At 41.3% G+C, this 72,089-nt stretch overlaps 4 protein-coding genes across 5 annotated transcripts in view; 1 reads left to right on the top strand and 3 right to left on the bottom strand.

Annotated features, from left to right (window-relative positions):
• inpp5f (inositol polyphosphate-5-phosphatase F) overlaps nucleotides 1–14,412 on the bottom strand; it is a 26,491-nt gene extending 12,079 nt beyond the window's left edge. For both annotated transcript variants that reach the window (XR_013791007.1, XM_079512678.1), the window contains exons 1-13: nucleotides 13,881–14,412; nucleotides 11,401–11,481; nucleotides 10,151–10,287; nucleotides 8,206–8,334; nucleotides 7,473–7,658; nucleotides 7,287–7,343; nucleotides 6,517–6,715; nucleotides 5,587–5,766; nucleotides 5,041–5,108; nucleotides 2,413–2,537; nucleotides 2,243–2,320; nucleotides 1,666–1,786; nucleotides 190–318 (exon numbers count right to left, since the gene is read on the bottom strand). Coding sequence is in view for 1 of the 2 variants with exons in the window: in XM_079512678.1 (XP_079368804.1) it covers nucleotides 190–318; nucleotides 1,666–1,786; nucleotides 2,243–2,320; nucleotides 2,413–2,537; nucleotides 5,041–5,108; nucleotides 5,587–5,766; nucleotides 6,517–6,715; nucleotides 7,287–7,343; nucleotides 7,473–7,658; nucleotides 8,206–8,334; nucleotides 10,151–10,287; nucleotides 11,401–11,481; nucleotides 13,881–13,977 (1,587 nt within the window). In the remaining variant the exon portion in view is untranslated. The remainder of the gene's footprint in view (nucleotides 1–189; nucleotides 319–1,665; nucleotides 1,787–2,242; nucleotides 2,321–2,412; nucleotides 2,538–5,040; nucleotides 5,109–5,586; nucleotides 5,767–6,516; nucleotides 6,716–7,286; nucleotides 7,344–7,472; nucleotides 7,659–8,205; nucleotides 8,335–10,150; nucleotides 10,288–11,400; nucleotides 11,482–13,880) is intronic.
• Nucleotides 14,413–16,541: 2,129 nt separating this feature from the next.
• On the bottom strand, nucleotides 16,542–24,067 carry bag3 (BCL2 associated athanogene 3; the record flags this gene model as incomplete). The annotated part of the gene is made up of 4 exons (XM_079512127.1): nucleotides 16,542–18,930; nucleotides 19,217–19,555; nucleotides 20,630–20,980; nucleotides 23,867–24,067. 4 exons carry the CDS (start codon nucleotides 24,065–24,067, stop codon nucleotides 17,770–17,772), a joined length of 2,052 nt encoding a protein of 683 aa, XP_079368253.1. The 3' UTR covers nucleotides 16,542–17,769.
• Nucleotides 24,068–26,583: 2,516 nt separating this feature from the next.
• Nucleotides 26,584–38,553, top strand: tial1 (TIA1 cytotoxic granule-associated RNA binding protein-like 1). The gene is made up of 12 exons (XM_079511611.1): nucleotides 26,584–27,081; nucleotides 27,500–27,596; nucleotides 28,303–28,401; nucleotides 29,176–29,230; nucleotides 29,329–29,416; nucleotides 30,921–30,996; nucleotides 31,281–31,389; nucleotides 34,116–34,211; nucleotides 34,708–34,792; nucleotides 35,394–35,517; nucleotides 35,609–35,799; nucleotides 35,924–38,553. Exons 1-12 carry the CDS (start codon nucleotides 27,053–27,055, stop codon nucleotides 36,045–36,047), a joined length of 1,173 nt encoding a protein of 390 aa, XP_079367737.1. The 5' UTR covers nucleotides 26,584–27,052; the 3' UTR covers nucleotides 36,048–38,553.
• Nucleotides 38,554–39,430: 877 nt separating this feature from the next.
• On the bottom strand, nucleotides 39,431–50,216 carry pkd2l1 (polycystic kidney disease 2-like 1; the record flags this gene model as incomplete). Its single annotated transcript, XM_079512938.1, has 15 exons — nucleotides 39,431–39,547; nucleotides 40,043–40,187; nucleotides 40,637–40,770; nucleotides 43,219–43,336; nucleotides 43,440–43,558; nucleotides 43,713–43,811; nucleotides 43,933–44,053; nucleotides 44,159–44,340; nucleotides 44,426–44,596; nucleotides 44,691–44,919; nucleotides 45,439–45,663; nucleotides 46,893–47,146; nucleotides 47,744–47,871; nucleotides 49,256–49,369; nucleotides 49,934–50,216. 15 exons carry the CDS (start codon nucleotides 50,214–50,216, stop codon nucleotides 39,431–39,433), a joined length of 2,439 nt encoding a protein of 812 aa, XP_079369064.1.
• Between the last annotated feature and the right edge of the window lie 21,873 nt (nucleotides 50,217–72,089).

The raw sequence follows: 72,089 nt of genomic DNA, 5'->3' as shown, positions 1-72,089 counted from the left end.
TCAGAACCCAGGACGAGCCATAACATATGCACTGTCTGCTGCACTGCACAATGAGGACTCTTGCAAGTGAGACAGAAACAATATGACTTTGTCTAAAATGAATAGCCTCAAACTATCGAGGACGATGACAAAACTGAAATGACCCCTGACACAGAGACGAGTTAGTTTGCATGAGAAATAATGAGATACCTTGAGGGCAGCTGTGCCGGCATACTGTCTGCTAATGGTGTCTCCATTGTTGGCCCACATGACCTGATAGATCCTATAGCACTTAGGAGGAAGGGGCTGCTCTGGAGGCATCACACCCAGCTTCTTCAGCTGCACCACGACGAGGTAGACACAAAGAGAGAGGCATTAGTCACCACAGTCACCCTTTGTCACTACTGTGAGTGACATCACAGTCCATCCGTTCCACATTGGAAGTCTTATCCTGACTCAATTTCCTATTTCGTTGCTGTTGGGAGGAAACCACCTAATTAAATTTGTTTCCCTTTTTTCTAAATCAATGCTATTAAAAAATATTGAACCAATGAAAAGTATTAAAAAGTGCTTCGGACAAAACCTCTTAACTCCATTGGACCCTCAACATGTCTGCTAAAGCAGCTAACTCCACAACCTCTCCCCCTCTCATGCAAGTAATTGACGATATATAAAGTCACAACAACAACTGAAAAGGCTGTTTGAACTTTGATGCATGGAGATCTCAACTCATTTCTATGCTGAATATTGTCCATCCTGTATGTACTTGTCTTCAAGCCAGCAAAGCAGCTAAGTAATGTTAGGCTCAGATTTGAAATATTGCTTGTCCAGCTAGAGATTAATTCAAACAAGCAGCCCCAAAGATTATGGTGCCAGTCCTCATGAATCATAGCTCCTCATGGTCACATGACTAATGTGTGAAAAATGTTCTATTCTAAAGGCATGGACCCAGCGGGTCCCTGGTGTCTCAACCAGTTTGTGCACGGACCACATGCTCCTTATGAGTCGCGAATCCAACTCCTATAACCGGCATAGGAGTTGGATAGAAGCCCCCCTCCTCCCCTGTGGTCTGCGAAAATACAATACAATAAATGGTGCAATAAAAGGTTGCCCAAAAATGTTAGAAAAAAAAGCAACCAGGTACTTTTTACTTGAGTAGGTTTCTCAAATGGTAATTTTGACTTTTACCCTGGGTAATTTGTTATAGGAGGAATTGTACTTTGAGTAGATTTCTATACTTCTCCTGCTCACATGTCTCCCTCCTCTCTGACCTTAGGTTCCAGTCGCTCTACACTCTAATCCAGGGGTGGGCAACTGGCGGCCCGGGGGCCACATGCGGCCCCCACCTTCACTTAATGCGGCCCTCAGGTTAATGTCAGAATACTGATATAATATTGGTTTCAGCTGTTACAATTCCACAACACATTGCAAACATGACCCGCTTTAATTACTTCAGTCTAAATTAGTAGCTCATTGCTCAACACAAGTATAATTAAAGGCATTTGAAATTACATAAAAATGTTAATTTTCAGGATTCCAATTCAAAAATAGCAAAATAGCAAAAATATAGTGGCCCTCTCCATCGTCAAAGTTGCCCACCCCTGCTCTAATCTAATAAAGCAGAAATAAAAGGAATGGGATGGACAGTTGGACACAGGCTAGAGGGGGTAATACAAATAATCTCACCTGATGTTCCATCACTGCTCGAGCAATAGCTGCTTGGACCACGTTGGTCCGGTCAAGACAGTCCATGCAGTTGACCCGGAATATGCCTTCCTGCCGGGATATGACTCCTGCTTGATCAACCCTAACAGAGGACGATACAACTCATCTAGCATTCATGGAATGTTGCATTCATTTCAGATGTTTTAATCCCAATAACAAGGGAGGAATCCCAACATGCATTACAGCCTGCTTAACCCATTTAGGCCTGACGTCGAAATTTAAAAAGTCTTCTGAAAGAATATATATTCAAAGATTTGTGCCGCATTTTCACGATTTAAAAAAAATAGCAGACCTACAAGCTCGTAGCGCGCCACTCGGTGGCGCACTATGAGCTTGTAGATCTGCTATTTTTCAATAGCTAAAGTATAACATAATGCTTAGTTAAAACATCAAAAGGGGTTCCCGTCTAGAATAAGTTAAAGTTAACCCGTCTTATTTTCCATATAGTACACTACAATCATGCTACTATCAAAGAATAATGAGAGAAAGTTCTCAGCATGGTTTCAAAGTATCATGAAACCGCGTCAGTGACACTCACCAGCCCCATTTCATGTCAATGATGATGTCAGAGATGGCATCGGTGAGCGTTTGCACGTTCTCAAACTTCATACCTCGGCTGAGGAACGGGAAAAAGAACAGGGGAAGTAAATACACTAGAGAATCGTTAAGAAGGGGTAAAACGTCTACTTTCCGTAACGCATCTCTTACCAGTGTTCGTGGAAGTCAAACGAGACGTATGTGAGGTTTGGATTGTTGTATAGGAGGACTTGTTTGAGATATGAATCACCAATCAGCTTCTCTCGTCCACCTTGGTCCACTAAGTTAATGATGACCTAATTCATGATGAGAACAAACAATTATTATTGATCTATTTAATTAGCCCTCTACTTTTAGCCCGGTACAATATCGCCCCATCTGTTCAATGATCTAATGCAGTCATGCCTTATACACAAAACATAGACATTGGCTTAAATTAAGAAAGAAAGATGCTACATAGAGACATGACAGTGACAGCTGTTGGCACCTCAAGTACTCCTGTGTACACTTAGATCAGCTAACACAGGACGTTCCTTCCCTACGACAGCCTAAGCCAGGACGTGCCTTCCCTTCCAAGCGTCCTAGACACAAACACACGTTTCCTAGCCGATACCACACACAACTGGTAGGAGGTAGTAGGGGGGCCCGTGGGGCGGGGCATTCTCACGCTCTAATACAGCCAGAAAAACCCCTTCTGGCAGCCAGCGTGCTTTACTAATCATTAGACTCTCAATCCACACCTCCCGGGATCGAATCCTACTACTATTCCAATAACGACCGTTTTGTCCGATAAAGTATAGTTTAAGACCGCGACGGAGGGGAGGGGCGCCGTCTCAAGCGAACTTGAGCCACGAGAGACACCAAGTTACCGCGCCGAGCGTTGCGGAGTTCGCTAAAGCTGACTCAGCCCCGTCCGAGTTGCAATGCCAACAACACAGAGCAACATTTCCCACCACGGAGCAAAGCCGGGGCAGTGCTGTCCTCCTGACCTGCAATGTGACACATGACAGGAGGGGCACAGAAGGAGACGTCGCCAATTGTGTGTGATATCGGGTAGGAAAAGTCTGGTCCCAAGCTGTGGAATGACCCCCCCCCCTCAGTCAGGAATGCAGACTCACTCCCCATGTTCCACTGCAGTGTGAAAACTCACCTCTTCAGGCTATAGCTCACTCCCTAGGACTTTCTTGATAGATGCTTGTTATACTAACTAAGCATTTGTGTATTTTACATTATTTATAGACATACTGTTAGCTTGAGCACAAATGCTTAGTAAGAATGTTATTAGACAGTTGCTAGGTTTGATTTACCTGGTATCCTAGTTATGTTGTATAATTTTATTTTATTTAATGTTGACTATGGTTCATGCCATTTACTCTTAACCCATTTAGACCTGAGGACGATTCTACAAATGTCTTCTAAATCCTGACAGTTTTCTGAAAATCCTATGTTTCTAGTATCAGTGGTTCTCAAACTATTTCACGTCAAGGAGCCCCAGAATTATATGTATTTGGCCGCCGACCCCCATCTGAAAATATGTTGTTCCAGGGACCCCCCCCAGAAGCAAATATATCAGCTAAAAACGTTCGCTCTGAAAGAATATATATTCAAAGATTTGCACCACATTTTCACGATTTAAAAAAAATAGCAGATCTGCAAGCTCGTAGCGCGGCACTCGGCGCCACGCTATGAGCTTGTAGACCTGCTATTTTTCAATAGCTAAAGTATAACATAATCATTAAAACACCAAAAGGGGTTCCCGTTCTGAAAGGGTTTTAGTCACTTTGGATAATAGCACCTGCTAGATGCCTAAATTGTAAATTGGTCTACCAATATCAGCACTTGCCTATAGATCACAGCTATTCGGGCACTACCAACTCTGCATAGCACAGTTTGGGTAACTACTAGTTTGTTGTACTGGGAGCAGACTGTAGGTGTGGCGTAGCACCTCAGCAATCCATCTCCCAGGGGTCTAGTGCATTGTAAAGGGGATAAACGCTCTTGTTGCAAGCCATCACAACCTAATTATTACAACATAGACACTACCGGCGGTATTCATAATAAACATAGGCAGTTATGTTGAATAGAGGAAGGGAGCGCTGCCGTGGTCCTTTGTTTGTTGAACTGAATACAGGCGTTGGCGAGGTTTAATCATGAAAATAAAGAAGAGGATCCAAGGCACTCTGTTCCAGTGAGGTGAAAAAAGCCTTTATTGTAAGTTTAAGGCATGGCAAAGATCATTACAAAATGGGAGGACCAACGCGTTTCGGCAATCAGCCTTCATCAGGGTCCCATGGCAGTTAAATGTAAATGTGACTGATCAGAGAAATGGCAACAAATTCATCCACTCACTCACATGGAAACACATGGTGAGACTAAATTACATTGGGTTTAGCAATTTCTTGCTAATAGTTTGGTTGATACACATACTAAAGGGCCTGTCAAACGGGAAGTGAGGAACGCACACGTTGTTGCCTGGATCAACGAGAGCTCTGCTACAGGTCTTCTCAAGAGGGGTGCAACAACGCAAGCGTAAAAAAAAGCTAAACAGAATCCAGGTCTGGTGAGTCGCGGGCGTGTGCGCGAAACGAGCACACACGCAACAAATTCACGGGGCCGCGCTCATGTAAATACGCTTGCGTTGTCGCACCGCGACTGCTCCGGGCAAAAAACGCAGGTCTCAAAATGAACTATAGGCACGTTATATCGCTTCCCGTTTGAAAGGCTCTTAAGACAACGGAATACATACAAAACCCTTCACATCTTTACCAAGCACAGATGCATACTGGTCGGGAATCTCACCTGCTTTGTGTAGAGCCTCAGCTGTTCGTCAAAGTGGGCAGCAAAGTAAGGAATGGTCTCTTTCTCCCCTGAAACGCCAGAAAAGTACACTTGTTGATCATTCTTTAAGCCGGAATAGCGCTACAGGCAAACCATTCTGTGAGATGGTTTAGATCTTTGTGAGGTGCTATATATTTATTATTATTATTTAGAGTAGACAATTATATTTACTCCCCTTTTTCTCCCCAATGTAGTCATTATGCCAAACCTCCCCACACACATTCCTGTGTTGTCACTGCTGTTGTATCCTTCTGACTCACATGCCAGTGAGGAGCCCCCAACAGGAGGACAACACTCCCCGCTGACAGGTGCCGCGACCACAGCCCGTAGGAGTATGTGCAATGACACTTATCTCACCATCTCTGCCCGGCTTCCCTCCCCAATTGTGCCCACCACAAAGCAGGTGGTGGGCACAGACTGTACCAGCGCACCACCGAGGTGGCAATATTTGTACAGCTCCGTGAGGCCATGGGAATAGTTCTGAATATTGTGGCAGAGCACACTGACCTTTCTCCACACGAGGCCGGGGGTTGTATCGGTAGCCCGCCTGGCTCCAAAAGACGGGCACTGAGCCGCGGCTCTGCACAAAGGACAGCGTGTGGCTGTGCACGTGAATCAGCTGCTCCGTCTCCACGTAGTTGGCCACGTGGCCGTCCGTGTCCACTCCTCTGCGTTTGTACCGCATCCCTTTGGTGAGAAAGGAATGTTTATTTTATTAACGTACCCATAATGTATCCTTCACGTTAGTGTTACTGCATATTAGGCAATAATACAAAATTACAAATCATATTTTGTTGAGGAACAGAAATGTGTCCAAACTACATAGGGCATGTGTGCTCTTTCCAGTCTTAACTTTGCTCTAGCTTAGAGGTTCTTAACGTTTTTGGCTGGGGAAATACTTTGGCCATGCCTCACGGGTAAATATTGTGAAGATAGCAGATCTACAAGCTCACAGCCTGAAATTGTCACTTCACTGACAAATATCTATCTCTACAAATATCGATCTCTATTTTTTCAAAGATAGGAAATATTAGAACTAAATGCACCTAATTCCATTAAAATAGCTGTATCTATTTCTCTATTGTTTTTTTTTCTTTCTTCAAAGATAGATGGAACCTACTGTGTAGGTAATATTAGATCCCCCCCAATGTTACAGCACAACATGCACAAATGCGCTCTGTGCATCAATTACAAAATGATGAATGAGGATTTTTCTAAACGCGAGCGTCGTGTTATTTTCATTCCATTCATTCATATTCTTCTCTGTTGCCCGTGCATGTTCATTGACGTGTGCGGAGTCTGCAGGGTGTGTGTGTGTGTGTGTTGACTGGGCAGAAGAGCGGGGAGGCGGAGGGGCGGGGGGTGCTGCCTGGTCTAGTGTAGAAACGACTGCTTGGTGGTTGAGAGAGACACTGCTCTAGCTGTGCGTTGTTGTACCTGCGCGGTGTCTGCTGCGGCGGGAGATGATGGCCACGGTGAAGCGGGGGTGGATGTCGTCCACGCAGGTGGGCTGACCTGGCGGGGTCTCTGGGCTGCTCCTCTCCTCATCAGAGGTCTCGTTGTAGTTTACCACCAGCTCCTCTATCTGGACGAACCCCTGGATGATTGGCAGGACCCAGCAGTCCACTTCCGGGACCTGGAGCATATATATATATATATGCTTGATTTCATTTTCCGCGTAAAGTTTATAAAGTCATCATTCGTTCACATTGACAGAGAAGCATGGTGGTGCGGTGAAAAAACAGGGCGTGGACTGCGTGTGTGTGTGTGTGTGTGTGTGTGCGTGCGTGCGCTGCTTCTGCTGGTTGCATCGGCTCTGTTTTCGTCAGCTCGTCATCATACTGTAGCTGTTATTTTGCATGGCTGTGTTGTGAACACAAAGTTGCACGACTCAGTGGACTCATCCACCCCAGGTGATGGCAATACTAATCACTGTATGCATTGCATGAAAACTTCTGTTGAACTTTGGTCGTTAAAGTTGATAACCGTTTCAACTTTCTCCCTCGTATTTCTAATAATGTCCTGCACATTTGTCCAGTGCATAGCCTACTGCAGGCTTTGTTGACTAGATTTAGAAGACATTTTTTCATATAATTAAAACTAGGCGTTTGTGTAATAATTGTGACAGGCCTATAGATTCCATGGCTGTCTGTGCTTTGCCTTTTACAGAAAATACATAATTAACGATGAAACATTGAGTCCTTTACCTGAAGGTCAATAAGCTCCTGGATCATGTGTTTATTCCAGAAAAACCTGTCATCCACCTGACAAAACAAAATGAAGAACTTGTTGTTAGATAGATGCAAGAGCACATTGAGCACATGTTAATTACAAAAACCAACACCTTCCACACATGTCTGTGCATGTGCTCAGTAATAACAACAGTGTCTAACCTGTTTCCATAGGGGCAGGCTGGACCTGTCACAGTCTCCCTGGCGCTGCACGGTGTTCGTGAGGTCGTACGTCAGGCTGTAGTAGAAGGAGTCAAAATCCATGAAGACCTTGTAGAGTTCGTCGAGTAACCTCCTTTCTAGGCGCTCCTTCTCCTTGTTCTCCTTGACCTGGAAGGCAGGGGTATACTAGATCGGGTGGATAGAGACAAAAGAGTAGAGAGAGACAGCAATAAGTTGACAGAGAAGAAGGAGTCAGTTCCAGGAGAATATTTTCACCTTTTAACCCCATTTAGACCTGAGGCCACATCGGTGTCACCTTACAGCGTTTAAACCACTTTAACCGTTATTTTCAACTTTAGCTATTTTTTTTTGAGAAATTGTAAAAATGTGGCGCAAATCTTTGAATATATATTCTTTCAGAGTGAATGTTTTTAACTCAAATCTTTGCTTCTGGGAGGTCCCTGGAACTAAATAATTTGAGATGGGGTCCACAACCAAATACACATAATTTTGGAGGTCCTTGACATGAAAAAGTATAAGAACTGATATAGAAATATACGTTTTAACAAGAATTGACAGGATTTAGAAGACATTTTATAGAATCTGTCTCAGGCCTTAATGGCTTAACAATAACAAAGACACTGAGGATTTCACTGTGCAGGAAAAGGCGTATGGGGAAAAAACCCAAAAATCATAATTTTACAAACACGTAGAGGGAAAAAACAGAGCGTACCTTTTTCTTGATGGGACCGCCCACATTGGATTTGATCTGACTGAAGGTTTTCATAAACTTGGACTCATCTGGAGACTGGGTGGTCAGTTTTTCTGGTCTGTCGATTCCAAAGTGATGCTTCTTGCACAGCTGAAAAAAAGTTTTATGGTTGGACGAGTTTTGTAATGCCATAATAATTTTGGATTTATAAAAGGTTTAATTTATTCACAAGGGTATGGCAGCCAGTCTTGGATGCTGTAAACAACTCCAGACTGAGCTTCAATGTACGTTATTGAACATTATCTGTGGAAAAACTAAAATGGCGGTGTACTTGTAGGCCTATGTCTTTTTTCTGTTTGTTTAATGTAATGTCTGTATATTGTGGTACCTGCTATTTTTCTATGTTATGTAAAGAAAAAATGAAATTGGTGCTTATACTGGAACAGCCGCCAGCTGCTTCTTTTCACGTGACATTGGAGGAGTTTCACCAGAAGGGGCGGAATACGTGCAGAGGAAAAATATGCTGTCCTGCACAGTTACACTACCTGCTGAACAGGCACCACGACCTCACCTTCTCTGCCGGCCTAATACCTGCAAACATGCACACATCTACAAAGCTCATAGCGCACCACCGAGTGGCGCGCTACAAGCTTGTAGGTCTGCTATTTTTGAAAAATCGTGAAAATGCGGCACAAATCTTTAAATATATATTCTTTCAGAGCGAACGTTTTTTTATTTCGATGTCAGGCCTAAATGCGTTATTATGGTCAATCGGGTTCGGCTCAGATTCTATTGCTCCTGAAGAGCTTGCATGCTCAGAATTTGTATTAATGGAATGGCTTCAACTCACAGCGGTCACTCAAATCACTCAAAACTGAAGCGCTATGGATCAAAGCTATGGTGGGCAAATTGGGATTTACAACCAGAATAGTGTTCAAACTAGGATTAGAGCAGATCTACGACGATAGCAAAAATGACAGTATTCCAGATAATCACACTTAAAACAAACCTATAACTACTAATAAGCTACAGGGATCTCTAGCGGGAGAGGGATCCTCAGTCTGCAGTATGGGGAGGGTGTATTTCAGGCAGGCGTCTAAAAACACATCTAAGAATGACTATCCAACTGCAATATTACTCACTTGAAAGAACTCCTCCTCATCATCCATGAAGCTTCCCTGAAAGACTGAAATCTTAGCAATATACCGATTCCTCCGAGATCTCTTTGCATTCATTTAAATTTAAATAGATTTAATTACATTTATTTTGCAGCCAATTTCTCTTTGTAGCAGTGGCAGCCCAAGAGATGAACCATACTATGGTACACTGAAGAAGAATATGTGTATCAACAGTCCGCTTCATATACCAAAAAAAATGGCCAAGCTACAAACTCACAACGCGATGTGACATCATGTGAGCTTGTAGATTCACGTTCTATTTTTTGGCATTAAGCAATAATATCTCTAACTTATATAGCGCTTATAGCCGAGTACCCAAAGATGCTTTACGCGGGGGGCAAGAGGAAGTAACAGCATTGTGTGAGGATTGTATGCCAAAGTATAAAAAGCTTCAGAGCTGAAGAAAAATACAATCCCAAGCAGTGGTGGACAAAGTATATACTGACAAGTAAATACTTAAGTATTCAAAACTGCAAATTACAAAGCACATTTTCTTTTAAATATCAGCGCATTGATGTTTTGAAAACTAGAACCAACTTATTTTTCAAAACATTTGCATTTTTTTCAAAATTACTACTTCACTACTTGAAATAGGGCTTACGTGGTTAATTCATTTTACTAGAGCGGTGCCCGTGGGGCCTCTACAGCGGTGCCCGTTGGGCGCTGGCCTACTTGGAACGATGCAAGTTGGAAATGCATGCCCCACCCCTTTCATGCCCATATATGGACTTCTGTGTCAGGCATGCCCAAATATGGAGTCTCTGCAGACATCAGAATAGCTAGCACACCTCCAGCTCAAGCTCCAGGGGCTCCTCTTCAGACAGTGGAATGACAGCTATCTTGGTGATCTTGTAGACCTTGTGGTCCCCCGGCATCTGGCCGATCAGCGCTTTCTGGCGGATTAATACGAGACCGAGAGGAAGATCTGTCAACAGGAAAGGGGGGGGGGGAGACAGGCGGGCGGATGCATCATCATGAGCACACACACACACACACACACACTCCCCAATGATCAACTTCCTACACCATCGTGTACAGTGCATAATTGTGTTGTCGTGATCATCCTAAAAAAGCTTTTGTCTATTAAGGTGGTGACTGGTCATTCAGCTGAATTACTCATCTGTAAGCGAGCTTGGAGAACAAGATGACAACAAGGCATGTTATGTGACTGGAAGATGGAATAGATAGAAAACATGATATTCTAACAAGCAGATGACATTTGTATTTCAAGTTAACAGGGACATCCTGTACAATACATTATGGTAGAAATACGTTTACTATCTATTTATTATGCTTGTTGCTTACACTGGGATAGGAATAGGAGGAATAGATGATTAGAAATAATCTGATTATTTGGTACTGCAGGTTCTTGATTAACAGTATGTGATGTGATTGATGGTGCGTATCATCATTATTCATTAGGTCAGGTTGCAGTGAAATAAAGCTTAACAGTTTCATAAACAGCATAATCACCATTAACTACTTGAACCCTAGCATCCTATTTTGGTGGGCATGTCATAACAGGCGAACAGCAGATCTAGAAGCTCATAGCACATTGCAATGTGCCTCGTTGTGAGCTACTGAGCTTGTAAATCAGCTATTTGAGAGAGTTGGTGGAGGGAAAAAGGGAGTGGAGTGACCACTCACCTCAATTAATGAAGTATGTATGGTTTAAGTGGTTAACAACACACTATTCTTTGGGGTTCATACTTAGTTTAGACTAGTCATTGGTTAGACATGGGTTAAGGTTAGGTTTAGGTGTGCTGCCCCGTGGGAGGTTAGGGTGAGGGTTTGTAGTTGTAGGACTAATGACTGGTCTAACCAATGACTAGTCTAAACCAAAAACTGTCTAAACTAAGTACTGCACCCGCTGATGCAACCATTTCACACCCTTCCATAAGTGACAAATGCATTGTAGTTGACTTAATTATCCCATTCACGTCAACAGAGGAAATATGTTATGCATGTATGTTATGTCTCTCAGTTACGCAAAGCAGAGAAAACAACTGAGGGTGATGTGCTCAAATAACTCACTTACCTGTGTGAAGTTGTATTTTTCCAATGACGCCCTCTACAATACCCAAGCATACTGGGTTCCAAGCTAACAACAGGTCTGTTGCTGAAATGAAACATTGAAAATGGAAATCAAACTTCAGTTCTCAGGTGAAGAGCAGATATAGCAGAGCTACAGTACAGGGTAGGCCAGCCGCCAGATACAAGCTGGCTGTAAAGATGTAAACTAGGCCTGGGCCATGGCTCAATGGTCCAGGCACCTTGGCTGGTAATCCAGTCTGGCAGTGTGCCGCGGGTTCGACTCCCGATCCCGACGGCCTTTACTGCATGTCTTCCCCCCATCGCTCTCCTCATTTCCTGTCTGTCCCTCCATAAAATATATAAAATAAAGGCGAAAGCCACAAAAAAACATTAAAAAAAAACCGAATAAACTAATCGAGAATTCAGAAACCTTACGCAAAACTTTGTGTACTGAATTATCAAACAGGGAGGTTTACCTTGTATAAATAAACAAGCAAAGAAATAACTTTTGATGTTGAGTATGTTATTTATTGAAACTATTGGATATATTAGCTGCTGCTGCTGCCTGCAACACATTTTTCCCATACCATGCTTCCAATGTGTTGTGATACAGTCACTCAAGAGTACTCCCCAAGCAACTTGTCAGAGTTCATGTGCGACATGTGATGTCATGCTATGAGCAGAAGGCCTTTACTAAGTCTGTTACAGGGCTTGGATACTTGCCATGTTCCAAGAACAGATTCTTCGTTTCAACTCTTCAATTGGATAAACAGTTTGACTACAGCTTACAGCAATTACAGTTTACAGCAATTCAAACATAGCCTGGTTTAGACTGTTCAAAGATGAAGAATCTAACTGTTTACTGTTAGATTCATTGAATAAGTTGGACCACAATGGAAACAAGTCCCCATGACATTATCGTGTTATACTTTTACCCTTAATGTTTTGACTGTACCTTGTGCTGTTTACATTTCAGACTAATTAAGTATTTAATCAATGAGCAATGGCAATCAGACTAATAAAGTATTTAATCAATGAGCAATGGCAATCAGGAACAAGTCTTACTTCATTTACTAGTCTTTTCAAGCATCTAGCAAAGCATGGCCATGGAAATGCTTGACCTGAATTCCAGTTTAAGTCTTAATGGCATGCCAGGAATACTGGCCAGGTCAGGAGTCACTCAGGGTTGATGGAGAATTGAGTCATATAGTGCAGAAATTTAGAAAAATGGCAAGGGTGTGTCCAAAGACAGTAAGGAACTGAAGCCAAGAGCTGGCAGCAAAGTGTGGGTGGGGAGAATGTTTTGTAGGCTGCCCAAGACAATGACTCTTCCTGTTATATGAGCCAGAGAACTCTATGTACAGGGGAATTGTCCATGTGGGCCCACCAGTGGGGAAGGTCTAGAATAGATGTATGTGTTAAAAAACACAGCCTGGTTCAGAATGTGTAATATCATGGAAATTCCACCACGGCACTAGCGTTAGCAGGGCACATGAGGAGTGGAAACCCTTTTCCAATTAAATAATGGAAGAGTGGTGCAACCCAAACCTGTTCAGGCTGGCTGCACACACCCATATGACTTCAGCCAATAAGGAGCGCAACATTCACAGCCTTTTAGTATCTCTGATGACACTTTTCTGTAAATTTGGGGCTGTTGGCCTAAAAGGGGAATACTAATACAACTCAGGTTTTTTTGTTTAGTTTATATACTCCCATTGCCCAAGAGGGCTAGCCTGGCACAGCCGCTCTAATATGTGATGTTGTGTGAACTGCTCCACTAACAATGAATGACACATTAACTTTACTATCATTACATGTGTGGGTTTCTACTTTAACTTTGTTCATTTCAAAGTTAAGGTTGAAACCGACAGATGATGAGTATCTATTGTGGTGTATAAGCTAAACAATCACCTGAAGTGCTGTAAATCAGTTACTGTACTCCTGTACATAGATACTGTTACTTTACTGTAACATTTTCTGATTGTAATTTATGAGACGACCAAACCTAAAGGGGCCTCTTAAACTGTTCACATAACTGAACTGTGCAGGTTCAAATACACCATATCGTAACTCGATAAGAAAAGGTGACACTTCTGTCTGTACTACGATCAGGGTAGTAGCCCTTTCAGTCTGTGTAACATTAGAAGCAAAACAGCAGAACTTTTTAGTCCATGTGTACTGTGCTGTGCGGTGTACTGTCAACTTGGCAAGTAGCACAATGCAATTTAAATGATGGTGTTGACCAATGTAGTATTGTAAAGCACGATTCCGAACTAGGTTATAGAAACAGCAACTAGGGTGACATTAAAATAGAGACATGCCGGACATTATCCTTAAATGTAATGCTCTGGGCTTGATGACTTTAGTCTTTAGTGTCAAGGCTAACAATCCAGCTTTTGTAGCAATAGATTATTAGAACAAGTTGACAACTAAATGTGCGGGTTGTCTTGTTGTCTAGCAGACCAGTATTGTATGTATACCTACCAGGTCTAACGCTCATGGTCCCATCTTGTCGGCTACACCAGAGAGCACGGTCTCCGCTCTGCAGAATGTAGTGGTCCTTGGCTTGAAACAGCTCCATGATGTCTCCCCCGGCAATGTGGTATATATACAGTGTACAGTCAGTGGATCAGAAAGGTGTTGCGTTCGGTCGGCTTTTAATTAACGTTAGATTAATTAATGTCCTGGTTAGAGCCACAGCAGGCAGCTTTACCTACCCTACCCTACCCTACCCAGCTACCGCGTAGCTGTGCTTAGCTCGCCCAGATCGGTTCCCACCACAGGCGGAGCTGAGCTAGCTGGCTAGCATGCTAGCAGCAGCAGCTGGATGGATGGATGCTTGTTGTCGGATCTGTTATAATTCGACTGATCTGATGTGTTTGTACACATTAATGGTGATATAAATGACCCTTTCCATGAACAAGGCGTTCCGTCCCGTGGACATGTTGATGCTCGCATTCTATACATCCAGTGGGTGTGAAAGTGTTCCAGACGATGTTTTTCATTTTCATTTTTTTTCTTCTTCCATTCAGGACGCATTAACGCCAACTGTCGGTTTCCTGCTCTAAACAAATGTCACGTGACGTGTACCTGACTCGTCATAAACAGCAGGTGCTGTTTTTGTTGCTACAATATTCTTCTGTATTTATTATAATATTATTATAGACTAGAATGTTTTTTTCCGGTGCACCACCACTGTAATAACACTTGAATAATAATAACAAGGGACTAAATTCTTTTCGCTCCTATGCCACCAAAATGTGGAACGCCCTACCAACAGTCATTAAGAAACAAGTGTAATGCTTAATTGGGTCGTCCACTCACAGTTAACAGCCTTTGTATTGAGTTTGTGCTTGAAATGTACTGTAATTCTGCAAACTGTTAATAAATTCTTCAATCAATCAATCAATCAAGACATGCGAATCCCTTGACTCCTTCAAAACCGCTCTCAAAGGGCACCTACGATGGCTGCAATTCGAAACTGGCCCCCGTAAAATCTGAATACCCCCCCACCGCCCCCCCCCCCCCCTTTTCCCTCACTGTATATATTTATTTTCCCTTTTTACCTCCATTATGATGAATTCCTGATCTGTTCTTTGTCTATATAGAAGTGTCTATTTGTACGTCTCTAAATGTTTGATTGATTGATTGAAAATTTTATTAACAGTTTGCAGAATTACAGTACATTTCAATTCATGTTTTGATGAATTGAACATGGTGGACCCTCTTGTAAACAAGTGTAATGCTTAATTGGGTCGTCCACTCACAGTTAACAGCCTTTGTATTGAGTTTGTGCTTGAAATGTACTGTAATTCTGCAAACTGTTAATAAATATTTCAATCAATCAATCAATGATTTAATATTTTAACATTTGTATCAGATTTCACATTCTACTTTTAGAAACAAATGTAATTTATGTATTACAATTTATGTATATGTTTATTTTTAAATGGGGGGGGGGGGGGGTGAGCAATTTGTGACTGAAATAAATACAGACAGTGTGTCTAATATTAGTATTTCCATACGATCTCACCTGTACTTTACACGGTGAAATAATAAAGATTAGACAGTTGTTATTCTTCTTACCTTTGAGACTACTTAATAAGTGGAAACTTTAGGCAGAGCAGTAATACAGTGAAAACCACAGAAACTGATATAAATTAATTCAATTCAGTTACATTGGTATTATGGCCCCACAGCTTCTTCTATGCAATGTACGAGTCCTTTTCTCCAGTGAATGCTGGACTCTGAAGCCAACCCTGCAGAAGTCTCTAGATGGGTAAAGTAAAGTAGCCTTGTAGTCTTTGGTATGACCCGGCCGGGGATTGAACCCCGACCTCCCAGTCTCAGGGCGGACACTCTAACCACAAGGCCACTGAGCTGGTGACTAGATGGGTGCTACACCAATATGCTGTGTGCAGTAGGCCTACTTAAGAGTACACATTACCACTAAGAATCTGCATGATGGAATGCCAAGGGTGGGCCAGAAGAATGAGACTAGCAGGACACTGCCAAAGAAGACACCAAGAGCTGCCAGCCAGCAAAATAGTGCTGTGGGAAGAACCAACTCATGGACCCCGGTCACGAGGACGTCCCACATTAACATATGTGGATTGTACTCAAGAAAGACACAGGAGCGTAAAGTATCAACGAACTGGTCAGATGTATGGAGAACCGGGATGACTGGAAGCGATGATGGAGGACTTGTCTGAGGACGACCTAGAGACACACCTGACCTAAGACACTAATAATTATAGCTACTGTACAGAAGCCAAAGGAAAAAATAGACTTGGATTTTATTGGCCTACTATCTAATCTACAGTACCATATCTTTATGTGCTACTGTGGGTTTTGTAAAAACTCACGTGTCAACATTTGCTCAATATGCCACACTCGTGGCAAGAATGACAACACAAGAGGAAAAAATAGAGTCCGCAACACTGATCCCTTAGGATCTTAAGATCCTAAGGGATCGAAACGTTGATTCAAATAAACCAGTGGAGCTGAGTTTTCATACCAGTGTTGCGGACTCTATTTTTTCCTCTTGTACTGCCTTTTGTCCAGCACCTGGGCTAGAGTGGAGGTGCATGCTCTATTATCTTTGTAAGAATGACAACACAAACATTGTTCAAAATCAATGTCAAATATAGTTTTATTTGCAACCGTACCAATGTGACTTGGCTTCAACACTTTACCCACCTGCTACAGCTGTGACAAGCATTACGCCATAATTTGTAAATCTGTTTTTTAAGTTAAAATAGATACCAAGGCAAGAAACTCCTTGTAGGAGAGCTACAAACAACTTACAGTTTGGTTTATTATAGCAACACCCCATAATATCAGTGCATACAAACAGAGTGTAAGTATACATTTTTATGCTGTTTATACATGGGTCATTCTACCCAGATCCCTGAATTTGAGAATTTGTTTGCTTGATAAATGCCATTTTGCTGTATGTCCTTTTACAGATTGTGGCTTTGACAGCTATATAAACACTCTTAAACTGTAATTCATCATTAGCAGCTGTGCTGATTGTCTCACATCTCAAGTAAGATATACAGCTCACATCCATTTCTGTCGTATGTACCAAAAAACACAAATCATAACTTATATGACTTACTTACTAAATTGTTTCAATTACAATATTATATTGATATAATGTGTTGAAGTAAACCATTACACATATAAACACACAAACAATACACCAACCAAAACTTGTGTATCTGAAATATTCCAAATGAAATGCAAAGGCTGTTGAGCTGCATGTTACATTTAAAAAATGGTGGCAAAAGTGCAAAGATAGGAAAATAGGTAATGCACCAAAAAGCAGCATCTAACAAACAGCTTCACTGTGTTCTGGGACAAAGCAGCTATGTGATTAGATTGAACAAATGGATTTCTGCTGACTGAGAGTCTTACAGTTTGTGCAATTGCTTTTAAACACGAACCAAAGTCCTGTGGTACTAGATGGCATTCTTTTGAGTGAATATAAAAAGGCTTCACAAGTATCAAGTAAAAGGCAGCTACACATAAACATAACGAATTCTTCCATTTATCAATAAAGGCCTCATATTGAATTTTCATATTTAATCAAATTCGTTGCCAGCACCTTGACCCTGACAGTTGTCGTGATTATGAAGACATTGGCACTACAAAAAAGGCAGGAAGATTGGCCTGAAAAACATGACTGAACGGAAATACTAACACTTAGTGGTGAATGCCAGGAAATAACAATACTGTTAATTAATCAACACATGCAACCGAAAGTTCAACAATAGCCAATAGAAAGAGAGATTGCTATAGACTTCATCTATACAATAGTATTCTTTCCCTTATGATATCTCTCATGCCACCTCAACATTTTCCTTGGTGATCATACTGCGATGGTGTCCCCCTTCTCACCCTCCCCTGACAGCTCCCTGAGCTCAGCCTCGCAGGGAGGCTCAGGCAGTGGCTCATCCAATTGCTCCAGGGTCTCCAGTATGGTCTGCACACGACGGACTCCGTCACGCCTATTCTGCCGCACATCCACACGTCCCTCTGGGTCTATAGAGTCCAGGATTAAAAGCTCTTTCGTCAACATTTCCTCCAGTAGTAAGTATTTCTTATCATGCTTCTTCCCACTGAAACATTTCACCTCCTGCTCCAGTTTGGCAACTCTTTCAACAATCTGCTGTACTTTTGCTAATCCTGGGTGAGCTGGCAACTGGGCTGCCGGTTCACCCTCAACATTACCAGATGGGACCTCTGCAGGAACAGTTGCTGAGTCCTGGGTCTCTGTTTTAGGAGGTATTTGGACTGTGATATTCGCTGTTTGGTGTGGCTGCTGTGATTGCTGGAACTCTTGTTGTTGATGTGTTTTTTCAGATTGCTGGGGCTGTTGTTGCTGTGGGAACTGTGGTGGCTGTTGGAACTGTTGCAGTGGGGACTGTGGCGGCTGTTGGAACTGTGGCGGCTGTTGGAACTGTTGCAGAGGGGACTGTGGCGGCTGTTGGAACTGTGGCGGCTGTTGGAACTGTTGCAGAGGGGACTGTGGCGGCTGTTGGAACTGTGGCGGCTGTTGGAACTGTTGCAGTGGGGACTGTGGCGACTGTTGGAACTGTGGCGGCTGTTGGAACTGTTGCAGTGGGGACTGTGGTGGCTGTTGGAACTGTGGCGGCTGTTGGAACTGTTGCAGAGGGGACTGTGGCGTCTGTTGGAACTGTTGCAGGGGGGACTGTGGCGGCTGTTGGAACTGTTGCATTGGCGACTGTGGTGGCTGTTGACACTGTTGTTCCTGTGAAAACTGTGGCGGCTGTTGCATCTCCTGTGATGGTGATTGCTGTGATTGCTGTGGCAGTGGTTGTTGGAACTGTTGTGCTTGTTGTGATGGCAGTTGCTGGAACTGTTGAGTATGTGGCTGCTGTGGCCACTGACTGGTAGCTTCTGTGTGTACAGACTGGGGCAATTGGTGATTCTCAGGTCTTTGTAGACTGTCTGGTTGTTCCTGTTCCACTTTCAGGGGTAGATCTCTTGTGAGGACATGTTGCTGAGCCTGTGAACATTAAAGTAAATCGTCATCAACACGATCCCTCATTCTCCTCGTGTTCCTTTTCTCACTGTTAGCCAACATCCTTGCAGTAATTTTCTTGTACCTATTTAAAAATATCTATATTTTAGTATAATTATGTTTAAATCGCTGAACTTCCCTGTGTGCGAAATGTGTGACTTGACTTCACCATCTCTGACCATTTGGGTCACACTAATCAAGAACACTTAATTAAAAATGATCACCAATCATCGTTCAAGTATCAATTTATCAATCTTATGAGTGACGTTACCTGCGGCCTCTCCCCCATGACCTGTGCTATGACAGGGGACTGGCTCCTCATGTGGGGTGCGAGGTGTATGGGAGCAGCATCGCGATGCTGGGACAGCAGAATGGGAGAGGCCCTCTCTCTGGGCCCGTAATGACCAGCCCAGTCATCTGGCTGATAGCGATGGAAGGATGGCTGATGCTCAGCGTAAGGGACGCGCTGAGAGTAGATGCCGGGGTTTATTTGACCCGGTGGCTGTGCTTGGCCTCCTCCCCCTTCATGGATCACTCGGATGGGGATGTAGCCCGCATGAAGGCTGTTGCTACTGGGCCGTGGAGGCTGGTACAGAGGAGCACTGTAAGCCTGAATAATACAAAACAAATTTCAAGGTTTTTTCGCATGCCCTCACAGTACAGCTGTGTCAACATTGTGGGAAGTAAAATTCTTGTACTCGCTTGCACTGCGTTCTCAACACAGTGTGGACTAATATGGAAATACAATAAGATCACAATTGTCTGTGTGTGTGTTTGTGTGTGTGTGTTTGTGTGTCCGTGTGCGTGTGTGTGTGTGTGTGTGTGGGGGGGGGGGGGTATATATTACACACTGTATATAAACTGTGCACAGCCACATCATCTCATAGAAATCCTATCCTAAAACAAAAACGGACTGTTATCCATCCACCATGTCCGATACATGCATGAAACATCCTCTACACTGCATGCACGCGTCCAGAGTATCATACATAATTAGCAAACAGAGGTGTCATTTCAGATGAAATAGGTGGTGGCAAAAATAAGCTACCACTGAAGCTCCATTTCCAAAATAGCTTGAGTAAACGCTGGAGGTGTTTGAAAATGTTTGCCTATAATGACATGGCCAAAGAAGGGTCACCAGGTTGAAAGTTAATGAATGTATGGTTGCAGACAAGAAAACGCCCATCTATAACAAACATTAGCATGTGTGTTGCATGTCACGTGTAGAATACACAGGACCTCAATGGAAATAGGCTCTGGGCTTTTTGGGGTTATCCTTTTAGCATCCTGTTTGTATAAATCTGTATAGTACCACTGTACTTTCTTTGCAAACTGCTAATAAAGTATTCAATCAATCCTTCAAAAGTCTAGATGAACGGCATGGATTGAGATTAACTCACAGCATTCATCTGAAATCATATTAATCTGCAAAAAATGTTCAAAGTTGGAGGAAATGTGCATAAAATAACAGAATTTGATGTTAAATGTGAACACTAGGGGGTGACAATTGTCACACCCCTGGAGACCTCAAATGTCGCCCCTGATAGCAAGGATTCTATTCTTACCCCATCCCCTGGCTTTAGCTTCCTGCATGTCATACACTGTCCTGTCTGAATTGAAGCAAAATCTGGCACAAAAACAAGACTACCGGTAAAACAAAATAATATATTTACGCAAATCTCACCTCAGCTATTTGTGAAACAGGTGAGCAGGGCATGCCAAGCTCAGAGGGGCCGCTTTCTGGGGGACTTTGTAACGGAGATCTAGGCCTGAGGTTGGGACCTATTGTGGGGGAGGGGGCCCGTCCATCGGATCGAATATTCTGTAGAGTCGCTGGCTGGATGTAGGAATGAGTCTGACATGGGTACTGCTGCTGGCGGAGCTCTGCACCCTCATGGAAGACGGGGATTGGGACGTAGCCCTGGCGAAGAACGGGATGTTTCATCTCTCTTACGAAGGTCTTCTGTGCCTCCTGAGGGCTCGGTTCTGGTGTTGTGCTCAATGTGCTGGGTCCGTTGTGAGACACTGGGCTACCCTGAAAGATTACGGAAATAATTGAAGATATTATGATCAACATTAAGATAATACATTCTAGTGATAATGAACTCCATAAAGCCATTACTGTATATTACTTGTCTGGACAGAAATGGAATTTAACCAATTAGGCTACATAATTAACTACTATAAACATACAAGATAATAGGACTTCAGCAACTGACTGACTGAATACACTGTCCTTGCATAACATTTAGGATTCACATTTTACACAAGGTACCGTGTATATAGAATACAAAATCATCAGTCCACTTAATACAGTACAGTAAGCTATTAAACTTTGCAAGTAAAATGTAACTGAGAAGGTCTTCACTGCACAGAGATAGTTACGTAGGCCTATAGATAATGTGAAATGTCTAGAAGGGATGGCAAAAGTATCACTTCCCTGACCATTTAAAGAGGAAAATGACTATAGTCCCAAAGCCTCACCTACAGTGGTGTCTTAATCATGGTAGTCATGAGATTCAATGATATTCTGGTGGGATAGCCCATAAGACAACAGACTGAGCTGTCAGTTTATACACCTGTCTATAGAAGCCAAGAAGAGTAAAAGCAACAGGTCTATTGATAGTGCAGCATGTGGGGCTACAAGCAGTCTAGTAAATATTTAAATATACTGTATAACTTTCAAAATGTCTTGAAACTTTAAAATGACAATACAAAAAAAATGTCCCAAGGATAAGTAAGACACCACAGTAATTATTGTTCTGGCACCTTGATGAGCAACTTCTTCTACAATGTGTTTCTCATTTTAAAAAAATCTCTACGCAGCTGTCAAAAAGTGCTGTAGGCAGGCATGCTCGACTACATCATGAGCTTTAATACTGACCTGGACAGCTGCCCTGGCAACAGTAGGGTATATTATCAGCAAACTACATGATCCAGAGTCTAGATGAAGTATTTTGCTGATAATTATGTCCAGCTGTCCAGATAATGGGCCTTACATGCAATTATGCACGGTAAGGTGAATAATGTCCAATTAACCACTTAAAACACACACACACACACACACACACACACACACACACACACACACACACACACACACACACACACACACACACACACACACACACACACACACACACACACAAACTGAATGTTTGCCTATTCTGACAGATTTTTCACCCTATTTTTGGCAAGTGTTCAGCTACAATCCCATGCCCAGAATAGGGACACTACAGGGTTCCTGTGGGTAACAAACATATACAGTATAGCTGTCAGACAGTGGGGGGCTGAACAACTGCTTCATTCATTGTGCCCCAATGTTGACTTACTCTAGGACTATAGGTGATGATTTTTACAGCCTTGCTTGAGCATGGTATTTCAGAACCTGCAGCATTAAAATCCAATAAGCATTTGTTTCAGTTTCAGTGACTAACAATTTTAATTGACGTTGCAGTTGAATAAGCTTAGCGTTTGCTGAGTTATTTTAAGTGATCATCATGCTTGTATTTGCATTGACCAGCAACTGTTTTCTCCATGGGTACTAAACTCTGAGTTGGATAAGATGATTCCCTCAGCTTTATAAAACAAATCAGATAATAGCTTGGTTTACACTAAAGATATTTTTTGTGTGAGGATTATTTTTGATTAATTCGTTCAACTACAGTCTACAGGTAATGAGGGTGCCCAGTATTCCTTGTAATGTTTTATAACAGACATACTGCGACACATAATCTGCAAAACAACTCCCACAAACAAATCTTTAGGTATAGAGGCTATTGATTTGATGCTGATTTTTTTTTTTTTTTTTTTAAGTTAGGCTTGTTAATCTTCTTGCTGTGAATCATGTATGTTGTCTTTGTATGTCTTTGTAAAATGGTTTCACATTGCTAAATCTCATACAACTTTTGAGTGACTATACTGACTAAAAGGTGTGGCTTTCGATTGTAAAACAAAACAAAAGTAAAGAAAAATAAACATATATTGCAACTGCAAACACCACACCACTGCAATAAATAAATAAAATTCAATATTTTTTCAGAGAGAACACGATGAATTATGAAATAGTTCGGATTCGGAACGACCCTTTACCCTCTGCCATTTAAGCATGGGACGCGATTCACTGCCAGCAGCATTGCACCAATTTTATCTCATGTCCTGACAGCTGTTCCTTTCCAGCAGATTCTTTGAGGCACTAACTTTGGACAACAGCAAGTCATGTCGATCTCTCAAACGCAGATGGCAACTGGTCGATCATGAAATGAATTGCTACCACAAGCTCTCAACATCACAGTTCACTACAGACCGTGTCTTTTACAGAGGAAAACCACCCATAAACCCATAATCCATGTTGACTGTCATAGTGTCATTTGCAGGCAGGCCAGCAGCGCCTCCTACTCAGTAGGCGAACTGCGAACGGACGCACCTCAAAGCTCAAATCCTTGTAAGGAAAAAGTTTTTTGCAACTGGGTGGGAATGTGGACATTAGACCAGCGGGTGTTTTACAAAACGTAGAAATAAAACGTCATCACAATGGTATAACCTCATAATAGGTATATATCCTAACATACTGCAATGTGCGTCATCGAGCGATCACACGCTTAGATCATAACGCAAGAATATAACGGGGCGATCACCCGTTATATTAGGCGTCTGAGCTGTCTGTGAGGGGGAGGCGATAGCGCGGCCTATGACACATGCAACATGGACATGATTAAAATAAGAAAAACAAAACGAAAAACAAAAACAACGCAGCCAGTTATAGCTTAATTTATGCGTTCACCACCTTTCCCAATGGAAAATAAATAAATAAACTGATCATCGACGAAATAAAATGTAAATAAGCCTATGTGAAGAATATTGCGGGACACACATGAGTTGACATTAATTCAGAAGAACTTTATACTCTCGGCTCACTTACCTTTTTGACATCATGTCTCGGGTCGTTCCAGGTTGTCGTGTGATTAGTATGATCCACAAAGAACGGCCATCCTGTCTGTGGGTCAATTTTGACCTCCCAGCCGAGGGGTAGAGGGTCGTGGTTATTGTTATTTGCCATTGCTACTATCGGCGACTGTGTCCTCATAATGTTCATGACGTTGGCTGGTGAATACTGAGCCATTTTATACAGGGGACGGACGCTTTAAAGATTCTTCGAAGTGACGTGGGAAAGGGGGCTGGAAGTTTCTCGAAATAGCGCGATCGATGTTGAAGTCGCGGCAGACTACTAGCGTGTGTTCCAGTCTAGACTTGTCATGAATCCGTTTATCGCTTTCAATTTCATGAATGCGATTATGCGACTACGATAATAACAATGCTTTTATGCATGACGAGTTTATTGACTATAGTTAGGACGTATAGCCGCCCTATAAGCATACTAGCCTACCACCATACATTTGATTATAGGCTGATTGATCGAGTGATCGATTGATCGATTGATCGATTGATCGATTGATTGATTGACTGATTGATTGAAAGACAATGTTATTCACCCTTTGTAAATGGATACAGTTCAAATAAAGTTCAGGTCAATACAAAAACCATGCTATAAAAACCAGAAAAAGCACTATTAAAGACATATCAGGGAGGTCCAGTCCATTCCTCCATGCATTTTCAATTCATCAGGCTACTGATGAAGTTGGGCTCGTGTAATAGGCTTATTAGGCAGAAATTATTCATTTCTGACCAGGTATGGATATATTGTCACTGTCAGTCACATTCTAGGCCTACCGTGTCCGCGAAACATTTTATTAGGATCATTTGCATGTGCTTCAAAGACTCCCCCCCCCCCCCCCCCCCCTCTCTTCCCACAGAGCACAGACAGCTTATCAGCTTCTGGAAACATCGCTGGGTTCAGGCCACTGTGAGTGTGGTGTCCAGTGACCCTGCCTGACACAGTGAGTGTGCACAGTCCTACAACAGTATTGCAAATAAATAAATAAATAAATAAATAAATAAATAAATAAATAAATAAATAAATAAATAAATAAATAAATAAATAAATAAATAGATAAATAGATAAATAGATAAATAGATAAATAGATAGGTATTTCAAGTGACCGATGATAATTATCAGACAAATTAGTCAAGCTTGCAGTGGTGGACATAGTACACAAGTACTGTACTTAAGTACATTTTTGGAGTACACTCGGTCTCGATCCTCCCCCCCACCCACCCACCCCCTCGGACTTGGTCTTTAATTGGACTCGCTTAGGTGGACTCGACTACAACACTATAACTGTGTAACACAAAATGTTATAAATAATACTGAGAATACTAATAAACCATCAAAGTACAATACATACACACAAGACACAAAAACATACACAACATTTCTAATATTTATCAAAAATAGTTAGAAAATCACAGAAATGGGTGCAAGAGTAGGGCCAAAACTGGTCCCGGACCCCCTGTGGAAGACCCCTGGTATTAGCTATTAGCTCATTTTTGTTTTCAGAGCCCAGCTACAAAAAACTTGTATGCTTCAATTATGATCTAATTTGACATTGTTCTGCAACACAGTCTACTTGCCAGAATGTGAACCCAGACATTTTGAGTCCAGAAACTGCCGAATGCTAACTTGCATATGTTGGGCAATTTTCATAATTAGCATAATAAGCTGAATTATTCCCATTAACATCCAATATAAGGCAACATTTTCAAAATGTCATTATGCTTTAAGTAGCATGTGAAGAGTCAAACTAGGGGTTTTCAATTATTCTGAATCAATTCCAAGCATAAGGTTTGCACAAAAAACACTCCTTGGGCTAAATCTGTAGCCTCGCGTTGCGATACTAATATACCACTGCGCTGGGGGCATATATGCAATAGGGGCGGGTTTAGTGTGGCTGCGCCAGGCTACTAAATCTGGCCATAGCCAGTTTTTAGCCGATTGAGTGAGATGAGTCCGGGGGTCCCGGGTGAAGAAAGACCCCAGCCAAAAGTCAGAAAAGATTATTCTGGCTACTTTAAAAGTGTAAGAAATCAACTTAGAATATTTTAAAACCTACAAAACAACACTAATATTATGAAAATCGGACTTTAATTGTCTGTTTCAATCAATCAATCAATCAATCAATAAACCAATCAATCAATCAATCAATCAATCAATCAAAATGGCCTACTATAAAGGGATGGGGGTCGGGAAAATTTGAACCCCAACAGTTTGGTCCCTATAAAAGCCAAAACAGCAAAAAATTTAGCAAAGAAATCCTACGGAAGTACACTTCGTACCACACTAAATGTACAGTTTCAAAATAACACGTGCAGCATTGTTTCTGCCTGCATGGGTATTTCACACAATAAACAGTTCACACATATCTTTGTGGCCTTCTACTAGCCTATAGCCTATGGTGCAGGTGTAGCCTAATAATATTTTTACACATGGGCGCGTTCGGATATAGCGCACTGAGCGCACTGTACAATGCAAACTAATAGGCGAGTGCGCTCCGGTGCGGTATTTCCGAACGCTCCCATAATATAATAATGTCCGAAAATAGCTGATCTGCAAACTCAAACCGCGACTTGTTGTGAGCGTGTACATTGGCTATTATCGTCGCGCGTCACCGTCACCGTCGTACGACGGAAGTACAAATCCGGCTACTGTAGCTGTAGGGCAGAGTATTCCACTCGGCTGTAACAGTACAGTACATAATATGTCCATAATCTCGCGTTAGCCAGCATAAACCTCCGTTTGTTAAACTCAGAGCCTTAGATATAGACAGAGTTACGACAACTCCGTTGACTTCATGGGGCCAGGCTCTTCTACGTAGACTTCCATTGAATGGGGACAACCGGAAGTTTACGGAATGCATTGGAGTCAATGAGCTCGCGCGAGTCCATGAACCACGTGACCGGGCTGTTTTCTGCCCCCTCAATGACTCGCAACTCTGTCTCTATGGCTCTGGTTAAACTACGATCTGGCAGCGGGCTACGCGAGATTACGATTACGTATGCCATTGCCCCACCGCCCCCGGTTAGCTAGCTATTGAGCTAGTTAGCTAGTTGGTTTATTTCCCCCCGAGCGGGTTTTTAACCCATGGTTTAACCTTTAGGTAAACTGCCTAGTGACTGAAGAGTGCTAGCGTTTCATTTAACAACACTGACCATGGACGACGACAGCCACCCGAAAACATTGTAAGTAAACCAAGCGGCCCAGTCTTGGCTAACGTTAGCTAACTGGTTAGCGGTTGGCCGCTAGCTAATGTTAGATAGTGGTCAGCGATAGCAGCGTATCGCTATAACGGTGGGCCGATTACTTTATAGAACCTTACAGGTTATAATGTACTAACTGTACTGTAACGTTGACATGTCGTGTTGGTCATATTCGGCCACGCGTGTCGCATGGTTAACGCTAACCGCTGTAACGTAGCCATTATGTTAAGCCATTTATTATTATTAGAAGAGTATCTGTCTTCTGCCATCATCTTTTGATTGTATTATATTATTGAATGGTGTATAATATATCAGAGAAGCTTGGTGGTGGACTGTGGAGAGTGACTGCTTTGTGTGTTTTGAATAGCCATAGATCAAATTACTGTCCAATATTCTCCAGGTATGTGGGCAATCTTTCCAGAGATGTAACGGAGATCTTGATTCTGCAACTGTTCACCCAGATAGGACCCTGTAAAAGTTGTAAAATGATCACTGAGGTAAGTAGCTAGTAGGATATGGCTGTTTTCTACAGTACACGGTGAAGTGTCCCATCACATCAAATACCTGTAGAATTTGTGTGTGTGTGTGTATATGTATATATATATATGTATGTATGTATATATATATATATATATATATTGTATATATATATATAGGGCCAGTGACATGGTGGTACATCACAGAGGGTCTGATCGATGAATTTCCACTACATAAGCAGAAATGGGTGTGGAATATAATATAGTTACAAGACTTCTAATGATTCTGTATTTCACACAGTAAAGACATAGTGATGACTACTCCCCTCCATCTGTTAGTGTTGTACCATAACTCCTTGATATAGCTACCGTTAATCATCAAAAACAAGTCTCGTTTAGATTTGGAAGGCCATGCTTTGTTCATTCTTTTGTTATATATGCACAGTGACATAATCAAAGGCAAAGCTATTAAAAAGCAAATTTAAAAGGCTTTAGGGAATGAAGATGAACTACCAAACATATGGCTAGCTGTCTTCATAGCAGATCTACAAGCTCACACATTTTAAGTAAAAAAAATGCCTGAAATAGCACCAGTTTGAAAGGAGAATTCTTTCTTTAACACTGATTGTACTGTGTTTGTTACTGAGGAAAGCCAGGAGGCTATCGCAAATAAAGTATCAAGAGGGTGAACTCTGGATTCTCTTTCCCCCTTTCTTTCATTTCGCAGCATACAAGCAATGACCCATATTGCTTTGTGGAGTTTTTTGAACACAGAGATGCTGCAGCAGCCCTCGCAGCAATGAATGGGAGGAAGATATTAGGAAAGGTAGGCTAAAATATTCAATACAAATAAAGTATTTTCTCTACAACTACTCCTTTCTTCTACTTATCTAGTAGCCTGGGCACCATTTCATTTAGGGTATATGATCCTGTCGGGAGCGGATGATATCGTTACGTCATGTTGTAGTATTGTTTTGTAGTCGACAGGCAGGAACAACAGGCGGCAACTTCCTTTTCCCTCAAACCGATTTTTCTCAATAAAAGCTACAGGCTACGAGAGCTTTTATTGAGAAAAATCGGTTTGAGGGAAAAGGAAGTTGCCGCCTGTTGTTCCTGCCTGTCGACTACAAATGGTAAATGGTGCATTTATATAGCGCCTTTATCCAAGGCGCTTTACATAGATTGTGCATTACATTCACACACACATTCATACACCGATTGCAGCGGAAGCCATGCAAGGTACCAACCAGCACATCGGGAGCAATTTGGGGTTCAGTGTCTTGCCCAAGGACACTTCGACATGTAGACAGGAGGAGCCGGGATTCGAACCGCCGACCCATGGATCATTGGACGACCTGCTCTACCTCCTGAGCCACAGCCGCCCACAAACAAGCCGCCGTACAAAACAATACTACAACATGACGTAACGATATCATCCGCTCCCGACAGGATCATACAGACTTTTGAAACAGAGACCAGGCTTTCCTCCGAGGTGGTGGAAAGCCTGGTGAGGCGAGGTTACTTATCTAGAGATTCTAGACATAGATTGTCCTCCTCCCCACCATATTTATGTACTGTGTGCAATCTCCTTTACCTTCAGGAGGTCAAAGTAAACTGGGCAACCACTCCAAGTAGCCAGAAGAAAGACACATCCAGTAAGTTGTTCCCCTGTGTATTCTCTTGTTTTCAGTTAAATCCACTCCCCACAGATTCGTAGATGTCTTTTGCGCTCGTTTCTATTTTGTTTTTTCAGATCACTTCCATGTGTTTGTGGGTGATTTGAGCCCTGAGATTTCCACAGAGGACGTCAAGGCTGCATTTGCACCTTTTGGGAAAATCTCGTAAGTTATTCTACATATAAAGGTTATTTGTTTCTTGTGTACAGTACAATTATTTATTTTAGTAGGGGGTTATGGTTTATTTCACAGTTGTGCTTTGGCAGTGGTTAAGACATTTGTTTATTTGCCTTTCCTGACTCTTCAGATTTTTACATGGTGTTTATTTGGTGTTCACAAATCAAAATAAGAATCTATGATGACTATGTTTATATGTACACTTTTGTAATCGGAATAACAGGTATGCGTCAGTATATATTACAGTGTTTTTGTGTAATTATTTAAAATTTGCATTAATGAGTGACTTTGTCTGATTTGATTGAAAAAAAAGTCCTCCAAGTTATGTAGAATAAGCAACACTCACTCAATTTCACAATATATTCTCTAACATGAGGCCCAGTCGGCCTTCATCAGATGAAGACAAAGAAAATACAGATATATAGATAACACAGGTGACTCAATCTGTAAGTTGATCATCTATGTTACCTGCATACTGATTGATTCAGTAGCATGCTGTCGTCGTCATAAAAAGTATCAGTTCTTTGCCTACTCTTCCATTCTGCTATATATGGTTATGGTAAGTAAGTTGCATTGAACGTCAACTCAAATATGAAGTTCTGTGTATGAACCTGAATAGCTTTCAACTTCTCTGTAGTTGTGGGTTTCAGTGAAGTAATAGCACTTTGGTTATTTTACAGAAATGCTCATAGGATTGGACAGGAGCTTGAAGGCTAACAGCAAGGAACTGTGCACTCTGGAGACTCAGATGTAGTTTTTTTTCTCCTCTATTTACTACTTTCCAAATGTATTCATTGTAGATACTATGTTATTAACATGACCTAGCATAGATTAACAACCTCCAATGCTCAATGTTCTCCTCTAAATCTTTGTTATAATTTGTCTAATTTTGATCTGCATAGTATTGTTTGTAGTGTAATGCTCCTCTCCTCTCCAAAAATTCTGAAAATGTCAATTTCTCAAAATTTGCAGCTCCCCAAACTCCATATTGGTGGTAAAGAATTGACCAGGAAAAATAAAGAAATCTGTTAACAGGCCATGTATGCCGTTTAATTCCTTTTTTTCTCTTTGATATTTTTTCATATATTTCTATTTGTAGGACGAGCACCAACAGCAGATTTTTAGGAATGCATGGTAATCCATATAAAGTTCCTTTTTTGTGAATTTAAAATCTGTAGCCTACTAGTGTGACTGTGAAGATTGAACAAGAAGTGGTGCTCTAGTGGTGAGGGACCCTTAAGACATCTGAAAACATGTAAACCAACAGTGTAGGCTGCATGTTTGTACTTGTTTGTACTACTTTTGTTTTTCAAGTGTTGCTTTGATGTTAGTCTTACCAGTCAGTGAAGTAACGGTGTAGATAGTTAAAGTACATTGAATATAGGTCAATGTAGAGGATTCACAGTTCAGTGTGTTTGCGTGGTTCCTTTTTATTAGATGGAAGCCTCCAATATAGAAAGTGTGCTGACATTAGTTTTACGTTTCCCTCCAGGGATGCCCGTGTTGTGAAGGACATGACGACAGGAAAATCAAAGGGGTATGGATTTGTGTCCTTCTACAACAAACTGGTAAGGCTCCAGTGCAAGAACACAAAATGAAGGTTATTTCTATTTTCTGTTATTTACTATCCTACTAGCAATACATTTGAAATAATTTTAAGAACAGATCCAATCATAGTTTAAAGTGAATTATTTTAATTTAAATTAAACTTTCTAAGATGACTTTTAAATCACTAGATTACATTAGATTATAAACATTAATAAATTGGATACTGAAATGTCATGGTATCTCAGCAAACGTTTTGAAGCAGTTGGTTCTGAAGGGGAATCTGACTTTATTTTTGGATCCACAGGATGCAGAGAATGCCATCGTTCACATGGGGGGACAGTGGCTGGGTGGACGCCAAATTAGGACGAACTGGGCTACACGCAAACCACCTGCCCCAAAGAGCATTCAAGACAGTAAGTTTTGACTGTAAAAATGCTTAATGCTACTGTGTGTGTGTGTGTGTGGGGGGGGGGGGGGACTTCGGTGTGAAAGATTAGCGACTTTAAGCAACGACGGATACGGCAGTCGGCTACGTCAACCGGAAATGGATCAGTGCTCGATACATAAACCTGCTTTGAAATTATAGCTGTCATACATTTACACCGATTGCTCCATCACCTCTCTTATGCTGCATGTGTAATGTGTTGACATGCTCTGAATGAAGAAATAACACTAATAGTAATACCATATGTCATATTAACCAATATGTTTATTAAAACGGTTTTAGAATAACACAGATTGCTCCAGCACCTTCCTCTTTCCACTGCTGATCATGTCCAGCGCATGTAAGAATTAAGCAATATCGGCAAGTTAGCTGACGCGCGACGGGGTGTTTTTAAAAATAATAATAATGTGTTTATGTTTGACACATGCTGCATGGACGCGTCACCATGGCAACCAATGTCGCCGTCCCCGGGGCTGTTTGCTTAACGATTTTGACAGCTACGGCGTGGGTGTCATAGCCGCCGTACTTAAAAACAGTCGTTGCTTAAAGTCCCCTATTCATTTTCAAGGGAAGGTTAGGTTACTACAAGCAGATTCCAACGTCACAGCAAAAAAGTCTCACTTTCGTGGGCACGGTGGCACAGTTGGTAGTGCTGTCGCCTCACAGCTAGAAGGTCCTGGGTTCGATTCCCGCTCGGGACGCTGTGGGTGCTGGCGGCGTGTTTCCTCCTCCGTGTCATCAGTGCCCATACCCAAGGCGGGGTTGGCGAAAGGGCCTTTCTGTGTGGAGATTGCATGTTCTCCCCGTGTCCCCTAGGGTAGGTACCCTCACAAAAAACATGCAGTAATCCTGGTCTCTAAACTGCCTCCCCCTGGCCAGCCGGGGTGCCTGATGGAGGGGAAAGGAACTGGTTGGAATAACGTGTTCCTTCCACGCGCTACGTCCAACCAGGGAAACTCCCCCCTGTCAGCTGTAAAGGAGCAACTTGGACACTCGGGCATGAAGGAACCATGAGTTCAAGTCCGTTGCTCTCCCCATGTCCCCCATATATGGGGACTAGGCTGGTGGAGGGTGTGTAGAGCCCAGGATCACATTAGATAATTGACAAAGTGAAAAATGGGTTACAAAATTGTGGGATAAAAAAAATATATATATAAAAAAAGTCTCACATTGAATAGTGGGCTCTGAATGGTCACCCACAACTCTGGGGTGAGGGAAATGTAATTAAAACTGAGGCGGTGCCAGACCAATCTCCCCCAGGGATATTTTTTCCCAATCCTGTGGCAGATTCGTCTGGTTTCCAGGCCATGTCTGTAGGTCTCGAGAACGTCCGACCAACTAACTTCAAACTCGGTGTGTGCGTCGCCGATGACCAGAGAGAGTGCCGTGCCGGGCGTCGACTCGGTCGGATGGCACCGCTGAACCGACTGATATGCCCAGATGGAGATCTGGTTGTTAGAGCTGCTGACATCTGGGCATGCCTGACAGAGTTCCATATTCTCCATATTTATGGGCATAAAAGGGACACAGACAGACAATGGGTGCTCTGACAATTCATTCAACTGGTATAACTGGGTGGAGCATGCATGATTTCCAACTTGCATCATTCCCAAGTAGGCCCACAGGATCCTTAATTCAGTCACTCATGCCGAGTGATGAACAATGAATTTCACAACTATATTATAAGAAGTATTCATACTCACAACTATATTATAAGAAGTATTCTTATTAGTAATGAGGACGCTTTTTAAACTTAATTTTAAAAATGAATTAAGAAAATTGGCATGTTGGCTGCTTCAAGACAGACAGTTTAAACTGGATTTGGTAACGATCATGAGATTGATGTTGAACTTTGGTTGAACCTTGGGGTTGTAGCTGTGCTCTGTGATAAAGAAACCACAAGCGGTGATTCTCCATCCAATCATAGTATTGCGAAACAGGTCTCAAAATCACCCTTTAAGCAGATAAACTCACATGAACAAATCAGATTCTGCCGGTAAAGTAATTCCCGCTACTGCACTTAAGTTTTGGGAAACTGAAATGGCTGCATTCAATTCATGTTATATTGTTCTCTAGCCTCACATCAATGGATGAGAGCAACAATGATGCCAGTAAGCAAAATATGAAGATTGTTTTTTCTTATATTGGTAGCATTATGATGAATGGTATTTTGAGACCTGGTCATTAATTTATACAGTGATAGTGAAAGGAATCACTACTTATGATGATTCCTTAACCCATTTAGGCCTGACATCGAAATTTAAAAAAATGTCTTCAAAATCCTGACAGTTTTCTGAAATACCTTATGTTTCTGTATCAGAGGTGCTCAATATTTCATGTCAAGGACCCCAAACATGATATGTAATTGGCCACCGACCCCCATCTGAAAATATGTTATTCCAGTTTTTAACTCAAAGATTTGAGTTAAAAACGTTCACTCTGAAAAAATATACATTCAAAGATTTTAGGCACATTTTCACGACTTCAAAAAATAGCTATGAGCTTGTAGATCTGCTATGTTTCAATAGCTAAAGTAGAACAGGTTGCTTAAACACACCAAAAGGGGTTCCCGCCCAAAATGGGTTAATCACAGAGCACAGAGGAAACGGATAAAGATGATCGACAACCGGGTAGCTACCAAAGTTCAACATGACTGTATGTATGAATGAAGAACAACCTCTGTGCTCTTTTCAGACGGCTCAAAGCAGCTGAGGTTTGATGACGTGGTGAGTCAGTCCAGCCCGCAGAACTGCACCGTGTATTGTGGAGGAATCCAGGCAGGATTGACGGGTACGGTTCGATTTTGTACAACTGTGTGATTTGAAATCTATTATTTTGTTATTTTTGCTCTAAACATACAAAGTGCTGGTAGATGACACCTTTAACCCTTTAAGACCCGGATATATTTCTACTTGCAAAAAAGAGATTTCAACCTTATTACTACTTTGTACTACAAGGACTTTGCAGAGGAAATTATGTTAAAAAAAAGTTTTATGCAAATTTATATATTTATTTTATATATAATTTATAATAACAATAATAAATTAATAATTTACATTTGGGGGATATCTTTCACAATAATAAATGTACATGTTCTAGACATTCTAATGATCACAAAAAATATTTATTACAGGCATTTTAACTTATGTTTTTCAGGGTTAAAGGTTAAAATGTTCAGAGCCAGAGATTTTGAAGTTGTGTGAATTTCTGCCTCTGTGGGGGTATTTATATGCAAATATGACCAATGGCATTGCAAGACTAAACATGTGTTTATGTAATCTTACAGAGCACCTAATGCGACAGACCTTCTCGCCTTTTGGTCAGATTATGGAGATCAGAGTTTTCCCAGAGAAAGGATATTCTTTCATCAGGTATTGTCGTCAGAGGTCAGGTGCATTACAGCATCTCGTCCCTAGATGTCACCACAAACGCATGACTCGATGATAGACCACTGTAATGTAACCACTTATAGTTCTGAGGCTTTCACTGACAAACACATCCACACTGATGCTCATTATCTGAGGCTTTCACTGACAAACACATCCACACTGATGCCCATTATCTGCACTCAATAAGCTGACAATAACATATAAAGTGTTTAATCCATTAAGACCTAAGAAAATGTCTACAGTTTTCTGAAAAACTTTCTGTATCAGTGGTGCTCAAACTATTTAATGTGAACTGAAGGAACCCCAAACAATCTGAAAATATGTTGTTCCAGGGACCTCCCAGAAGCAAAGATTTGAGTTAAAAGTGTTTAAAGATTTTTCAAAAATAGCAGATCTACAAGGTCGTAGCACGGCACTCGGTGCCGCGCTATGAGCTTGTAGATCAATCTGATATTTTTCAATAGCTAAAGTATAACATAATGCTTAAAACACCAAAAGGGGTTCCCGTCCTGAATGGGTTAATCACAGCTCTCCTGCATTGTCCGGTAGAAATGTTTTAGCTTTGGTTTCCCTTTTTTAAAAGGTTCTCCTCCCATGAAAGTGCTGCCCATGCCATCGTCTCGGTGAATACCACAGCCATTGAAGGGAACATGGTGAAGTGCTACTGGGGCAAGGAATCTCCCGATATGGCTAAAAGCCCACAACAGGTAGGAAGAATGTACATTCGTTTTGGGGGTATTTTAAATGTGGGTAATTAAAGTAATTGTGACCATTTTCTTGCTCTTTGTGTCATGACAGGTGGAGTATGGGCAATGGGGACAGTGGAACCAGGTCTATGGGAATCCCCAGCAGCAGCAGCAGCAGCAGCAGCAGCAACAACAGCAGCAGCCGCAGCAGCAGTATGGGCAATACATGACCAACGGGTGGCAACAAGTCCCATCATATGGCGTGTATGGCCAGTCATGGAACCAGCAAGGATTTGGCGTAGAGTGAGTTAACCACTTAAGTCATTTTTTTTCCATGGGGGGTAGACGGACGGACAGACTGACTACAGCTTTTTTTTTTTTACCTGGAGATTGATCATGTTTTCCTTTTTGTTTCTACCCTTTTTAGGCAATCCCAGTCACCAACCTGGGTGGGAGGTTTTGGGTCCGCAGCCTCTCAGCCTCAGGCCGCTCCAGGCTCTGTAATGTCAAACCTGGCTAACTTCAGCATGGCTGGCTACCAAACACAGTGAGCTAGCCTTCACTTCAGTCTCACAGTTACATTACGGGGGGAGGGGGGTCTGGGGCACAGCATGTTTACATCTGGGCAGGTGCTATGAGGAATACAGGGGCTACATTCACAAAGCCGTATACCAGATGTTCCCAGCTAACCAAAAGAACATGTCCACTTCACAAAGGTGTATATGTAAATAATGCTAAAAGTTTCAGTGAGGCTGTACTCACAAAGCTTTCTAAGGTGATGGGGTTTAAAGGGTGACATTTTGGGTAACATTTAAGAGTGGTTGTTCTTCTGTTTATTTAAAACACATACATACTGCTATGGCCCCAGAAGCCATAACAGGAACATTGTTTTAGTGGAGCTAAAAGCATGTTTACTAGAAACGACACTACACCCAACTAGACATTCACCTTCAAATATCCTTGTTTAATGGATGGTGGAAATATACACAGAGACATGTCTTTGTTTTTGCCTGAATTTTATATTCAATATATTTGTCACTCTTTTGGTCACAATATTGTCATTTGAGACACCAGAACATGTGACCACTGACCAGCCATTGTGGGTTGTATTCCTTGGGAAAACAAAAAAAAACCCTAATTGGAATGTGTTTTTGGTTTGTTTCACATGGCATGCAATGAAAAGTGTAATGGAAAGAGGTGGTGGCCTGGTGCGTACGATGGCCTCGTGAAGCAATGCTGTGACTAGTGTTATTGTACTGAGCCAAGATGACACCCCAACTCACCATAAACTGTCCCCAGCTTAGATAACAGTTCATAGCGTAGCGTTCTAGCTAGAAGTTCCGATTTCTGAGGTACTTTTAGAGGTAAGCGGCAGTAGAGTCGTAGTTTACCTCCAATATGTTGTATTTGTAGTGGACGGAGAGATCTTCTTAGACAGACATTTTTTGTGTACAAAGGACATTTCAACTATACATCCATAAAAGCAAAAAATATTAAAAATACTGCTTTTTCAGGATTTTGTATCAGAGTGATTGGCATGTTCTTAGCAAACCTTTTGAGGAATTTTAGTTTACAATGATGTAGCTTAGCTCAGTCTAATTTATAACCTTGAGTGTCTCATGGGAAATAACATACTATAGCACATGCTCACTGACTCATTGTACAAAGAAAATATTGTAAATAGCTGAGCCCTCAAACGTTTGAAAGGTAATTGATTATATGATGCTGTTTCTGCAACTGGTTTCCTAGAGTGTTCTTAAACAAAAGGTGTTCTTTGTTCTGACCTCCATTAAATTTCCCTCTATGCCTTTTAAAGCCTCTTTAAAAAATATCTCATTGGGTATAAATATATTTTGCAGATTTGTTTTATGAAGAAACAAATTGACTTAACATTTTAGGAAACCAGGCCCATATCATATTAAATGTTTGAAATGATTTGTCTTTTTAGTCGCCCATTTTGCATTGTTTCAAGGTCATTTTGTATCGATGGTTGAAATATTCATTAATATATAATCTGCTCTTAAGTTCTGAATACCTCTGTCATTCAGTGCAAAATCTGCAAATGCATTCAGAATGATCTGTACGGCTTTTTAAAGATATATTCCATTATATCTCGGTTGAACCATTTAAAAAAGCACTACTAAATGGTCATTTTGATTTTGTGTGCCATGATGTACAGCCTAGTAGAGTATTTGTTAGCTTCACTTTATTTTTGGTGTTGTATTAGCCAACATACTTAGTTTAAGGGGGTAAGGGGCACTTGTAAAAAAACACAACAGGGTCATGTGGACTACATCCGTGGTTCTCAACCTGTGGGCCGGGCGTGAGAGTGTTGCATGTGAGCCCCCGTATAAAAATGACATGTTTCTTTATTATATTATTTGCTTTTTTTACTTGAAACTTTTAGTTTTCATGTGATACCAAAACATAAGAACTTAAAAGTATAGCCTACTATGTTTGTTTCATTGATCCAAGATGGAACACAATCGTTTGATTGGCCATAACATGTTCTTTTTATTGGGTAGGCAGTGAAAGCGTTTCAAGATTTTCAAGTGAGCCCTGATCCACAAGAGGTTGAGAACCATTGGACTACACGTATAAATATAAACACCTAGCTACCTTCATGAGCGTTTTTGAAGTGAGTCTGTACATATGTAGGTAGACGGGATGTATTTAAAATTTCCGTCGTTAAACTTCAGCAATATAATTTATGAAGAAGCCTTAATTGCTATGTTGGTAGACTGCAACATTTGTTTTACTTACTGAGGCCCCGTTAGAAGGCTACATTCATTTTCACTGAGTAATATCTATTTTTAAGTTTGTGCCATTACAGTGAGTATCAGGAAGTGATGTTTGGTTTTGAATTGCACGCTTATGAGTTACGATGACATGTAATATATATTTTTCTTTTGCGTAAAAATATTGAATGTAATGGCAAGCTGATTTTATGACGGTAACACATGAACTGAAAAACTGACAAGTTGCATTCAGTGATTGATGAATTCCATTACTGATTTGAATGGAGAATTAAATTAATAAAAACGTGAAACTCTTCAACCTGCTTGTTAAATACGTTTTATTATTATCTGATACATTGTGCTGTCTGCCTTGCACATCAATAACACAAAGCATACATTTAGCTGTAGTGTATTCTCAGTAGGTACAGTGGTTCTACACCTATTACATGATGCATGTAATTGCTGCTGAAGTGATATATTCAACTGTATACAAAATAAACGGAACATCACTGTCTATATTTTTCAACAACAAGAAAAACGCAACCCCCTTGATTTAAACATTTAAGTAAACCATCAAGGAGGGGAATACCTTTTTTTTTATATTAACAAGTGTACTACAGAAATAGCGTTTGTACCATACTCCAAAAGCTGCTTGTCAACATTCAACGATTCAACAGACAAAGCAACATTCAACCTGTATACTGACAATCATTTAGTCACGTGAGGTTCAGCAAGTACTTGTCTAGTACAGGAATATATTGCACATATTTAACATAATCCTAAACCTAAATCGCAACAACCTAATAATCCCAACAAAAGGATATTGAAAATGAATTATAGGTTTGATCTACAACTGTCACTGCTATTTAAAAATGCAGATTTCAGGTGACACCTTTGAGCTCAATTTGACTAGCTAACACATCTTTCCCAGTATGCAATGAATCCATTTAGTATTCTGGGTTACTTTAAGTTGCTGAATGTGGAGTGGGCAGGTTTAAATCATGTATATGTATCATTTCAATAGATCCATGGTCTACTGGTCCTCAGTAATAATGTTTGTACACCATCATTTGACTGTTGGATTTATTTTAGATGATGGTGTACTTTTGAATATATATATTCTTTCAGAGCAAACGTTTTTAACTCAAATCTTTGCAGAGTCAACCCCAGGTTGGGAAACACTGATTTAGAATAGATCACATATGACTCCGGTAATCTCCAGCTAGAGCTGCAGGTCTCCGTGACAGCAGCTCGGCTCTCAGGCCTCTGTCCATGTGTGCTGAGACCACTCCGTCCGGCGTGGTCTTATCATTCTGGATTGGGCACAAGTGGAATTATGAGATTTTGCTACGGTAAGCATGACATAAAAATGGTTTATCAGCATGTTGAAATAGCAAACACAAACCCTATACTTTGGTGTCTTCAACTAACATAAGAATGGAAGTGATTAGTTAAGTTCCGTTTATGTTGAACTACTGACATGATATATATGTTGACCTTTTCATATTTAAATGATCAGTTTTGTGTTCGAATTTGTCCTAAATACCATAGTTCTATACTCTCATAGTGTTTGTTCAGTAATAGGTGTCCCCCCCCCCCCCCCCTCTCTTTAGTAAACAGAAAATAAATTTTTAGGAGCGAGAACTTATACAAGCTACAGGATGACGTGCAGTGTGAAACTAATACAATTGTTGAAATAAAATTGTTAGCTGATAAAATTGGTTCTCACTCTTACAAATGTTCAATGATAACTATCAGAATATGCAAAACAAGTTAAACAACAAACAAAATAGTTTTATATCCCTTACAAGGCTTACAGCACATACATCATTATTGGACATTGTTTCTTTGGCTTTTGTTCTCTCGTGTAGTTCCAGCTTCACCATAATCAACTCAATCCTGGACATGATGGCTGTTACAGAACCTTCCAGTTGGAGAACCTGCCTGGCCAACCTTACATGGAATGAAAAGTAGGTTACATTGGCCAATAATACAAAGTAAACAGAATCATATTTTTGATTTGATTGTGGATTGCAGCTCTAACATTTTAATTTATTTTTAATGTACTGGTACTGATGGAACTGTTAATTTTATTTTATGTTTTAATTATGAAAAGAAAAGGAAGAACAGCAAGGCTGTCTTTCTAATGTCGTCGACTTAGATGGTTCAAATGGAGTTTGAAGTTCAATGGGTTTAAATAATAGGGGGGCGTGTCTGATCAAATTAATCAAATATCTAAATATTGAATCAAGCATAAAAACTGTCTGGGGGCCACACAAAAGCCTGAATATACGTTCTAAATAAACATATCCCTTTTAACCCATCGTCCATGTTTTATTTATGACCTTCTGTCTTTACCCCCAATTTAAAATGGATGAGTTAAATGTGAGCACTCAGCCCACCTTTGAAACTCCTCCTTCTCTGTGAAGGATTGAGTGGGCATGTTCTTCTGCTCATTGATGGCGACAGTATCTTGGTCCATCAGGTCTTTACCATAGTCTATTCCAAGTTTGTTGAGCTCAGCACTGAGATCATCCTGAAGAGAGGTAAATGAAACACTTGTGAAAAACATTACTAGTCTAAAGCAGTGGTTCTCAACCTTTTCTGGATTAGGGCCCAATCTCTAATGTGTTCACGGCCCACTAATGTTATTAGGCTAGCTAGCTAGCTAGAGTCTAGACTATTATGAATTGAATACCCAGGACCTGAATGGAAACAAGACCGCAAATACTTTGTGTTTGACTGTACCCTGTACTGATTACGAATACCAAACGACTCGCCCCTTTACCAACTCGCCCCAGGCGTACAGCCGGCGGAACTGCGTGGCCTGGTATTCCTAAAGTAACCTAAGGGAATTATGCGGTTAAACCTAAGCGTAACCTCAGTAAAACTATGCCTAAACCTAACAATATACCTAAACTTAACCCCAGTAAAACTATGCCTAACCCTATACTTATTTCTAACCTTCTTCTCAGTAAAACAAAATAAAGAATACAAGAACCGGCGGACTGAGCGGTCGGCGTGAAGTCGGCGGAAAAATCGAGGGACGAGATGGTTTAGGGGCGACCGTACAGTACCTGATACCCTGATGAATGACATTTCTGCCAATAAAGTATTCAATTAAATCAATCAATCAAGGCCACAGATGGACCCCATTTGATATAATTCTTTAAGTGTTCATTTAACTCAGAGTGTAGCCGTAGCCTCGACGACCTTGCAGGCATATGCAAAGGCTAACGCATGTAATTTAGAATAGATAGCATAATATGTAGACATAGCATATATAGTGTATAGTTTCATTGTACGGATATTCTACTGTTAGACGGAGTTTTAGGTTCTTAGATTACTTAAAGGACCACTTCACCACTTTTCAACCTATCTTCATATACTAGGCCCTCACTAATAATCATGAAAAAATGGCGCAATATTTTTCTACTCGGTCTGTGTCTCATAGGAGGGCTGTGGGCAGTTCAGAAACCGTCTTCCAGTGACATCATCGATGGGGAATACAAGCTAATAGAAACTGCAGGCTTTCTAGTCCTGAAAAGTTGCAATGCGAAAATGGAAGCCATTGTTCTCACGATAATGAAAATCTAAATATTTTTGTACATAAATCTTGTTTAAAAAAAAAATTTGCCTAATGATGATGTCACTGGAAGACGGTTTCTAAACTGCCCACAGCACTCCTATGAGACACAGACTGAGTAGAAAAAAATCGTGCCATTTTATCATGATTATTAGTGAGGACCTATTATATGAAGATAGGTTGAAAAGTGGTGAAGTGGTCCTTTAATATGATCCTTGATGACTATTTATATAGTATTTGATGTATTGCCATGTGTTGTTCTTGCTTACTGTAAATCGCTCTAGATTTAGAGCGTCTACTAAATGCCTAAATTGTAATTGTAAATTGCATTTGGTTCCATTTTGTACACTTTCTTGAGTTGACCCTAATGAGAACCTGGGGTTTAGTCTGAGTTGACCCTACAATGAGAACCTGGGGTTTAGTCTTGAGTTGACCCTAATGAGAACCTGGGGTTTAGTCTGAGTTGACCCTACAATGAGAACCTGGGGTTTAGTCTGAGTTGACCCTACAATGAGAACCTGGGGTTTAGTCTGAGTTGACCCTACAATGAGAACCTGGGGTTTAGTCTGAGTTGACCCTACAATGAGAACCTGGGGTTTAGTCTGAGTTGACCCTACAATGAGAACCTGGGGTTTAGTCTGAGTTGACCCTACAATGAGAACCTGGGGTTTAGTCTGAGTTGACCCTACAATGAGAACCTGGGGTTTAGTCTGAGTTGACCCTACAATGAGAACCTGGGGTTTAGTCTGAGTTGACCCTACAATGAGAACCTGGGGTTTAGTCCTCTTGAGTTGACCCTACAATGAGAACCTGGGGTTTAGTCCTCTTGAGTTGACCCTACAATGAGAACCTGGGGTTTAGTCTGAGTTGACCCTACAATGAGAACCTGGGGTTTAGTCTGAGTTGACCCTACAATGAGAACCTGGGGTTTAGTCTGAGTTGACCCTACAATGAGAACCTGGGGTTTAGTCTGAGTTGACCCTACAATGAGAACCTGGGGTTTAGTCTGAGTTGACCCTACAATGAGAACCTGGGGTTTAGTCTGAGTTGACCCTACAATGAGAACCTGGGGTTTAGTCTGAGTTGACCCTAATGAGAACCTGGGGTTTAGTTGACCCTACAATGAGAACCTGGGGTTTAGTCTGAGTTGACCCTACAATGAGAACCTGGGGTTTAGTCTGAGTTGACCCTAATGAGAACCTGGGGTTTAGTCTGAGTTGACCCTAATGAGAACCTGGGGTTTAGTCTGAGTTGACCCTACAATGAGAACCTGGGGTTTAGTCTGAGTTGACCCTACAATGAGAACCTGGGGTTTAGTCTGAGTTGACCCTACAATGAGAACCTGGGGTTTAGTCTGAGTTGACCCTACAATGAGAACCTGGGGTTTAGTCCACAAACCCTCTTCTCTTCCAGTTCCCGTTTCATCCTCTCTTGCTCCTCGCGGTCCAGAACTTGGTTTCCGTCGCGGTCAAATCGGGCGAATGCTGCGGAGATTTCGTGATCAGCATGTCCCATTCTAAGACGACATCAGATGGGTGAAGGTTCAGTTCAAATGCAGTTTAAACGTCTGGGTTAACCTGCACGTTTATGTGTTTTTGTTTTGCTTTTTAATGACTCACTCTTTCAGAGTTTCTCTGAAGTCCTGAAATTCAATTTCTCCAGACCCAGACAGGGCTTTTTGAACATCTGATATCTTCTCCTTTTTAAGTTTCAGCTTCATGAATGTCCTTGAGTAGCTCTTAATACAAAAATGTGTTTTATTGCTTTATTATTTGTAGTTTAATTTGTAGTATCCTTATAGTGTCCTGATACTGGCAAACAAACACACTAAATACTGTATCAATCATGATTGTATATAGTTAGTAGATAAGATAGATGTAACTCTACTTTACCTGTTTGATTATGTCTGTAATCTGCAGCTCATCTTTCTGTAATGAGAGCTCCTCCTTAACCTCAGAGTACGTGTCATTTATGATGGCTAGAAACATGTTCTAGGGGACGAGGGGAGGTTAAAGAAAGAAAAAAGAAAAAAACTTTGAGTAATTATACATTTTAAAAGAATCCAATCTTCGATTGTAAAATTGATTATTCTTTGTGTATCGAATAACTCACCAGCAGTACAAAAAAGACAAAGAATACGTAGGTGACAAAGTACATTGGACCAAGAACTCTGTTGGCACGCTCAATGGCATCATAATCAAAGTCTCCTAGAATAATCCTGAACTGTGTGAAGCTACAGGAAGAAAGGAACAGAGCATAAGAACTCAACTTCAACTCTTATTATCATAGCTAATGCTCGAGTTTACAGTTTACAGCTCATCCTATTTGTTTGGCTTACATGCACTTGACAAAGGTACTGAAGGATTCGACTTCTGTTCCAAAGAGGAGATAGCCAAGTTGAGCATAGGCGAAGAATACTATGAAGAACATGATGGCAAATCCCACTATGTCTTTAGCACATCTACCCAAGGTCGAGGACAGTTGTGTCATGGTCTTATTGAAACTGATGTACTTGAAGACCTGCAGTATAGCAAGAAGGACAGTCAAACAGTGGCACACCATATGGTCTAGAATAGTGACTGTAGACGGTGGTATAGTGTTTTACCTTTATCCAAGCAAAGAACAAGTTCACTGCATTCATGTTGTTGTACTGCATTTGCCAGAAAGCCAGAAATTCAAAGTCTGCATAGATATTAGGTTGTTCCAGCAGTTTGCCAAGTAACTTGTCCACTTTTATGGTGCGGAAAATGTTGAAAACGATCGCTACAATGGCAAGCTGGAAAACAGAATAGTGTTTTTTGAATCACTGTTCAAACCAAGGAGCTCGGCTTATGCAAAATGTGTATGTGGATAATTATTCATTATCTCACCATTATGACAACAATGTCCAGTATGTTCCAGATGCTGTTGAAGTAGGAGAACTTGTGTATTCGTAACTCAAGAATCTCCTCTACAACATAGTAGAGGATGAAGACACAGAATACCATCTCACAGGCTAGGATGAAATAATCCCAGTAGGTGATGTAGCGAATGAGTCTGACTGTTCGTATCTGGTAGGAAGGGATAGCTCCTCCAGTCGCTGGGAATTCAACCAGCAACCTTTCAGGGGAAACAACAACAACATGGAATGTCTATAAGCTTTTGGATGAAAAGCTATTGTAGGAAAAGGGTGCTTGCAAATTGTGTTCACTACCAAGTGTGGCAAGTGGTGGAAAGTAACTAAGTACATTTACTACATTTACTTTAAGTACTGTACTTAAGTAAAATTGTGAGGTATTTGTACTTGAGTATTTTCAATTTCCAATACTTTTACTTCTACTCCACTACATCTCAGAGGCAAATGTAATTTTACTTTTAAACTTTAGTTATTAGTTACTATGTAGATTTTGATTATTAGGCTAATACATTTCGGCCATTTGAAAATAGCCAACCTACAATCTCATAATCTCACCGACCTACACCGACCTACAATCTTGTAGATCTGCTATTTTCAAAAGATGTTGGTACTTTAAGTACATTTTGATACCAATATATTTGTACTTTCAATCAAGTACATTTTGAATACCGGACTTTTACTTTGAGTATTGATACTTTTTCCACCACTGTCACTACTAGTACCTGATGACACAAAACATATTGATGTTGGCATTGTAGGTGGAGAAGTCGATGAAGACCGCTCTGGTTCCACGGTCCAGCCACAGGTTGCTCTTCAGGTCCGTCAGCGTGGCGGTGCTCTCCTCCTTAGTTGTGGTCAGGTCCTGATAGAACCCTGCCCCACTGTATGTGGTCAACAAGCCCCAGTGAGCAGAACCTTTCACCTCTTTCTCTGTGTGGTACGTCCAGCTGGGGAAGGATAAGGTCTTGTAAGAATAATGTGAACATACTGTGCAAAATACAAAGCATAATAATAATAATAATAATAATGTGAACATACTGTGCTAAAGCAGTAGTTCCAAAACTTTTTTATGTCAAGGACCCCCAAATTGACACTAATTAGCCCGCGGACCCCCCATGAGAGAAGATTTTTACAGCTCTAACAGAGTTTCTCAACTCGTTTAATTTAAAGTTAATTTCTGACATGCATTAGTCTACGGACCCCCATTTTATGGCATTTCTATCTCTGGGACCCCAATTTATATTGTAAAATCAATATTAATTTAACTCTGAGTGTGTACAAATGGTGTACAAATAGACCCGTTAGGGTCCATTTGTACACTCTCAGAGTTACAGACCCATAAGGGCCCATTTGGTTCCAAACTATCATTTAGCTGGGGCCCCCTTGGAACTCCCTCAAGGACCCCTGGGGGTCCCCGGACCCCACTTTGGGAACCACTGTGCTAAAGCTCAAGTAAAAACTAAAAGAAACAACGACAGCAAAACAAGAGGAACCTAGACGCGTGCATAGCATGAGCTCATTACCAGCTGACCTCAGTGTCCCTGATCTTAGTCCACCAAATTGCACAATATGTCAGATATTTGAGTTAGAGATGTAGTATTTGAAGTCTCATGGACTTGTGCTGTGATCTGAGGATGTTACAGTGGATTGAGTCATTGCGGACAGAGTGACACGCTAGTGTACACTGTGTACAGCAGGGATGCCCAAAAAGTAGATTGTGATCTAGGCTGTGCAGGTAGACCACATGCCCTAAATATATATAATATATATATAATTCAAATATATGAAAAAAACTTTTTTGGTGACTTGATTAACATAAAAAAGAATCAATTATTTCCCCATTTTTCCTCTATTTCCCTTTCCAAGTGCGTTTGTCTTCTATGTAATGCCAGCACTGCTATCCCAAAGCCCCCTCAGGTACATTGTTAAACTAGTTTCAGCAATGGAATCATAATTTTTTGGTGGGTAGATCTCGTTGAGCTGGTCATTTTGAAAGTAGCTCTCAAGTCAAAAAAGTGTGGGCACCTCTGGTGTACAGTATACTGTATGTATACTGCATACAGTACATGCACACAGATAGACTCTCATTACAATAGTCTCAACTGCTTCACAGCTCGACAGCAGTCTGGTGGTGAGCTTATAGAAACCAATCAAAAGACCAAAATGTGTAGCTTACGCAGTGCCATTGATGAGACCAAAGTTGTCATCGTTCTCTTTCTTCTCGTTGTAGACATCAAAACATCCCGTGATTTCATCCTGGAAGTCGCTGTGGACCTTACAGGAGTTGTTCTTGATCTTGATCTGCCTCATGCGCGGGACGCCCAGCAGCATGTTCTCATAGTAGATGAAGGACTTGTCTCCACTATCCATAGACTGGTTGTTGTACCACCTAGTCCAGTAGAGGCCATCCAACAACGGGCCCTGGGAATACTGTTCAGATTCAGAAACAAATGAGGATGAGGACAGAGGTAGGAATACAATTATGAATCAATCATGATCTATACAGCAGTGGTTCCCAAACCTTTTCATGTCAAGGACCCCCAAATTGACACTCATTAGCCTGCAGACCCCCACATTTGGAAATATATGCTAAGGACTCCCATAAGAGAAGATTTTTGTTTACAGCTCTAGCAGTGGATTTTCAACCATTTTCATTTCAAGGACCCCCAGTTTGATATGCAACAGGCTACGGACCCACATTTAATGACATTTCTATTTATGAGACCCCAATTTATATTGTAAAATCAATGTTAATTTCACTCCGAGTGTGTACAAATGGTTCCATTTGTACACTCTCAGAGTTACAGACCCATAAGGATCCATTTGATTCCAAACTATCATTTAGCTGGGGACCCCCTGGAACTCCCTCAAGGACCCCTAGGGGTCCCCGGACCCCACTTTGGGAACCACTGCTATACAGTACATATCTTGCAAACTCAATATTATATATTTATATTTCATATTGCATTCTGTGTTTATTTGTTCACAGAGCTTGATTCTTCATTGGAGAATATAGAGACTACTCACAGTCCAGAAGTCGGCCATGGTGCTAATGGACTGAAATTTAACCCCACCTTCACCGGCTGTATTCACAAACAGGTCTGTCATGGCTTTAGTGTAATAGTAGGTGCTTGAGCTTGTCATGCCATATGTCACTGAAAGACAACATGATGACATTGTTATGGTTAACCACCGGTTCATGTCAGCCTTTGCTCAGGTTCAGCTTGAAACGTTAATTGCTGCATTCAGCTGAAGATAAGGCGACTCCGAATCAGACACGCACCGCCTCATTCACGATTCGTCCTTTGGTTGTGCTCATGTCACAGCAGTCAAATACACCCAGATCAGAGGCGGTGATTTGTTTGAAGAGAGAGCACATTGGCTGACGCAAATGTTCTCATCAAACAATGTAAATCCCGACCCAGTCAAAGGAACAATGGCTCGGCCCAATGCTCTTATCAGTGAAAGGCAAGAGAGCAGCGCGATCTGTTCCTTTCACTCATAATGTTTAACAGGACAATGCCATTTAAACGGGATGGGGAGAGAATTTATAGTGGCCTCCAGGCAGGGAGACACAGCTGACGATAAATCAACATTTCAAACAGGCTCATGTACTGTAACATCCTATTTAAACAAAACATAATATCACTTTAACAAAACAAGGACTTTTCAGAATGTAATGTTATGTAAACTGAGAATGATACGTTACCGTGTATACAAATTGTATACACGGTAATAGCATTTGGTTGGTTTTCAAAACAAAGTGTCACTGTTGTGCACCCTAACACACCCATTCATATTAATTGTATATATGATTATTTCAGGTGTTACTGTACTGTACTGTACTGTACTGTACTGTACTGTACTGTACTGTACTGTACTGTACTGTACTGTACTGTACTGTACTGGGACCCCCTGGGGACCCCCACACGGTAACTCTGTCATTTCTCAACAGTTTCGCGCAGTGCGGCTCGCCGGAACCGGGCCGGCACCCTGGGCGCGTTCCTGCGGGTCTGGAAGTTCCGGGAACCCCCCACACGGAGTTGCACCACTTACTTCACACGGGTGTGATTTTTCTTTCTACACCAAAATAGCCTATCTACAAGCTATATATGCTTCAATTTCCCTCGAATGTTCGCCTATAATGACATGCCCAGAATAGGGTGTTGCTAAAAACCAACAAATCTGGTACTAAATTAAAACAAATGACAATAATTATTAGGAATTTGCAGTGCAGAAACACCAGCTTTGGGCCTACTTTAAAATCCTCAATGGGTGGTCACATCTTTTGAACATAACTAAACTTTATGAAAAAAACACACATTGTTCATTTCGATACACCTGCTAGCTAACATTGCTTTGTATAATGTTTTATATACCACACACACACACACACACACACACACACACACACACACACACACACACACACACACACACACACACACACACACACACACACACACACACACACACACACACACACACACACACACACAGTTAGTCAGGCATTGACAGAGTAACCAATGTTATACTTACAGAGACATATATCCACAAGGAATAGCAGATAAACTAGTAGCTCTCTTAGCGTGGTCCTGACGAACAGCTCCCTGTTGTCAGAGGTGTTCTCAGTCAATGTTGTGCTCCATAATCCTACACAATATAGACGAAATACAAGGTATGGTAAATATTTGATCATTTTAGTCTTTATGCTCCCCCAGGTATGAATAAAGTGTATGCCTGTATAATACAACACTTCCTCTGTACCCCCATTTATGATAAAACATTGACCATCTTTACTTTGTGTGAACCTGCTGATCTAAAAAGTAACGTGTTAAACCAAATTCAATTGCTTGATTAGCACAACTGTAACTGAAAAGAAGCATACTACACATTTGCACATTATTTGATAATGATATAAAAACTGGACTTAATACTGAAATGTTATGGTCACAGTTTCAAATAAATATGCTCAGGAGGAACTAATTGGAACTCTTTCAGCCCATTTCCATTTGTCAATAAATACATGTGTACTGTACCTGTACGTATAACCATTTCACATTAAAACATGACAAACTGTTGGTAAACCATGCAAAATATAACCGACATGCCAAGATAGGATTTTGTTTTTGAACAATTATGACACACAATAGGTAACAAATGAACAGGATAACTTGACTTAAGTTGTACATGATTGTAAAGAAAAAAAGTTCCTACCTTTGATAAAAGAACAGCAACCTGCTCGTTTCTTTAACAGGCTTCCGTCCAGGGACGCTGGCTCCTCGGGAAAAGGGCTGCAGGGACTGTCCAGTTTGGACATGCTGTCCATGGAGCCCGGGAACAGGGGCTGTGGGTTGTAGATGGTGCTGACGGCCCGAGGTATGGGTGATGGAGAGCCACAGAAGCCTTGGTTCACCCAGGCTCCATTACTCACACTGTTCAGCTCACACTCTACCTGGCCGGTGAAGTGGCTCTCAGCTCGGTTGTTCAAGCACTTCATGTTGTTGGGAGTCAACTGGACGTCTCCCTCTCTCTGTGTGTGTGTGTGTGTGTGACTGTGTGGGAACTGAGACGATGTCGTCCAAAGTAAAGAGGACCAAATGAAGCTGGAGCGTTTTCAACACTTGCTGGTGGTAAGACGACATGAAGAAACAATGACATAGGCATGATAAGCATCACAGGGGGAGGAGTCACCAGTCTGCTGCTGCTCATTTGGATGTTGTAAAGACCAATGAAAGTATAGCGTTGGTCTTACAACATGCAAATGAGCAGTCCACAGTATGTCAGCCTATAAGTAAGGCTGACATACGCATGTTGGTCGTATGCGCACATATACGTGTTGTATTATACTATACATTATAAGCATCTGTGCACTGTGTGTGTGTAATTATATACTGTAGTAAGTTATAGAAGTTTATTAGTATAATGGAGTATCTTTTAACCACTTACTCCTTACTTACGTAGAGGTAGACCCATAGAGTATATATATAATAGAGACTGAACTAGCGCGAAGCTCCGCCCCCCCAGCTATTCATGTCAGTGGAAGTTGCTCAGTGGCGTTTTGAAGCACCCGGAAGACTGCCGGAAGTCCCTCCCAGGACCTCAACTTTGAGGTCCTGAGTGACGTAGGGCAACCGAGCGCTCAACGTTAAAGCCCAGCTGCACGGGGTTTCCCGGTCATGAATCCACGGGTCCGCCTGTAGTCCCTCGTCCTACCACTAGGACCTAGAGCTTCAACGTTGGAAAGCCTGCCTGCCCCCTTGGGTAGACCCAATACATTTTGTGACTGTGGGCAACCCATTCCATGCAACAGCTGCAGAATACAAAATAGAGGCCTTTCCAATACTGCTTATTAACTTTGCATGGAACAAAATGTGTGGCGCTACCCCTAGCGGAGTATCTATGCACATCACAAACCCTTGAAAAGTATTTGAATAAATACTTGGGTGCCTTATTTTAACAATCCTGTGAACCATCATCTGCTATTTTTGAAATAATCGTGAAAATCTGGCGTAAATCTTTGAATATATATATTTTTTAGATGGGGGTCCGCAGCCAAATAAGGATTATTCTGGGGGTCCTTGACATGAAAAAGGTTGAGCACCACTGACATAGAAACATAGGTTTTTCAGTAAACTGTCAGGAATTAGAAGCATTTTTTTTAGATTCAGCCTCAGGTCAAAATGTGGTGATGAAGCTTTGTAAGTTAAAGCTCCATGATTTTGGTGACTACAATCTTATTTTGTCAGTTCAGTTAATTGACCACAGTGTTATTTTGTATACAATACAATAGACTGTATACGGGCACGGTGGCACAGTTGGTAGTGCTTTCGCCTCACAGCTAGAAGGTCCTGGGTTCGATTCCCGCTGGGGACGTTGTGGGCGCTGGCGGCGTGTTTCCTCCTCCACCTCATCAGGGGTATGGGCGAAAGGGCCTTTCTGTGTGGAGTTTGCATGTTCTCCCTGTGTCCCCTAGGGTAGGTATACCCTCACAAAAAACATGCAGTAATCCTGGTCTCTAAACTGCCTCCCCCTGGCCAGCCGGGGCGCCTGATGGAGGGGAAAGGAACTCCCCCCTGTCAGGTGTAAAGGAGCAACTTGGACACTCATGCATGAAGGAAGCATGAGTTCAAGTCCGTTGCTCTCCCCATGTCCCCCATATATGGGGACTAGGTTGGCGGAGGGTGTGTAGAGCCCAGGATCACATTAGATAATTGACACGGGTGAAAAATGGGTTACAAAATCGTGGGATAAAAATTATTAAAAAAAACAATAGACTGTATACATTTGATTTGATTGTGATGGTTGTGATTTGTCTCCCTGCTCGTCTATTGAGACATTTGGATCCTGTGTGAGGGAAATCAGGGCAGTGTTAAGTAGTTATGGACATGCATCTCATTTCAATTTATTTTTGAGACTCTAAATTGCACATGTCAGTACTGCGTTTTCATTTATAGAGTAAAATCCTAAATGTTACCTCTGCAGTGTACATTTGGGCAAAAACCATGCAGTGGGGCTACAGCCAAAAACACGAAATGATTTCAGGTCAAATGTATTTTCCTTGCCAACTGTTGACTCTCTCTGGTTCCCTACATAAACACAAAAGCTGTGCGTTAGCCTCCTGCTCGCCATCTCATTAGCATGAATCTTTTGACTCCATCATCCGTTATGCATTTTACATTTTTAACATGCCAACTGTCAAAAACATATTAGGCATTCAAACAATCAACATTTTAATTGCTGTGGCCATCTGTATTGTTTGCCACTTTGCACTTGTCACGCACACACGCGAGCATGCATATACACGCATGCGCACACACAAGCACGCACGCGCGCACACACACGCACACACTTTGTTTTACTTTGAAAATTCTCAAAGAAATATCCATAGAGAGCCTGAACTGATATAGTTCATAATGTTTTTTCTTTTGTTTTTAAAAGGACCGGAAGCTAACGGATCAAAAGACTATACTAACCACCTAATCCTAACGTAATGGGTTGTGTATAAAGCAATGGCAGTTGGACAATACATTGATATGTCTATAATAGTATATATGCTACAGAGTTTGGATGCAGCCGAGGAGGTTCATGCGTGAGCAGCTCTGAACAGTGTGATTACACACAGCCATTACACAACAATGGACGTTTAATTGGTTGGTGTCGGGTGGAAACCATGTATGTCCAGAACCCATACTTTTTTCATTTAGTATTTTACGAATCCAATATAATAGCCAATCTACAAGCTCACAACATGTCGTGATGTGAAACGCTATACGCTTGTAGATCTGCTATTTTCACTGCTTTGTGCTACATTCTTGCATGATGAACTATACTATTAGGCATTCATTTACAATGAAGTCAAAGTATGGAGATACAAGGGTTCTGCCTGATACTGTATGTATGGCTGAGGTTAGCGGTATAGGGACTGCTCTTTATACATTAGCGGTGGCTTGTGCCACGATGGCAACGTCAATTTGATTTTCCACAATTAAACAACCAGGACTTAACAACCTATCCCCATATATAACAAATGGCGAACATATAGCAGATCTAAAAGGCTCACAATGCATTGTTATGTGACGTGTTGCGAGTTTGTAGATCTACTATTTTCTGAAGATAAAATTAAAAAGTTGATTTTGTTTTAAAATGTGACCAAAATAGGGAAGCCAGGGTTAATATGGTTATGGTAACAGCCAAAGCACATAAAGTAAAGATATTTCTGGGAGCAGAAAACAGAAAAACGCACGCACGCACGCACGCGCACACACACAGAGTCAGGCATTATCATGTAAAACAAAAAATAGAAACAAAAAGGCCGTGGGGTCACAGAAAGGACTTGGTTTTGCGTTTATATTTTGGTCCCCTATTGACGTAATAGAGCCTTATCTCACCACACAGGAGGGATGGACAATAGGATGCTTTTATCCCCTCGGTGTGCAGGACGAGGCATGGCATGTGGCCATCGCCTGCCATCACTAAAGGGTGTCCTTGCAGAAACCTTGTGTCTCCACATTTCAACTTTTTACGTGTTATCGCAGATGACTACCCTATACTTCGTCACGCAAGAGTGTCGCACAAAAGCATATAGAGGGACAATAGTAGATCTAGCTATACGCATTGTGAGCTATAGTAGTTCGGCTATGTAAAACTATTTAAAAAAGGAACGGCGTCGGTTTTGGACATACAAGTTTTCGACCCGACATCAACTCTATGTTGTGTAATCCTCATCCTCCATACAACGTCCTTGTTTTCACAGCTTCAATGGAAGACAAGATGTTCTAATGAGTGTCTATATAAGGGATCAACATGGCAGTAGTGCAAATATAATGCATGCATATATATATATATATATATATATATATATATATATATATATATTATAAGAAATTATTTATCATTAATACGAATAATAGCTCAAATGTATATCACTGTTCTAAGTACCCAATGTCGCTTTACATAGGGAAAGGAAGAAACCGGCTTTATAAGGGAAAAACTGTTATCATTGAATAATCGTAATAAAAGCCCTACTCTTATTATAATGTAATAATTCATAAATACACTGATAGATATTTTATTTTATTATGTTTTATTATTTCATATTTTTGTGATCACATCGTATAACGATGTTAAAAATATCTTATGTCTGTATGTGCCTCCCTGTCCTACCATGTGCTATTTTCTGTAATGTGTGCATGTTGCATGAGTCTACTATCAGCTGTCACCTCACCCACTGCAGATTGCCACTCATACCAATGGAAAATGACAACACCCAAATGGCCTTTAAGAGGAAAGACGAAAACAAGGAGGGAAACAACATCATGGCCTGTGTGGGACAAGTGGGACGGGACGGTGTTAGAAACGTATTGCTTAAGTGCTTTGATTTTCCACCATAGGCCTATTGTCTATCATTGTGTTATTAAACCCTCTGGTGTGTGTGTGTGTGTCATTTTGTTTAAAAATTATAATTTTGGTCATGGGTGGTATGGCAACTTGGTACTGTAGCCTAGATAAACAACAGCACAACAAACGATAGACAAAGCTCCTGTTAGGTTATGTTTAATTTCTTTGTACCAATGTTACTCAAAGGCAAAGGAAGACTGTGCTGCTCCAGGTATCACATAGCTCAGTGAGTTAGGTCATTGGCTGATTGATCTGGAGGTTGTGGGTTCAAACCCCACTCAAGTCTTTACTTACAAGACCAATTTCTAGAAGAACAACTTCAAAACTAAAAAAAGCAACATGAATTGACTGGTACCAATGGTGCAGTGAGCTAGTCAAATGGGACACCACAGGATACCTCGACACCGTGTTATGTTTGTAAATAAACCATCGATGTGTGAGCATTAGCACTGTGATTGTTTGATGTGCCATTGACCCATTATACATTTGAAAGTACTATATTTCTAAAATTATGAAACATTTCAAAGATTGTCCACCGTAAGATGAACCTTTTAAAGTTTGAATGGGGTTTCTAGGTGTAAGTATACGTAGGACTAGTAGCATGCCAAAGTTTGTGCTATTGCCATTGAGAATGCATTGGGCGTTTAAGTTAAATAACTCTGAAACTACAAAACATTTCAAAGTAAAACGTTCCAGCATGTGTCTCCACAGTAAGCTGAATTTGAAACGGTGTGAATGCAGTTTCTAGGTGAAAGTGCTTTTTTGACGTGCCAATATCTGCCATTGAGCCCCATTGTAGATTTCTCAAATTTGAAAGCACTATATTTCTAAAACTATGAAACATTTCAAAGATTCCTTTTCAGGCAAACATGTCCACCGTAAGATGAACCTAAGTAGGTTTGAATGGGGTTTCTAGGTGTAAGTATGTAGGACTAGTAGCGTGACGACGAGTATAATAAACTGGAAGAAAAGTAACGAGTGTGTGTTCTGGTTTTGGTTTTGGAGAATAACATCCAGAAGAGAACTGGAAAGAGATGGAAAGCTTAGGAGATTCTCAGAGAGCATGGTGGCACTCTGTGATAAGCTGCTGTCTATGTGAGCCACAGGTCGTGGGTTCAAGTTCAGCCCAAGGTTAAGACGGCATACTATAGCATGCCATTTTTCATCATTTTTGAGGATTTGAAAAAAAGACAAAATTCACTCCGAGACCATGGGCTATAGCCCATCGTCTCAGGGTGATTTTCATCTTTTTTTCAATAAAAAGTAGTATGCTGTCAATAAAAAGTATAGTATGCCGTCCGATATGGGCTATAGCCCATGGTCATAAATGATGAAAAACGAGGATTTGAAAAAAAGACGAAAATGATCCTCAAAAATGATGAAAAACGGCATGCTATAGTATGCCGTTCGAGACCATGGGCTATAGCCCATCGTCTCGGAGTGATTTCCGTCTTTTTTTCAAATCCTGAAAAATGATGAAAAACGGCATGCTATAGTATGCCGTCCGATATGGGCTATAGCCCATGGTCATAAATGATGAAAAACGAGGATTTGAAAAAAAGACGAAAATGACACCGAGACGATGGGCTATAGCCCATGGTCTCGGAGTGATTTTCGTCTTTTTTTCAAATCCTCAAAAATGATGGAAAAAGGCATGCTATAGTATGCCGTTCGAGACCATGGGCTATAGCCCATCGTCTCGGAGTGATTTCTGTCCTTTTTTCAAATCCTCAAAAATGATGGAAAACGGCATGCTATAGTATGCCGTCCGATATGGGCTATATCCCATGGTCATAAATGATGAAAAACGAGGATTTGAAAAAAAGACGAAAATGACTCCGAGACGATGGGCTATAGCCCATGGTCTCGGAGTGATTTTCGTCTTTTTTTCAAATCCTCAAAAATGATGAAAAACGGCATGCTATAGTATGCCGTCCGATATGGGCTATAGCCCATGGTCATAAATGATGAAAAAGGAGGATTTGAAAAAAAGACGAAAGAGACTCCGAGACGATGGGCTATAGCCCATGGTCTCGGAGTGATTTCTGTCTTTTTTCAAATCTTCAAAAATGATGGAAAACGGCATGCTATAGTATGCCGTCCGATATGGGCTATAGCCCATGGTCATAAATGATGAAAAACGAGGATTTGAAAAAAAGACGAAAATGACCCCGAGACGATCGTCTCGGGGTCATTTTCGTCTTTTTTTCAAATCCTCAAAAATGATGAAAAACGGCATGCTATAGTATGCCGTTCGAGACCATGGGCTATAGCCCATCGTCTCGGAGTGATTTCCGTCTTTTTTTGAAATCCTGAAAAATGATGAAAAACGGCATGCTATAGTATGCCGTCCGATATGGGCCCATGGTCATAAATGATGAAAAACGAGGATTTGAAAAAAAGACGAAAATGACACCGAGACGATGGGCTATAGCCCATGGTCTCGGAGTGATTTTCGTCTTTTTTTCAAATCCTCAAAAATGATGGAAAAAGGCATGCTATAGTATGCCGTTCGAGACGATGGGCTATAGCCCATCGTCTCGGAGTGATTTCCGTCCTTTTTTCAAATCCTCAAAAATGATGGAAAACGGCATGCTATAGTATGCCGTCCGATATGGGCTATAGCCCATGGTCATAAATGATGAAAAAGGAGGATTTGAAAAAAAGACGAAAATAGCCCATCGTCTCGGGGTCATTTTCGTCTTTTTTCAAATCCTCAAAAATGATGCAAAACGGCATGCTATAGTATGACGTTCGAGACCATGGGCTCGTCTCGGAGTGATTTCCTCAAAAATGATGAAAAACGGCATGCTATAGTATGCCGTCCGATATGGGCTATAGCCCATGGTCATAAATTATGAAAAACGAGGATTTGAAAAAAAGACGAAAATGACTCCGAGACGATGGGCTATAGCCCATGGTCTCGGAGTGATTTTCGTCTTTTTTTCAAATCCTCAAAAATGATGGAAAACGGCATGCTATAGTATGCCGTCCGATATGGGCTATAGCCCATGGTCATAAATGATGAAAAACGAGGATTTGAAAAAAAGACGGAAATGACTCCGAGACGATGGGCTATAGCCCATGGTCTCGGAGTGATTTTCGTCTTTTTTTCCCATCATTTTTGAGGATTTGAAAAAAGACAAAATTCACTCCAAGACCATGGGCTATAGCCCATCGTCTCGGGGTCATTTTCATCTTTTTTTCAAATCCTCAAAAATGATGCAAAACGGCATGCTATAGTATGCCGTTCAAGACCATGGGCTATAGCCCATCGTCTCGGAGTGATTTTCGTCTTTTTTTCAAATCCTCAAAAATGATGGAAAACGGCATGCTATAGTATGCCGTCCGATATGGGCTATAGCCCATGGTCATAAATGATGAAAAACGAGGATTTGAAAAAAAGACGGAAATGACTCCGAGACGATGGGCTATAGCCCATCGTCTCGGGGTCATTTTCGTCTTTTTTTCAAATCCTCAAAAATGATGCAAAAACGGCATGCTATAGTATGCCGTCCGATATGGGCTACAGCCCATGGTCATAAATGATGAAAAAGGAGGATTTGAAAAAAAGACGGAAATGACTCCGAGACGATGGGCTATAGCCCATGGTCTCGGAGTGATTTCCGTCTTTTTTTCAAATCTTCAAAAATGATGGAAAACGGCATGCTATAGTATGCCGTCCGATATGGGCTATAGCCCATGGTCATAAATGATGAAAAACGAGGATTTGAAAAAAAGACGGAAATGACTCCGAGACGATGGGCTATAGCCCATCGTCTCGGGGTCATTTTCGTCTTTTTTTCAAATCCTCAAAAATGATGCAAAACGGCATGCTATAGTATGACGTTCGAGACCATGGGCTCGTCTCGGAGTGATTTCCTCAAAAATGATGAAAAACGGCATGCTATAGTATGCCGTCCGATATGGGCTATAGCCCATGGTCATAAATTATGAAAAACAAGGATTTGAAAAAAAGACGAAAATGACTCCGAGACGATGGGCTATAGCCCATGGTCTCGGAGTGATTTTCGACTTTTTTTCAAATCCTCAAAAATGATGGAAAACGGCATGCTATAGTATGCCGTCCGATATGGGCTATAGCCCATGGTCATAAATGATGAAAAACGAGGATTTGAAAAAAAGACGAAAATGACTCCGAGACGATGGGCTATAGCCCATGGTCTCGGAGTGATTTTCGTCTTTTTTTCAAATCCTCAAAAATGATGGAAAACGGCATGCTATTGTATGCCGTCCGATATGGGCTATAGCCCATGGTCATAAATGATGAAAAAGGAGGATTTGAAAAAAAGACGAAAATGACTCCGAGACGATGGGCTATATAGCCCATGGTCTCGGAGTGATTTCCGTCTTTTTTTCAAATCTTCAAAAATGATGGAAAACGGCATGCTATAGTATGCCGTCCGATATGGGCTAAAGCCCATGGTCATAAATGATGAAAAACGAGGATTTGAAAAAAAGACGGAAATGACTCCGAGACGATGGGCTATAGCCCATCGTCTCGGGGTCATTTTCGTCTTTTTTTCAAATCCTCAAAAATGATGCAAAACGGCATGCTATAGTATGCCGTTCGAGACCATGGGCTATAGCCCATCGTCTCGGAGTGATTTCCTCAAAAATGATGAAAAACGGCATGCTATAGTATGCCGTCCGATATGGGCTATAGCCCATGGTCATAAATGATGAAAAACGAGGATTTGAAAAAAAGACGAAAATGACTCCGAGACGATGGGCTATAGCCCATGGTCTCGGAGTGATTTTCGTCTTTTTTTCAAATCCTCAAAAATGATGGAAAACGGCATGCTATAGTATGCCGTTCGAGACCATGGGCTATAGCCCATCACGATGGGCTATAGCCCATCGTCTCGGGGTCATTTTCGTCTTTTTTTCAAATCCTCAAAAATGATGCAAAACGGCATGCTATAGTATGCCATCCGATATGGGCTATAGCCCATGGTCATAAATGATGAAAAACGAGGATTTGAAAAAAGAGACGAAAATGACTCCGAGACGATGGGCTATAGCCCATGGTCTCGGAGTGATTTTCGTCTTTTTTTCAAATCCTCAAAAATGATGCAAAACGGCATGCTATAGTATGCCGTTTTCCATCATTTTTGAGGATTTGAATGGGCTATAGCCCATGGTCATAAATGATGAAAAACGAGGATTTGAAAAAAAGACGGAAATGACTCCGAGACGATGGGCTATAGCCCATCGTCTCGGGGTCATTTTCGTCTTTTTTTCAAATCCTCAAAAATGATGCAAAACGGCATGCTATAGTATGCCGTTCGAGACCATGGGCTATAGCCCATCGTCTCGTAGTGATTTCCTCAAAAATGATGAAAAACGGCATGCTATAGTATGCCGTCCGATATTGGCTATAGCCCATGGTCATAAATGATGAAAAACGAGGATTTGAAAAAAAGACGAAAATGACTCCGAGACGATGGGCTATAGCCCATGGTCTCGGAGTGATTTCCGTCTTTTTTTCAAATCTTCAAAAATGATGGAAAACGGCATGCTATAGTATGCCGTCCGATATGGGCTATAGCCCATGGTCATAAATGATGAAAAACGAGGATTTGAAAAAAAGACGGAAATGACTCCGAGACGATGGGCTATAGCCCATCGTCTCGGGGTCATTTTCGTCTTTTTTTCAAATCCTCAAAAATGATGCAAAACGGCATGCTATAGTATGCCGTTTTCCATCATTTTTGAGGATTTGAATGGGCTATAGCCCATGGTCATAAATGATGAAAAACGAGGATTTGAAAAAAAGACGGAAATGACTCCGAGACGATGGGCTATAGCCCATCGTCTCGGGGTCATTTTCGTCTTTTTTTCAAATCCTCAAAAATGATGCAAAACGGCATGCTATAGTATGCCGTTCGAGACCATGGGCTATAGCCCATCGTCTCGGAGTGATTTCCTCAAAAATGATGAAAAACGGCATGCTATAGTATGCCGTCCGATATGGGCTATAGCCCATGGTCATAAATGATGAAAAACGAGGATTTGAAAAAAAGACGAAAATGACTCCGAGACGATGGGCTATAGCCCATGGTCTCGGAGTGATTTTCGTCTTTTTTTCAAATCCCCAAGAATGATGGAAAACGGCATGCTATAGTATGCCGTCCGATATGGGCTATAGCCCATGGTCATAAATGATGAAAAACGAGGATTTGAAAAAAAGACGAAAATGACTCCGAGACGATGGGCTATAGCCCATGGTCTCGGAGTGATTTTCGTCTTTTTTTCAAATCCCCAAGAATGATGGAAAACGGCATGCTATAGTATGCCGTCCGATATGGGCTATAGCCCATGGTCATAAATGATGAAAAACGAGGATTTGAAAAAAAGACGGAAATGACTCCGAGACGATGGGCTATAGCCCATGGTCTCGGAGTGATTTTCGTCTTTTTTTCAAATCCTCAAAAATGATGAAAAAACGGCATGCTATAGTATGCCGTTCGAGACCATGGGCTATAGCCCATCGTCTCGGAGTGATTTCCGTCTGTTTTTCAAATCCTCAAAAATGATGAAAAAAGGCATGCTATAGTATGCCGTCCGATATGGGCTATAGCCCATGGTCATAAATGATGAAAAACGAGGATTTGAAAAAAAGACGAAAATGACTCCGAGACGATGGGCTATAGCCCATGGTCTCGGAGTGATTTCCGTCTTTTTTTCAAATCTTCAAAAATGATGGAAAACGGCATGCTATAGTATGCCGTCCGATATGGGCTATAGCCCATGGTCATAAATGATGAAAAACGAGGATTTGAAAAAAAGACGGAAATGACAGCCCATCGTCTCGGGGTCATTTTCGTCTTTTTTTCAAATCCTCAAAAATGATGCAAAACGGCATGCTATAGTATGCCGTTTTCCATCATTTTTGAGGATTTGAATGGGCTATAGCCCATGGTCATAAATGATGAAAAACGAGGATTTGAAAAAAAGACGAAAATGACTCCGAGACGATGGGCTATAGCCCATGGTCTCGGAGTGATTTTCGTCTTTTTTTCAAATCCTCAAAAATGATGCAAAAACGGCATGCTATAGTATGCCGTTCGAGACCATGGGCTATAGCCCATCGTCTCGGAGTGATTTCCGTCTTTTTTTCAAATCCTCAAAAATGATGAAAAAAGGCATGCTATAGTATGCCGTCCGATATGGGCTATAGCCCATGGTCATAAATGATGAAAAACGAGGAATTGAAAAGAAGACGAAAATCACTCCGAGACGATGGGCTATAGCCCATGGTCTCGGAGTGATTTCCGTCTTTTTTTCAAATCTTCAAAAATGATGGAAAACGGCATGCTATAGTATGCCGTCCGATATGGGCTATAGCCCATGGTCTCCCATCATTTTTGAGGATTTGAAAAAAGACAAAATTCACTCCGAGACCATGGGCTATAGCCCATCGTCTCGGGGTCATTTTCATCTTTTTTTCAAATCCTCAAAAATGATGCAAAACGGCATGCTATAGTATGCCGTTCGAGACCATGGGCTATAGCCCATCGTCTCGGAGTGATTTTCGTCTTTTTTTCAAATCCTCAAAAATTATGCAAATCGGCATGCTATAGTATGCCGTTCGAGACCATGGGCTATAGCCCATCGTCTCGGAGTGATTTCCTCAAAAATGATGAAAAACGGCATGCTATAGTATGCCGTCCGATATGGGCTATAGCCCATGGTCATAAATGATGAAAAACGAGGATTTGAAAAAAAGTCGAAAATGACTCCGAGACGATGGGCTATAGCCCATGGTCTCGGAGTGATTTTCGTCTTTTTTTCAAATCCTCAAAAATGATGGAAAACGGCATGCTATAGTATGCCGTTCGAGACCATGGGCTATAGCCCATCACGATGAGCTACAGCCCATCTTCTCGGGGTCATTTTCGTCTTTTTTTCAAATCCTCAAAAATGATGCAAAACGGCATGCTATAGTATGCCATCCGATATGGGCTATAGCCCATGGTCATAAATGATGAAAATCCTCATGCCGTTTTCCATCATTTTTGAGGATTTGAAAAAAATACGAAAATCACTCTGAGACCATGGGCTATAGCCCATCGTCTCGGAGTCATTTTCGTCTTTTTTTCAAATCCTCGTTTTTCACATGCTAACGTGCCAATGCTATCATGCTAATGCTAATATGCTAATGCTAACATGCTAATGCTAACATGCTATTATGCTAATGCTAACATGCTAATGCTAACATGCTAACATGCTAATGCTAACATGCTAACATGCTAACATGTTAATGCTAACATGCTATCATGCTAATGCTAACATGCTATCATGCTATCATGCTAATGCTAACATGCTAACATGTTAACATGCTATCATGCTAATGCTAACATGCTATTATGCTAATGCTAACATACTAATGCTAACATGCTAAAATGCTAACATGCTAATGCTAACATGCTAATGCTAACATGCTAGCATGCTAATGCTAACATGCTATCATGCTAACGCTAACATGGTAATGCTAACATGGTAATGCTAACATGCTAACATGCTAACATGCTAACATGCTAACATGCTAACATGCTAACGTGCTAATGCTATCATGGTAATGCTAACGTGCTAATGCTAACATGCTAACATGCTAACATGCTAACGTGCTAACGTGCTAATGCTAACATGCACATGCTAATGCTAACAGGCTAATGCTAACATGCTATCGTGCTAATGCTAACATGCTATCATGCTAATGCTAACGTGCTAATGCTAACATGCTAATGCTAACATGCTAACGTGCTAATGCTAACATGCTATCATGCTAATGCTAACATGCTAATGCTAAGATGCACATGCTAATGCTAACATGCTAATGCTAACATGCTAACATGCTAACGTGCTAATGCTAACATGCTATCATGCTAATGCTAACATGCTAATGCTAAGATGCACATGCTAATGATAATGCTAACATGCTAATGCTAACATGCTAACATGCTAACACCAATCCGGGCTCCCACAGTGGCGTTCCCTCCCCAGGTAACCTCAACCGTGAGACTCATGGATGCCCAGACATGCTAACGTGATAATGCTATCATGGTAACCCTTGTTAAGATGACGTCCATGTGAGCCAGAGGTTGTGAGTTCAAATCCAGCTGAGTTCCTCCTACTTTCACTCTGCAGCATGTTTTGGAGAATAACATCCAGAAGAGAACTGGAAAGAGATGGAAAGCTGAGGAGATTCTCAGAGAGCATGGTGGCACTATGTGATAAGCTGCTTTCTATGTGAGCCACAGGTCGTGGGTTCAATTTCAGCCCATGGCCTCAGACGGCATACTATAGCATGCCATTTTTCATCATTTTTGAGGATTTGAAAAAAAGACAAAATTCACTCCGAGACCATGGGCTATAGCCCATCGTCTCGGGGTCATTTTCATATTTTTTTCAAATCCTCAAAAATGATGCAAAACGGCATGCTATAATATGCCGTTCGAGACCATGGGCTATAGCCCATGGTCTCGGAGTGATTTTCGTCTTTTTTTCAAATCCTCAAAAATGATGGAAAACGGCATGCTATAGTATGCCGTCCGATATGGGCTATAGCCCATGGTCATAAATGATGAAAAACGAGGATTTGAAAAAAAGACGGAAATGACTCCGAGACGATGGGCTATAGCCCATCGTCTCGGGGTCATTTTCGTCTTTTTTTCAAATCCTCAAAAATGATGCAAAACGGCATGCTATAGTATGCCGTTCGAGACCATGGGCTATAGCCCATGGTCTCGGAGTGATTTTCGTCTTTTTTCCCATCATTTTTGAGGATTTGAAAAAAGACAAAATTCACTCCGAGACCATGGGCTATAGCCCATCGTCTCGGGGTCATTTTCATCTTTTTTTCAAATCCTCAAAAATGATGCAAAACGGCATGCTATAGTATGCCGTTCAAGACCATGGGCTATAGCCCATGGTCTCGGAGTGATTTTCGTCTTTTTTTCAAATCCTCAAAAATGATGGAAAACGGCATGCTATAGTATGCCGTCCGATATGGGCTATAGCCCATGGTCATAAATGATGAAAAACGAGGATTTGAAAAAAAGACGGAAATGACTCCGAGACGATGGGCTATAGCCCATGGTCTCGGAGTGATTTCCGTCTTTTTTTCAAATCCTCAAAAATGATGGAAAACGGCATGCTATAGTATGCCGTCCGATATGGGCTATAGCCCATGGTCATAAATGATGAAAAACGAGGATTTGAAAAAAAGACGGAAATGACTCCGAGACGATGGGCTATAGCCCATCGTCTCGGGGTCATTTTCGTCTTTTTTTCAAATCCTCAAAAATGATGCAAAACGGCATGCTATAGTATGCCGTTCGAGACCATGGGCTATAGCCCATCGTCTCGGAGTGATTTCCTCAAAAATGATGAAAAACGGCATGCTATAGTATGCCGTCCGATATGGGCTATAGCCCATGGTCATAAATGATGAAAAACGAGGATTTGAAAAAAAGACGAAAATGACTCCGAGACGATGGGCTATAGCCCATCGTCTCGGAGTCATTTCCGTCTTTTTTTCAAATCCTCGTTTTTCATCATTTTTGAGGATTTGAAAAAAAGACGAAAATCACTCCGAGACCATGGGCTATAGCCCATCGTCTCGGAGTCATTTTCGTCTTTTTTTCAAATCCTCATGCCGTTTTCCATCATTTTTGAGGATTTGAAAAAAAGACGAAAATCACTCCGAGACCATGGGCTATAGCCCATCGTCTCGGAGTCATTTTCGTCTTTTTTTCAAATCCTCAAAAATGATGCAAAACGGCATGCTATAGTATGCCGTTTTCCATCATTTTTGAGGATTTGAATGGGCTATAGCCCATGGTCATAAATGATGAAAAACGAGGATTTGAAAAAAAGACGGAAATTACTCCGAGACGATGGGCTATAGCCCATCGTCTCGGGGTCATTTTCGTCTTTTTTTCAAATCCTCAAAAATGATGCAAAACGGCATGCTATAGTATGCCGTTCGAGACCATGGGCTATAGCCCATCGTCTCGGAGTGATTTCCTCAAAAATGATGAAAAACGGCATGCTATAGTATGCCGTCCGATATGGGCTATAGCCCATGGTCATAAATGATGAAAAACGAGGATTTGAAAAAAAGACGAAAATGACTCCGAGACGATGGGCTATAGCCCATGGTCTCGGAGTGATTTTCGTCTTTTTTTCAAATCCCCAAGAATGATGGAAAACGGCATGCTATAGTATGCCGTCCGATATGGGCTATAGCCCATGGTCATAAATGATGAAAAACGAGGATTTGAAAAAAAGACGGAAATGACTCCGAGACGATGGGCTATAGCCCATCGTCTCGGGGTCATTTTCGTCTTTTTTTCAAATCCTCAAAAATGATGCAAAACGGCATGCTATAGTATGCCGTTCGAGACCATGGGCTATAGCCCATCGTCTCGGAGTGATTTCCTCAAAAATGATGAAAAACGGCATGCTATAGTATGCCGTCCGATATGGGCTATAGCCCATGGTCATAAATGATGAAAAACGAGGATTTGAAAAAAAGACGAAAATGACTCCGAGACGATGGGCTATAGCCCATGGTCTCGGAGTGATTTTCGTCTTTTTTTCAAATCCCCAAGAATGATGAAAAACGGCATGCTATAGTATGCCGTTCGAGACCATGGGCTATAGCCCATCGTCTCGGAGTGATTTCCGTCTTTTTTTCAAATCCTCAAAAATGATGAAAAAAGGCATGCTATAGTATGCCGTCCGATATGGGCTATAGCCCATGGTCATAAATGATGAAAAACGAGGATTTGAAAAAAAGACGAAAATGACTCCGAGACGATGGGCTATAGCCCATGGTCTCGGAGTGATTTCCGTCTTTTTTTCAAATCTTCAAAAATGATGGAAAACGGCATGCTATAGTATGCCGTCCGATATGGGCTATAGCCCATGGTCATAAATGATGAAAAACGAGGATTTGAAAAAAAGACGGAAATGACTCCGAGACGATGGGCTACTAGCCCATCGTCTCGGGGTCATTTTCGTCTTTTTTTCAAATCCTCAAAAATGATGCAAAACGGCATGCTATAGTATGCCGTTTTCCATCATTTTTGAGGATTTGAATGGGCTATAGCCCATGGTCATAAATGATGAAAAACGAGGATTTGAAAAAAAGACGGAAATGACTCCGAGACGATGGGCTATATATAGCCCATCGTCTCGGGGTCATTTTCGTCTTTTTTTCAAATCCTCAAAAATGATGCAAAACGGCATGCTATAGTATGCCGTTCGAGACCATGGGCTATAGCCCATCGTCTCGGAGTGATTTCCTCAAAAATGATGAAAAACGGCATGCTATAGTATGCCGTCCGATATGGGCTATAGCCCATGGTCATAAATGATGAAAAACGAGGATTTGAAAAAAAGACGAAAATGACTCCGAGACGATGGGCTATAGCCCATGGTCTCGGAGTGATTTTCGTCTTTTTTTCAAATCCCCAAGAATGATGGAAAACGGCATGCTATAGTATGCCGTCCGATATGGGCTATAGCCCATGGTCATAAATGATGAAAAACGAGGATTTGAAAAAAAGACGAAAATGACTCCGAGACGATGGGCTATAGCCCATGGTCTCGGAGTGATTTTCGTCTTTTTTTCAAATCCTCAAAAATGATGCAAAAACGGCATGCTATAGTATGCCGTTCGAGACCATGGGCTATAGCCCATCGTCTCGGAGTGATTTCCGTCTTTTTTTCAAATCCTCAAAAATGATGAAAAAAGGCATGCTATAGTATGCCGTCCGATATGGGCTATAGCCCATGGTCATAAATGATGAAAAACGAGGAATTGAAAAGAAGACGAAAATCACTCCGAGACGATGGGCTATAGCCCATGGTCTCGGAGTGATTTCCGTCTTTTTTTCAAATCTTCAAAAATGATGGAAAACGGCATGCTATAGTATGCCGTCCGATATGGGCTATAGCCCATGGTCTCCCATCATTTTTGAGGATTTGAAAAAAGACAAAATTCACTCCGAGACCATGGGCTATAGCCCATCGTCTCGGGGTCATTTTCATCTTTTTTTCAAATCCTCAAAAATGATGCAAAACGGCATGCTATAGTATGCCGTTCAAGACCATGGGCTATAGCCCATCGTCTCGGAGTGATTTTCGTCTTTTTTTCAAATCCTCAAAAATTATGCAAATCGGCATGCTATAGTATGCCGTTCGAGACCATGGGCTATAGCCCATCGTCTCGGAGTGATTTCCTCAAAAATGATGAAAAACGGCATGCTATAGTATGCCGTCCGATATGGGCTATAGCCCATGGTCATAAATGATGAAAAACGAGGATTTGAAAAAAAGACGAAAATGACTCCGAGACGATGGGCTATAGCCCATGGTCTCGGAGTGATTTTCGTCTTTTTTTCAAATCCTCAAAAATGATGGAAAACGGCATGCTATAGTATGCCGTTCGAGACCATGGGCTATAGCCCATCACGATGAGCTACAGCCCATCTTCTCGGGGTCATTTTTGTCTTTTTTTCAAATCCTCAAAAATGATGCAAAACGGCATGCTATAGTATGCCATCCGATATGGGCTATAGCCCATGGTCATAAATGATGAAAATCCTCATGCCGTTTTCCATCATTTTTGAGGATTTGAAAAAAATACGAAAATCACTCTGAGACCATGGGCTATAGCCCATCGTCTCGGAGTCATTTTCGTCTTTTTTTCAAATCCTCGTTTTTCACATGCTAACGTGCCAATGCTATCATGCTAATGCTAATATGCTAATGCTAACATGCTAATGCTAACATGCTATTATGCTAATGCTAACATGCTAATGCTAACATGCTAACATGCTAATGCTAACATGCTAACATGTTAATGCTAACATGCTATCATGCTAATGCTAACATGCTATCATGCTATCATGCTAATGCTAACATGCTAACATGTTAACATGCTATCATGCTAATGCTAACATGCTATTATGCTAATGCTAACATACTAATGCTAACATGCTAAAATGCTAACATGCTAATGCTAACATGCTAATGCTAACATGCTAGCATGCTAATGCTAACATGCTATCATGCTAACGCTAACATGGTAATGCTAACATGGTAATGCTAACATGCTATCATGCTAACATGCTAACATGCTAACGTGCTAATGCTATCATGGTAATGCTAACGTGCTAATGCTAACATGCTAACATGCTAACATGCTAACGTGCTAACGTGCTAATGCTAACATGCACATGCTAATGCTAACAGGCTAATGCTAACATGCTATCGTGCTAATGCTAACATGCTATCATGCTAATGCTAACGTGCTAATGCTAACATGCTAATGCTAACATGCTAACGTGCTAATGCTTACATGCTATCATGCTAATGCTAACATGCTAATGCTAAGATGCACATGCTAATGCTAACATGCTAATGCTAACATGCTAACATGCTAACGTGCTAATGCTAACATGCTATCATGCTAATGCTAACATGCTAATGCTAAGATGCACATGCTAATGATAATGCTAACATGCTAATGCTAACATGCTAACATGCTAACACCAATCCGGGCTCCCACAGTGGCGTTCCCTCCCCAGGTAACCTCAACCGTGAGACTCATGGATGCCCAGACATGCTAACGTGATAATGCTATCATGTTAAGATGACGTCCATGTGAGCCAGAGGTTGTGAGTTCAAATCCAGCTGAGTTCCTCCTACTTTCACTCTGCAGCATGTTTTGGAGAATAACATCCAGAAGAGAACTGGAAAGAGATGGAAAGCTGAGGAGATTCTCAGAGAGCATGGTGGCACTATGTGATAAGCTGCTTTCTATGTGAGCCACAGGTCGTGGGTTCAATTTCAGCCCATGGCCTCAGACGGCATACTATAGCATGCCATTTTTCATCATTTTTGAGGATTTGAAAAAAAGACAAAATTCACTCCGAGACCATGGGCTATAGCCCATCGTCTCGGGGTCATTTTCATATTTTTTTCAAATCCTCAAAAATGATGCAAAACGGCATGCTATAATATGCCGTTCGAGACCATGGGCTATAGCCCATGGTCTCGGAGTGATTTTCGTCTTTTTTTCAAATCCTCAAAAATGATGGAAAACGGCATGCTATAGTATGCCGTCCGATATGGGCTATAGCCCATGGTCATAAATGATGAAAAACGAGGATTTGAAAAAAAGACGGAAATGACTCCGAGACGATGGGCTATAGCCCATCGTCTCGGGGTCATTTTCGTCTTTTTTTCAAATCCTCAAAAATGATGCAAAACGGCATGCTATAGTATGCCGTTCGAGACCATGGGCTATAGCCCATGGTCTCGGAGTGATTTTCGTCTTTTACCCATCATTTTTGAGGATTTGAAAAAAGACAAAATTCACTCCGAGACCATGGGCTATAGCCCATCGTCTCGGGGTCATTTTCGTCTTTTTTTCAAATCCTCAAAAATGATGAAAAACGGCATGCTATAGTATGCCGTCCGATATGGGCTATAGCCCATGGTCATAAATGATGAAAAACGAGGATTTGAAAAAAAGACGAAAATGACTCCGAGACGATGGGCTATAGCCCATGGTCTCGGAGTGATTTCCGTCTTTTTTTCAAATCTTCAAAAATGATGGAAAACGGCATGCTATAGTATGCCGTCCGATATGGGCTATAGCCCATGGTCATAAATGATGAAAAACGAGGATTTGAAAAAAAGACGGAAATGACTCCGAGACGATGGGCTATAGCCCATGGTCTCGGAGTGATTTCCGTCTTTTTTTCCCATCATTTTTGAGGATTTGAAAAAAGACAAATTTCACTCCGAGACCATGGGCTATAGCCCATCGTCTCGGGGTCATTTTCATCTTTTTTTCAAATCCTCAAAAATGATGCAAAACGGCATGCTATAGTATGCCTTTCAAGACCATGGGCTATAGCCCATCGTCTTGGAGTGATTTTCGTCTTTTTTTCAAATCCTCAAAAATGATGGAAAACGGCATGCTATAGTATGCCGTCCGATATGGGCTATAGCCCATGGTCATAAATGATGAAAAACGAGGATTTGAAAAAAAGACGGAAATGACTCCGAGACGATGGGCTATAGCCCATCGTCTCGGGGTCATTTTCGTCTTTTTTTCAAATCCTCAAAAATGATGCAAAACGGCATGCTATAGTATGCCGTCCGATATGGGCTATAGCCCATGGTCATAAATGATGAAAAACGAGGATTTGAAAAAAAGTCGAAAATGACTCCGAGACGATGGGCTATAGCCCATGGTCTCGGAGTGATTTCCGTCTTTTTTTCAAATCTTCAAAAATGATGGAAAACGGCATGCTATAGTATGCCGTCCGATATGGGCTATAGCCCATGGTCATAAATGATGAAAAACGAGGATTTGAAAAAAAGACGGAAATGACTCCGAGACGATGGGCTATAGCCCATGGTCTCGGAGTGATTTTCGTCTTTTTTTCCCATCATTTTTGAGGATTTGAAAAAAGACAAATTTCACTCCGAGACCATGGGCTATAGCCCATCGTCTCGGGGTCATTTTCATCTTTTTTTCAAATCCTCAAAAATGATGCAAAACGGCATGCTATAGTATGCCGTTCAAGACCATGGGCTATAGCCCATCGTCTCGGAGTGATTTTCGTCTTTTTTTCAAATCCTCAAAAATGATGGAAAACGGCATGCTATAGTATGCCGTCCGATATGGGCTATAGCCCATGGTCATAAATGATGAAAAACGAGGATTTGAAAAAAAGACGAAAATGACCCCGAGACGATGGGCTATAGCCGCTATAGCCCATCGTCTCGGGGTCATTTTCGTCTTTTTTTCAAATCCTCAAAAATGATGCAAAACGGCATGCTATAGTATGCCGTCCGATATGGGCTATAGCCCATGGTCATAAATGATGAAAAACGAGGATTTGAAAAAAAGACAAAATTCACTCCGAGACCATGGGCTATAGCCCATCGTCTCGGGGTCATTTTCATATTTTTTTCAAATCCTCAAAAATGATGCAAAACGGCATGCTATAATATGCCGTTCGAGACCATGGGCTATAGCCCATGGTCTCGGAGTGATTTTCGTCTTTTTTTCAAATCCTCAAAAATGATGGAAAACGGCATGCTATAGTATGCCGTCCGATATGGGCTATAGCCCATGGTCATAAATGATGAAAAACGAGGATTTGAAAAAAAGACGGAAATGACTCCGAGACGATGGGCTATAGCCCATCGTCTCGGGGTCATTTTCGTCTTTTTTTCAAATCCTCAAAAATGATGCAAAACGGCATGCTATAGTATGCCGTTCGAGACCATGGGCTATAGCCCATGGTCTCGGAGTGATTTTCGTCTTTTTCCCATCATTTTTGAGGATTTGAAAAAAGACAAAATTCACTCCGAGACCATGGGCTATAGCCCATCGTCTCGGGGTCATTTTCGT

The sequence above is a fragment of the Electrona antarctica genome (assembly GCF_951216825.1).
Source record: "Electrona antarctica genome assembly, chromosome: 10".
NCBI classification, from domain to species: domain Eukaryota; kingdom Metazoa; phylum Chordata; class Actinopteri; order Myctophiformes; family Myctophidae; genus Electrona; species Electrona antarctica.
This window is presented reverse-complemented; position numbering and strand designations above follow the sequence as displayed.

Coding starts and splice junctions, on each gene's coding strand:
- tial1 (XM_079511611.1), top strand. CDS start 27,053: ATGGACGACGACAGCCACCCGAAAACATT. Junction 29,231..29,328: donor CCAGAAGAAAGACACATCCA/GTAAGTTGTTCC, acceptor TTGTTTTTTCAG/ATCACTTCCATGTGTTTGTG. Junction 35,800..35,923: donor CAGCAAGGATTTGGCGTAGA/GTGAGTTAACCA, acceptor TACCCTTTTTAG/GCAATCCCAGTCACCAACCT.